Source organism: Salmo trutta, chromosome 14, assembly GCF_901001165.1.
Source record: "Salmo trutta chromosome 14, fSalTru1.1, whole genome shotgun sequence".
Taxonomy (NCBI): Eukaryota; Metazoa; Chordata; class Actinopteri; order Salmoniformes; family Salmonidae; genus Salmo; species Salmo trutta.
In genome coordinates this window covers 3,625,929-3,698,017 of record NC_042970.1, presented here as the reverse complement: position 1 = coordinate 3,698,017, position 72,089 = coordinate 3,625,929, and the positions used below count along the sequence as shown (strand labels likewise).

The following is a 72,089-nucleotide window of genomic DNA, read 5'->3' as shown; positions in this document are numbered from 1 at the left end:
GGGGCTGGAACTCAATATTAGGTGTTTAATGTAACCGCATTACATATAGTGACCGACCGGCTCGATTCAGTTTTATGTAGCAAAATTTGAAATGGTGGTGTTTATACTGGATAAAAGTAGACTCAGAGCTAGAACATGATGTATCATACTCTACAGTTGAGGAACAATGGGAAAGTAATTCTGCTTTGAAAGTTGATAAACTTTTAAACACACTTTTGAGAAAATGGTCTTTGAATGTTTTGGTACACCTACTGGAGAGCTCTTCTTTGTCCCCACCCATTCAGCATCATTCATACCCTCTTAAACTCAGAGCTAGTCAGATTGTCCGTTTGTAAATTCAGAGCGTTTCGCTCTCGGAGCGCAAACTGGATGCTCTGGCCAAGGAGTAGGGTTGATCCGAGCGTTCTGTCCTAACAACTTCAGTCAAGCAACAAGCTAACTGGCTAACTGGCTAACTTGCTAGCTACTTCCAGACACAAATGAGAGCAGCTCACTGACCATTTTACTCCCCCTAGCAGAGCTGATTAGGCTGTTTTCATGTTATCCAGAGCGTTAGTGACTGCTACTGGGCTGCTGGCAACAATTTAAATACGCTTTTTTACCAACGTTTACTGACAACGGCCATCTTAAAAGAGTGTTGATCATTCGTAAATTTGTCAGTTATTCTGCGCTCTGGCACATTCAGACGAGAGTGCTCTGAAATCGGAGTAGATAGCCAGAGCGAATTTACCAGCTACGTGTCTATCAACAGTTGTCGCATTGATATCATGAACATTCTATTGAAATGAATACTTGCATAGTAGAGTCTTTTGTTAAGACATGTAGCTAGCTAGCTAGCTAAACAATGAACCATAACCCTAACTCATAACGTTACAACCTTGCATTAATCTGCAGGTAGCTAACCAACCAGGTTCAATGTTAGCTAGCTAACATTAGGCTATAACTAGCAAAGCTAATGGCTCTGAGATACGAATAATATTACTACACAGATCATACAGGTAACGTTAGCTAGCGAACCAGCCAGATAACATTAGCTATCTAGCTAACAGTACACTTTTGACTTTAAATGAAAACAACTTTCTGATTAAATTTGAAACGTGTGATATCTGAATATGTAGCTAGCTAGACTATCTTAACCGAATTAACGGAAGGACGCTTCTCTCTCTCTGTCACGCATACCACGGTTGTCCTTAGTTTAAAGATGTAATCTGGATACAGGTGTTTTTCTCCAACTCCTTAGCTATCATACTCTAATTCCACTGATTTCAAAACACCATCTCTCGGCATGTCCAGCCCACTCATTATATCAGCCAATCATGGATAGCGGGAAGGCTGCTGACTTTTTCTGTGGTTAAACCAACTAGGCCCGTAATTTAACTATTTGATTCATATTTACAGATGGAATACAAGTCTGTTATTAAAGGCACATGAAAGTTCACATGTTCCAGAGGGCATATAGGCTAAAAACATTTACATTCAAATGGCTCTCCTGTGAAGTAATGAAGCGTGACATACACCTAGTTTCCTGGAACGAGTCACAGGGATTAGGGTGCCATTTGGGATGAACATAACTCTGTTTGTAAGATAAACTTGTTGTATTCCTACAGTGCATAAAACATCGAAGGTAATGTAATATCTTCAGTGTTAATCATTATTCTCAGACACTGTATGTGTTCCAATACTTTGTTACCAGAGCCATATGAGCCTGGTTAAAAGTAGTGCACTAAATATGGAACAGAGTGCTATGGGCCCTGGTTAAACGTAGTGCACTAAATAGGGAATAGGGTGCCATTTGGAACTCATGATTAGTGTGTTTGTTTATTCGCTGGGCTCAGCGTTGTGTCTCTCTGTGTTGTTGTCATGGTTGCATGTCAAGGGTAAGACAGGACCAGTCTTCTTATTTATGCTCCATCATGTTTGTGTTGGGTTCATTAGAATGACATCCTCATATCTCACTGTCTCAGATGGTTTTATATGTCGGAGGAGATATGAAACTTTCACCTTATTCAGATCTCAGGAATCTGATATTAATGTTTTAGTTGTGATTCAGTTCAGTCATGAATTGTTAAAGCTACACGCTGGGATACATTTTTCAGCAAAACAACAAACCCAGCACTCGTTTTCGTAAACATCTGATCTTTGAGCAGATTCCCAAAACCCAGAATGTAGCTTTAAACCCTTCAGATATTCACCAACAACACATGTTGAGTCCAGTGTCCTGTCTCTGTAACAATGCACAGCAGGTGTCTCTCTCTCCTAGTCCTACCTCTCCTAGTCCTATATCTCTTAGTCCCACCTCTCCTATTCCTCTCCCAGATCTACCTCTCCTAGTCTTACCTCTCCTAGTCTTACCTCTCCTAGTCTTACCTCTCCTAGCCTTACCTCTCCTAGCCTTACCCCTCTCTGTCTTACCTCTCATAGTCTCACCTCTCCTAGTCCTCTCATAGTCTCACCTCTCTTAGTCCTACCTCTCCTAGTCCTCTCCCAGTTCTCTCCCAGTCCTCTCCTAGTCCTCTCCCAGTCCAACTCTCCCAGTCCTCTCCTAGTCCTCTCCCAGTTCTCTCCCAGTCCTCTCCTAGTCCTCTCCCAGTCCAACTCTCCCAGTCCTCTCCTAGTCCTCTCCTAGTCCTCTCCCAGTCCTCTCCTAGTCCTCTCCCAGTCCTCTCCCAGTCCTCTCCTAGTCCTCTCCCAGTCCTCTCCTAGTCCTCTCCCAGTCCAACTCTCCCAGTCCAACTCTCCCAGTCCTCTCCTAGTCCTCTCCCAGTCCAACTCTCCCAGTCCTCTCCTAGTCCTCTCCCAGTCCTCTCCTAGTCCTCTCCTAGTCCTCTCCCAGTCCTCTCCTAGTCCAACTCTCCCAGTCCAACTCTCCCAGTCCTCTCCTAGTCCAACTCTCCCAGTCCAACTCTCCCAGTCCTCTCCTAGTCCAACTCTCCCAGTCCAACTCTCCCAGTCCTCTCCTATTCCTCTCCCAGTCCTCTCCTATTCCTCTCCCAGTCCTCTCCTATTCCTCTCCCAGTCCTCTCCTAGTGCTCTCCCAGTCCTCTCCTAGTCCTCTCCTAGTCCTCTCCTAGTCCTCTCCCAGTCCAACTCTCCCAGTCCTCTCCTAGTCCTCTCCCAGTCCTCTCCTATTCCTCTCCCAGTCCTCTCCTATTCCTCTCCCAGTCCTCTCCTAGTCCTCTCCTAGTCCTCTCCCAGTCCTCTCCTATTCCTCTCCCAGTCCTCTCCTAGTCCTCTCCCAGTCCAACTCTCCTAGTCCTCTCCTAGTTCTCTCCCAGTCCTCTCCTAGTCCTCTCCCAGTCCCAGTACATCATGTCCATAGCCTAACAGAGAGAATGACTGCATTCCAAATGGCACCCTTTTCCCTATATAGTGCACTACTTTTGACCAGGGCCCATAGTGCTGTGTAAGGATGAAGGTGCCATTTGGGAGTTACCATTGACTCCTCATGGAAAGATGATATGTGGAAACAGCATTGTGAGTAACTAAAGTGGGAGTGAGTGTCTGGACACGAGAGAGGCAATGTCCTTCTTCCCCTGAACCTGGAATCAAATTAGGAGGTTTAAATAATGACTAGAACGTCAAGGGGAATCATATAGCAGTTTCCCTGTCCTTTAAGTGTTTTTTGAAGCGGCAAAGACTGTTAATTATGAGTTTATAGTTAGTTTGTAAATCAGCAGTAAAACATGTATAACTCAATGGTTGAAATGACCCAGATGTATTAGACAAGACTATAGAGTTTGAGTTTATTTTATTTTTACAGGGACAGTGCACATTAATCAACGTTTCAGTAAAAGTGCCAGTTTTAGCCAGCCGGCTAATTTTTAACCGCAGTCCCTGGGCAGGTTATTAAAAACAATTACAATATAGACAATCATAGAACAGTGAGCACACGCAGAGTAACATAGGACAAGCAAGACATAGCATAAAGACAGAGCAACATAGGACAAGCAAGATGTAGCATACAGACAGAGCAACATAGAACAAAAAGCAACAAGACAAAATCCATAAAAACAAAGTGTTTCCACACAGACAACAGACAACATGGAAAGCGGCAATACACAGCTAGGGATTATGTTCACAAATCTGATTGACCTTTAGCCATGTCTTCATGCATTTTGTGAAAGTGTGATATGTGGTGCAGTTGTGTGTGTCTGATGGCAGTGTATTCCAGACATGGGACGCTCTCACAGAGAAAGCGGATTTACTAAAGGTGCTTTTCCTTAAGGGAACTATACAGTCACCTCTCATGGCAGACCTTGTGGATCTGCTGCCATATGTTTGGATTTTCTGTTTAACAAAAGTACTGAGTGGAGGGGGAGCTAGGCCATTTAGGATCTTGAATACAAGACATGCGTCGGTGTATTGCACCAGATTTTCCCAACTCAGGAGCTCATGCTTTCTGAGGATGTAACAGTGATGATGGCTATTGGGCTTCCTATCGAGCACTTTGAGAGCCTGTTTGTAGACAGACTGAATAGGTTTTAATGTTGTATAGCAAGCTTGGGTCCAACTAGTCAAGCAGTATGTTAAGTGGGGGAGTATCATCGATTTGAAGTACAGTCTTGCTACCTCTGTGGTCAAACATTTTCGTATAAATCGGAAATTAGCTAGGTTGAATTTGGTTATTTGAATTACCTTTTTCACATGCTTTTTAAAAGAGAGGTTGGAATCAAGTATGATTCCAAGGTACTTAAAATCAGATACCACCTGGAGCTTCTCCCCTGACACATAGACATTTGGCTCAGTAGCATCTGTTGCCCTCTTTGTGAAGAACATGCAAACAGTTTTTTTCACATTGAGATGCAAACATGAGTCACTGAGCCACTTTGTAACCTGGACCATTACAGTAGTGAGTTCTTGTGCAGCTTGTTGTTTGCTCTTTGCATGCACATATATCACTGTATCATCTGCATACATTTGAACTTCAGACCCAGTGCAGACGGAAGGCAGATCATTAATGTACAGGCTGAACAAGAGGGGCCCCAGTATTGACCCTTGGGGCACGCCCACATCATAGCTAAGAGTGGGCGACAGCTCATTGCTCACTCTGACACACTGAGTTCTGCCTTCAAGGTATGATTTCATCCATCTCAAGGCATCGGGGGAAAAGTTGAACTTGGACAATTTTGTGATGAGAATCTCATGGTTAACAGTATCGAAAGCCTTCCTTAGGTCCAGAAACACAGCCCCAACAACGCCCCCTTTGTCCATCTTGGACTTCACATTTTCCAGAAGAAAGCAGTTGGCCGTTTCTGTGGAGTGTTTCGCTCTGAAGCCAAACTGCATGGAGTGTAATGTGAAGGGGCTGTTGTTGAGGTGGGAAATCAGTTGTTCTGCTACACACTTTTCAACAACCTTCGACACTACAGGTAGTATACTAATGGGCCTGTAGTTACTCATGTCAGCAGGGTCGCCCGATTTAAAGATGGCCGTTATTATGGCTGACTTCCATACCCTTGGAAACACCCCCAGACCAATAGATGTGTTGGTGACCTTAGTAATGGGGCCAATGAGTGACTCTTTGTAGTTTTTAAGAAAGGTAGAGTCCAGCCCAAACACATCTTTGGATTTAGAGTTCTTTAGTGAGCTAATCACCTTGTTCACCTTTGACTCAGAAACCTCCCTTATGATGAAGACAGGTTGAGCGTCATTCACTAGCACTGAGCCCAATAAACCAGTGGAGGGGTTCTGTGTCAGTACCTTGACAGAGTCAATAAAGTAGGAATTGAAGGCTATTGCTATTTTGACTGCATCCTGTGTTAGATTGTTTTTCACCATGATTTCTAGTCTTTTTGCAGTTTTACTATGGTCTTTCCCTGTTAACTTTTTTAGATTCTCCCAGATCAATTTTGAATTTCCCTTTGCCTCACCAATTATGTTATTAAAAAAGTTTGCCTTGGCCTGTCTGATTTCTTTCATCACCTTATTTCTCAACATGGTAAACCTACGTCTGTCATGCTCTAATTTGGATTTTAGGGCTGTTTTTAGAGCATAATCTTGTTCTTTCATCAATTTCCAAATTTCTCCATTTAGCCAAGGAAGAGTGCTCTTTTGGCCAGGTTTGGATTTGATTTTCTTTAGGAATCCATTTATTGTAGCCTGGATTGTGGATAGAAAAACCTCACTATCAGCTTCCACGTCTGTATAGGACAAGAGATCATTCCAGTTAATTCCATTAATTGCGTTTTCAAAATAGTTTAATTCACTCTTAGGTATTCTTAGTTGATCCGGCTTTCTAACAGTAGAGAGCTTAAACCTGCTCTTAGACAACTTTCTGGCTATAAGTGTCAAATTATGATCAGACAGCCCAGTAACCATATTGAATGATTTAGTCACTCTCTCTGGTTTATTACTGAACACCAAATCAATCTGTGTTTTAGAGCAACAAGTCACCCTGGTTGGCCCTTTAACGAGCTGTGTAAGGTCAAAGGTATTAGTGATCCGTTTGAGGGTTTTCCTACAAGCCTTGTCTTCATAATTAATATTAAAATCTCCCATTAAGATGACCTCCTTCCCAAAATCACATTCCCTAAGCATGTTATTAAACTGATCAAAAAACACACTTTTGGTGGAAGGTGGTCTATACATTCCAATAAGGGTAAAAGACATTTGGGGAGACAGTGTAACGTTCAGGCCAATACATTCTAGTTCATTATCACATGACCACTCAATTTGTTTACATCGGATATGTTCTTTAATGTAAATCATCAGACCCCCTCCTCTTCCTTCAATCTCTCCTGAAAACATTGTAGCCAGGCACAATCAAAGCAGCACATGGAGAGTTTTTATGGAGCCATGTCTCTGAGAGGCAGAGGAAGTCAAGGTTGGAGTCTGTGAGTAGATGTTGAATTTGATCACTTTTTGGAATGACACTACGAATGTTCAAGTGCCCTCCTAGTAGTCCCTTGGGCTTAGCCCGTGGGTCCCAGATGACTCGAGAGTGATTGACACATTGAAAAAAGTTAAATTTTCTGTGTTTTCTGACAGCTGGGTTTAGGCCGTTTTGTTTCGTTTTGATTAGGGGCAGTTCGGTAGCGGAACCAACAATCCCTCCCGCTTGCACTGGATGTGGGGAACTAATTAAAACGACTTGCGTACCAGAAGCAAAGTCAGGGATCGCATATAGCGGCTTGGGTATGTTTGAAGAGTTAAAATCTATCCTGGAGCCGGGTGAATCGAGAGAAACCATGGGACGATAGCACTCACCCACTTCCACAGCGGCGATGATCTGTGGACGAGGCCATCCCCTGCTTTCCACTCCGGTGAGTATCGCTGGCTTGGTGATGTTAGGCCCAGGATTGAGTTGCACATCCCCGGAGAGCAGGAGGGTAGTGAACAGGTAGTTTAACAGTTTCCGATAAATGTTGGACTTGTGTTTGTTACGCCTAAGCTGGTCAGTGGAATAGGGAGCGAGGTAGACTTGGCCATTATTCAGAACATTATGGTATGCTGTGTACTGTCCACTCCCGTGGAATGGTGAACCAATGTGTTTGGTGTAGATATTCTCCGGCAGTAGATTTGTGTCATCCCAGCAAGGACGCACTGAGATTATCAGTAGAGCAGCTACATAACTGACAATCATGGCAAAGTACATGTTTTACCGGAGACACGTTCCCGGTAAAACAAAACTCATTTGTTGTAAACTGTTAAAATGTTTAAAATGTTAGGTAAAATGTTAGGTACAATAGCAAAAAAAGTTGTCTGATACAGTTCAGCAGGTCTCAGCCTTGTGTGGCCTACCACTGTGTGGGCAGAACTGAAAAAGCGCGCGTGTTTGAGGAGGTGACCTCTCTCTGTAGGTCTGTAGGTCTATAGAGTGGAGGTCTATGAAGTAACTAATGACTTTGTATTGTTGCCAAGTTACCTTATTCATCCGTAAGAATTTACATGATTAATCATTTGTTTCTAGTAATCTTATTGAGCCTCAAGAGTTCTTTACGTTTCACATTGCTTCTTGTGATTTATGATTCATAAAGTTAATAAAACACAGAGATTGATTCCAGGTTCACATGTCATGCCAAATCTGAATCCGTTGCTTTAGATAAGATCTCTTCATTCGGATAGCAGTTTACTCTCAATCAGATAAGGCTTCTCTTCATAGCAACCGGTAAAACACTTCATCAAGCAGTGTTTCAAGCGCCCGGACAGGCCGTGATAAAATCACTATATAATTCACTATGACTGCATCCCAAATACTAAAAACAAAAATAGTTCCATATAGTGCCAACTTCTTTGGCTTGTAACCACAGAGGAAACCCTTTTTGGTGATATATGGAAACTTTGTTTCGAGGTTTAGTAAAAAAAAAAAACATGCTCATATGATGCTATAGGATGCTCTGTGTTTTTGTAGGTTGTCGAACTGCTTTGCTTTATCTTGGCCAGGTCGCAATTGTAAATGAGAACTTGTTCTCAACTTGCCTACCTGGTTAAATAAAGGTGAAATAAAAAAATAAAAATAAATGAAATAACCCTTTTCTAAGGTTCTATAACGAACCATTAAAAAAAGAACGGTTCTATAAAATAGTTCTATAAAAGAACCTTTCTCAATCTCAAAAGGTTCTTTGTAGAACTATACAGTGTATTTTTTCTTCATTAATAATTAATATGTTTTATTTGTGTGTTCATTAACAAGTTGAATCAGATGTGCTAACTCTGGAATAGGGTCCCTGAGGACAGAATTATAAGTACTACTGAATAAATCAACCTTTCTCGATTGACACAAGGACATATATGAGTTGTTTACAAAACACTGTCCATATTCATGTACATTGCACTAGGAAAGTATTCAGATCCCTTGACTTTTTTTTACTTTACAACCTTATTCTAACAATGGATTAAATCGTTTTTTTCCCTCATCAATCTACACAGAATACCCCATAATGACTAAGCAAAAACAGTTTTGTAAAAATATTTGAAAATGTATAAAAGAAATAAAATAATGAAATATCACATTTACATAAGTATTCAGACCCTTTACTCAGTACTTTGTTGAAGCGCCTTTGGCAGCGATGACAGCCTCGAGTCTTCTTGGGTATGATGCTATAAGCTTAGCACACCTGTATTTGGGGAGTTTCTCCCATTCTTCTCTGTAGATCCTCTCAAGCTCTGTCAGGTTGGATGGGGAGCGTCGCTGCACAGCTATTTTCAGGTCTCTCCAGAGATGTTCGATCAGGTTCCAGTCCGGGCTCTGGCTAGGCAACTCAGAGACTTGTACTGAAGCCACTCTTGCATTGTCTTGCCTGTGTGCTTATGGTTGTTGTCCTGTTGGAAGGTGAACCTTCACCCTAGCCTGAGGTCTTGAGCAGGTTTTCAAGGATCCCTCTGTACTTTGCTCGGTTCATCTTTCACTCGATCCTGACTAGTCTCCCAGTCCCTACTGCTGAAAAACATCCCCACAGCATGATTCTGCCTCCATCATGCTTCAACGTAGGGATGGTGCCAGGTTTCCTCCAGATGTGACGCTTGGCATTCAAGCCAAAGAGTTCAATCTTGGTTTTATCAGAGCAGCGAATCTTGTTTCTTATGGTCTGAGAGTTCTTTAGGTGCCTTTTGGCAAACTCCAAGCGGGCTGTCATGTGCCTTTTACTGAGGAGTGGCTTCCGTTTGGCCACTCTACCATAAAGACCTGATTGGTGGAGTGCTGCAGAGATGGTTGTCCTTCTGGAAGGTTCTCCCATCTCCACTGAGGAATGACCATCTGGTTCTTGGTTTATTTAATCCATTTTAGAATAAGGCTGTAACGTAACAAAATGTGGAAAAAGTCAAAGGGTCTGAATACTTTCCTAATGCACTGTATATACAGTTGAAGTCGGAAGTTTACGTACACCTTAGCCAAATACATTTCAACTCAGTTTTTCACAATTCCTGACATTTAATCCTAGTAAAAATTCCCTGTCTTAGGTCAGTTAGAATCACCACTTTTAAGAATGTGAAATGTCAGAATAACAGTAGAGAGAATTATTTATTTAAGCTTTGATTTCTTTTATCACATTCCCAGTGGGTCAGAAGTTTACATACACTAAATTAGTATTTGCTAGCATTGCCTTTAAATTGTTTAAATTGGGTGAAACGTTTCGGGTAGCCTTCCACAAGCTTCCCACAATAAGTTGGGTGAATTTTAACCCAGTCAGGTTTGTTGACAGAGTCAGGTTTGTTGGCCTCCTCGCTCGCACATACTTTTCAATTCTGGCCACAAATGTTCTATAGGATTGAGGTCAGAGCTTTGTGATGGCCACTCCAATACCTTGACTTTGTTGTCCTTAAGCCATTTTGCCACAACTTTGGAAGTATGCTTGGGTCATTGTCCATTTGGAAGACCCATTTGCAACCAAGCTTTAACTTCCTGACTGATGTCTTGAGATGATAATTCAATATATCCACATCATTTTCCTCCCTCATGACGCCATCTATTTTGTGAAGTGTACCAGTCCCTCCTGCAGCAAAACACCCCCACAACATGATGCTGCCACCTCCGTGCTTCACGGTTGGGATGGTGTTCTTCTTTGAAATACATCCACAGGTACACCTCCAATTGACTGAAATTATGTCAATTAGCCTCTCAGAAGCTTCTAAAGTCATGACATAATTTTCTGGAATTTTCCAAGCTGTTTAACACAGTCAACTTAATGTATGTAAACTTCTGACACACTGGAATTGTGATAGTGAATTATAAGTGAATTAATCTGTAAACAATTGTTGGAAAAATTACTTGTGTCATGCACAAAGTAGATTTCCTAACCGACTTGCCAAAACTACAGTTTGTTAAGAAGAAATTTGTGGAGTGGTTGAAAAACAAGTTTTAATGACTCCAACCTAAGTGTATGTTAACTTCCCACTTCAACTATATATCCTCCTTATATTGTACAATGTGTGTGTCACTTCATTGGCTATTGTTTGTTCGAATTCAAGACCAGATTGATCTCAATGTGTCAGAATAGCCAATCATTTGTGTCATTTGTGTGGTTTTTCAACAAGATTCAGCTAATGTCTTCTGTCATGGTAATGACATTGAATTGCAATGAAATTAGTTTTTAAAAAGGCAGTTTTTTTTTCTGGCCCTCATCTCAACTGTAGCATAATGCCACATGGCAAACGTTATTATTATTAATAGTCTTTTTCTAAGGCAGTAAATTTACCAGGCATTGAATTGCATATTGGTGCACAGACTTGTTTAAAGAAAATTATAATTGTGGGGGTAAACTGGGTACGTGCCACACCCTAGTTCAACACAAACAATTTAAAATAGGCTACTAAAATCATTCCAATCCCCATTAAAAGACCAACGCAGGTTAGCGGAATTAAAGGGATGTCTTTAGCACCATGTGGATGTCTGAGAGTGGAGGGAAGGCTGTTTGTATGGCTGGCTGGCTGGCTGGCTGGCTGGCTGTTGGTATGGCTGGCTGGCTGGCTGGCTTGCTGGATGTATGGCTGGCTGGCTGTTTGTATGGCTGGCTGGTTCGCTTTATGGAGAGGGCATCAATGAAGCTGCAGGAAACAGCACAACTTTTCCTCTCAAAACAGTGCCAAATTAAAGATGGCTGTAGTAGATGGCTTTGGCTAGGTAACTGCTGTTTGACTTGACATGAAACTAAACTAGAGGTTTTAATCCCGGTGCTGAACTAGTGTTTAGCAGGCAGCTAATTATTGTATGAGGCGTTTGTAGAATGCTATGTCCCCTATTGACTGAGGTGAACGAAGCTTCAGTAACAAGGTTATAAAGGCTGGGTTGACTGAGGTTCGTTAAACCACTACAGCAGCTGAAAGAGCCCTGGCAATCGTCCTTATGCAACGTCAGTGTAGAATAATATTATATAACATGGCATTGGGCACCATTCTCATCTGAGCTGGAAATAGATAATCAACCTGAATAAAGAACATTCCACCTCCATTATGTCATGCAGTTCGCCCCCAAAATAGCAGCCAGTATAGCTCCATTTCAATCCTATGAAATACCATGATCATTTATTTGTCTCTTTTTTTTTCTTCTTCCAGGGAGGAAATAGGTAGGTCTGGTTAATTGTGGATGACGTAAAGACCTGACAATGTAGAATGAGTTCTAGAAGGTTGAATATCTGGGATTCTTACTGTGGCTATGTCAACACACACTGGTTATTGTTAGCCCTGCAGTCTGTCATCAAATAAAAAGGCATGGGTTTAGGGTCTAAGTTATCTTACCGCTTGCCAACTGTGTGTGTGTGTGTGTGTGTGTTTGAGGTTAGGTTCTGAGGTATCTTATCACTTGCCAAGGGACTGGAATCCAAGAACTGTAAAATCAGAAGAAAGTATCCTGCATGTTGATGCTTAGCTGGTTGCTCTGGGCAATGGAGCGTAGTAAAAATTGTTAATGTTTCAAGCCAGCAAACACACTCACATATGCACACGCACACACAGTTTCCTGACAGGTACCAGTTGATCTCATGCAGCAATCAAGTAGCACCTTTTTTTTAATGTCTTGGGCACCGTAGCCACAGAGTGATGTGGATATTTAGACTACGGGGGCTCATGCAGGACATTATTGTGGCTGAGGATCAAAGCAGATATCCTTTCGCTGACCAGTGCCAAGAGTTGAGGTTTGGGGAGAATTAAATCAATACTCCCTTCCAAAGCCCCAAATATGACTTGAGCAAATGTCAAAACCAACATCACAGGCTATGTCCCAAATTGCAACCAAAATCCACATTTTGTGCCCTGATGACTTTAGGGCCCATAAGGGTCTGGTCAAATGTAATGCTCTATATAAGGACAGGGTGCCATTTGGGATGCAGAGTACAGACTCCGGTCTGTGCAGAAAAGCTAAGCCAGAGAGTCTGAAATTCCACTCAGTTTAGGTTTTATGTCCCTCATATGACTTGGATATATGGATGTATGGATACATGCCAACAAGATCTCACGCTCTCACTTCAGTATTCAACGTTTGTCCAGGGGGGGATAAACGTCTATGAGTGAACTGAAATTAGGTAAGGGGAAGCATATGTGATCTCGCTGCACTGTATATGCACAACTGCACATTGTTCAAATGTGTCTTTTGGGTTCTGGGACTGAAGTGAGAGATATTTTAACAACTATTGGTTCAGTAAATGTTTGATGTTTTTATAGCAATTTGTTAAAATTATCAAGCACAGAAAAGTTTAAAGTGAAACAAATTTCACTAAACGAAATTGCAGCTGTTTTTTGTTTTATTTTCATTAGTTTCAAGGAAATATGTTATTTTATTATAGCCACAGGCACACTGACCTATTTCTCTATGTCAGGGCTCAGTGTTGGTGTAGGGAAGCTACCCAGAGTTCAAATGTCAATATTCTGTATCCAGATTTAGTCAGTTAGTCAAAGTGTTATGTTAAAATGTTCCGGAGGCTTTGTGCCTCAGTGGCAGATAACATTGTTAAAAGGAATTCATCAACAAATCTCAGACAAGATATGACGACAAACCAGACCAAGACAGTAGGAAGAGTTATTTTATTGGTTACAGAGGTATTTTTGTCCATTCTGTACCCAAATGTGACTCGTTTCAGGAAACTAGGCGTATGTCACGGGTCACTACTTCACAGGAGAGACGTTTGAACTTAAATGTTTTATTGTTTTTTTATCAAAATGCGTTTTTTTCGGTGGAATCAGAGTATGATAGCTAACAAGATGGAGAAAATTCTGGCGTTTGATTGCAAATATGCAAAGGGATTCGAAAACACACACAGAAGGCTGTTGTATAAAACACCTGTCTCCGGATTACATCTTCAAACTAAGGGTAACCATGGCATCCGTGGCAGAGGTAGAAGCGTCCATCCATGTATGCAGGTAGGATAGTCTAGCTGGCCTCCCGAGTGGCGCAGTGGTCTAAGGCTGTGCCACTAGAGATTCTGGGTTTGCGACAGGGGGAGGCACACAATTTGGCCCAGCGTCGTCCAGGTTAGGGGAGGGTTTGGCCGGCAGGGATGTCTTTGTCCCATTGCACACTAGCGACTCCTGTGGCAGGCCGGGCGCAATGCACGCTGACATAGTTGCCAGGTTGTACGGTGCTTCCTCCGACACATTGGTGGGGCTGTCTTCCGGGTTAAGTGGGCATCGTGTCAAGAAGCAGTGTGGCTAGGTTGGGTTGTGTTTCGGAGGATGCACGGCTCTCAACCTTCACCTCTCCCGAGTTCGTATGGGAGTTGCAGTGATGAGACAAGACTGTAACTACCAATTGGATACCACGAAATTGGGGAGAAAACGTGGTAAACTTTTTTTCCAAATTGTATGCGTTTCTAAATTTGTCAAAGTTGTTTCAAGTTAAAGCGTACTGTTAACTAGCTAGCTAATGTTAGCTGGCTGGTTTGCCAGCTAACATTACGTGTATGAACTGTGTAGTAATATTATTTGTTTCTCAGAGCCATTTGCATTGCTAGGTATAGCCTAATGTTAGCTAGCTAACATTTAACTTGGTTGGTTTGCTACCTGCAGATTTATGCAGGGTTGTAACGTTATGAGTTGGGATTATGGTTCCTTTTTTAGCTAGCTAGCTACATGACTAAACAAAAGACTCCACCATGCAAGTAACCATTTCACTACACCTTCTGTATCCTTGTGCATGTGACAAATCAACTTTGATTTTATTTGATATGGTATGTGTTAACAAGAGACGGTAATGTGAAGAAAAACATGACCTGCACCAAAGTCAAATTAGGATAGAACGTTAGGCCAACGAGACAGTGACCACATTCTAAAATCTCCGGTAGAATGTCCTGCTTTTATTACGTCACACTCACAAACGTAAGTTATTTTCTGTAATTGGCTCGCCATTAACTTGTAAATAATGATCTTGTTGTGAGTTTATTTTACTGTAAAAATTAAGACAAAACAATGAGCTTAAAACCTGTTGGGGCTAGGGGGCAGTATTTGCACGGCCGGATAAAAAACGTACCCGATTTAAACTGGTTACTACTCTTGCCCAGAAACGAGAATATGCATATAATTAGTAGATTTGGATAGAAAACACTCTAAAGTTTCTAAAACTGTTTGAATGGTGTCTGTGAGTATAACATAACTCATATGGCAGGCCAAAACCTGAGAAGATTCCATACAGGAAGTGCCCTGTCTGACAATTTGTTCTCCTTCTGTGGCATCTCTATAAAAAAAACAGCATCTCTGCTGTAACGTGACATTTTCTAAGGCTTCCATTGGCTCTCAGAAGGCACCAGAAAGTGGAATGACGTCTCTGCAGTCTCTGGGCAAAAAACAGCAGGAGTTTTTGTGAGTGGTCAGGCAGGGAACAATGACACTGGAGATGCGCATCCATGAGACGACTCCATGTTTTTCTTTCAGTCTTTGAATGAATACAACGTCGCCCGGTTGGAATATTATCGCTATTTTACGAGAAAAATTGCAAAGAAATTGATTTTAAACAGCGTTTGACATGCTTCAAAGTACGGTAATGGAATATTTTGAATTTTTTTGTCATGAAATGCGCTCGCGCATCACCCTTCAGATACTGACCTGAACGCATGAACAAAACAGAGCCATTTCAATATAACTATGGATTATTTGGAACCCAAACAACACTTGTTGTTGAAGTAGAAGTCCTGGGAGTGCATTCTGACGAAGAACAGCAAAGGTAATCAAATTTTTCTTATAGTAAATCTGAGTTTGGTGAGGGCCAAACTTGGTGGGTGTCAAATTAGCTAGCCATGATGGCCGGGCTATCTACTCAGAATATTGCAAAATGTGCTTTCGCCGAAAAGCTATTTTAAAATCTGACACCGCGATTGCATAAAGGAGTTCTGTATCTATAATTCTTAAAATAATTGTTATGTATTTTGTGAACGTTAATCATGAGTAATTTAGTAAATTCACCGGAAGTTTGCGGTGGGTATGCTAGTTCTGAACATCACATGCTAATATAAAAAGCTGTTTTTTTATATAAATATGAACTTGATTGAACAAAACATGCATGTATTGTATAACATAATGTCCTAGGAGTGTCATCTGATGAAGATCATCAAAGGTTAGTGCTGCATTTAGCTGTGGTTTTGGTTTTTGTGACATATATGCTTGCTTTGAAAATGGCTATGTGATTGTTTTTGGCAGGGTACTCTCCTGACATAATCGAATGTTTTGCTGTTGCTGTAAAGCCTTTTTGAAATCGGACAATGTGGTTAGATTAACGAGAGTCTTATCTTTCAAATGGTGTAAAATAGTCCTATGTTTGAGAACTTTGAATTATGACATTTTGTGGTTTTAAATTTGGTGCTCTGATTTGTCACTGGCTGTTGAATAGTGTGGGACGATTTCGTAGAGAGGTTAAGTGAAGACGTCAGCTAAATGATGTGGTCGTTATTTGTTTATAAAGTTGCCTGGTTTGCTAGATTGACATACTAAATACATTTTTAGACGAGTGGATTTATTGGTGTTAAAATACAATAGTTATGCTATTTTGGACCACCAGGCTGCTGTTGTCAGCCTGTAGTTTCTGTGTTTATACTTTTTCATAACGACAAGTTTGATGTCGAATGACAATAGAATGTTCATGATCTAATATTATTAAGGAAGTCTCGAGGTTTTGCTCTCCTGAGGTAGAGTATGTCATGATAAGCTGTAGACCTATTTACCAAGAGAGTTTATCTTTTTTTTTGTATACTGTCTATTTACCACCACAAACCGATGCTGGCACTAAGACCGCACTCAATGAGCTGTATAAAGCCATAAGCAAACAGGAAAACGCTCATCCAGAGGCAGCGCTCCTAGTGGCCGGGGACTTTAATGCAGGGAAACTTAAATCCGTTTTACCTCATTTCTACCAGCATGTTAAATGTGCAACCAGAGGGAAAAAAACTCTAAACTACCTTTATTCCACACAGAGACGCGTACAAAGCTGTCCCTCGCACTCCATTTGGCAAATCTGACCATAATTCTATCATCCCAATTCCTGCTTATAACAAAAACTAAAGCAGGAAGCACCAGTGATTCGGTCAATGAAAAAGTGGTCAGATCAAATCAAATGATGCAGATACTAAGCCACAGGACTGTTTTGCTAGCAAAGACCGGAATATGTTCCGGGATTCTTACAATGGCATTGAGGAGTACACCACATCAGTCACTGGCTTCATCAATAAGTGCATTGATGACGTCGTCCCTGTCACACCCTGGTCTGTTTCACCTGTCCTTGTGATTGTCTCCACCCCCCTTCAGGTGTCGCCCTTCTTCCCCATTATCCCCTGTGTATTTATACCTGTGTTCTCTGTTAGTCCGTTGCCAGTTTGTCTTGTTTTTCAGGTCAACCAGCATTTTTGTTCTCTGCTCCTGCTTTTCCCAGTCTCTCGTTTTCTCGCCCTCCAGGTTTTGACCCTTGCCTGTCCTGACTCTGAGCCCGCCTGCCTGACCACTCTGCCTACCCTGACCCTGAGCCTGCCTGCCTGCCGTCCGGTAACGTTGCCCCACCTCTGGTTTACTGACTCCTGCGTCCCTTGACCTGTCTATTGCCTGTCCCTGTTGGAATATTAAAACATTGCCAATTACCTTGATTCCTGATTGCCCCCACAGTGACCGTACGTGCATACCCCAACCAGACGCCATTGATTACAGGCAACATCCGCACTGAGCTAAAGTGTAGAGCTGCCGCTTTCAAGGAGTGGGACTCTAACCCGGACGCTTATAAGAAATCCCGCTATGCCCTCAGACGAACCATCAAACAGGCAAAGCGTCAATACAGGATTAAGATTGAATTGTACTCCACTGGCTCCGACCCTCGTCGGATGTGGCAGGGCTGGTAAACTATTACAGACTACAAAGGGAAGCACAGCCGCAAGCTGCCCAGTGACACGAGCCAACCTGACGAGCTAAATCACTTCTATGCTCGCTTTGAGGCAAGCAACACTGAAGCATGCATGAGAGCATCAGCTGTTCTCTGTAGCCAACGTGAGTAAGACCTTTAACTTCTCTAGGGTAGGGGGCAGTATTTTGATGTCCGGATAAAAGGCGTGCCCAAATTAAACTGCCTGCTACTCAGACTCAGAAGGTAGGATATGCATATTATTAGTAGATTTGGATAGAAAACACTAAAGTTTCTAAAACTGTTTGAATGATGTCTGTGTATAAAATAACTCATATGGCAGGCAAAACTCTGAGAAAAATCCAACCAGGAAGTGGGAAATCTGAGAATTGTAGTTCTTTTGAATCCTATCGAAACTACAGTGTCTGTGGGGTCACATTGCACTTCCTAAGGCTTCCATTGGCTGTCAACAGCCTTTAGAAATGCGTTTCATCCTTCTCCTGTTACTGGGCAGAAAATAGGAGCTCAGTCAATGAGTGGACTGCCTGAGGACAAAGGACTTGGTGATGTGCGAGCCCACCAGTGCGCCGTTCCTTCTTTTTCTTCTTGAATGAATAAGCTATTGTCCGGTTGGAATATTATCGACATTTTATCTTAAAAAGACCCTAAGGATTGATTGTAAACAACGTTTGACATGTTTCTACGAACAATAATGGAACTATTTGACTTTTCGTGTCTGGATTTACGCTCGCGCGTTATCCCTTTGCAAAGTGATCTGAACGCACGAACAAAACAGAGATGTTTGGACATAAATATGGAGTATTTCGAACAAAAATAACATTTCTTGTGGAAGTAGCAGTCCTGGGAGTGCATTCTGACGAAGATCAGCAAAGGTAAGAGAATATTTATAATACTAATTCTGAGTTTAGTTGACCCCAGAACTTGGCGGGTATCTGTATAGCTTGCTTTGATGGCGAGCTATGTACTCAGAATATTGAAAAATGTGCTTTCTCCATAAAGCTATTTTAAAATCTGACACAGCGGTTGCGTTAAGGAGAAGTGTAGCTATAATTCTTTCAATAACTGTTGTAAATTTTATCAACGTTTATGATGAGTATTTCTGTAAATTGATGTGCACATTCACCGGATGTTTTGGTGGAAATACATTTTCTGAACATCACGCGCCAATGTAAAATGGGGGTTTTGGATATAAATATGAACTTTATCGAGCAAAACATACATGTATTGTGTAACATGAAGTCCTATGAGTGCCATCTGATGAAGATCAAATGTTAGTGAGTATTTTAGCAGAATTTTTGGTTTTGTGATGCATGTCCATGCTTTGAAAATGGCTGTGTGGTTTTTCTTGTGAAGTTTATGTCCAAACATAATCTCATTTTATGCTTTCGCCGTAAAGCCTTTTTAAAATCGGACAATGTGGTTAGATTAACGAGAAGTTTTTTTAAAATGGTGTAAAATAGTTGATTGTTTGAGAAAATTAAATTATGAGATTTTTGCATTTCGTGCCATGCTATTTCACTGGCTGTTGAATAGTGTGTCCCGCAGAGACCTAGCACAGAGAAGTTAACAGCTTGTACCCCCAAGCCATAAGACTTCTGAATAGCTAATCAAAGGACTACCCAGACTATTTGCATTTGCAAAACTGAGTTTAAATGTTTTTGGCTAAGGTGTATGTAAACTTCCAACTTCACCTGTATTTATAGTCAATATAACTCTACCTACATAGCTCTAGGGATTGATGTTTAATTTCGTGTTTGTGAACAATAAACATTTGTGGAACAATTAATAAAAACTCTGACCAAATAAGACTGTATCCTGACACACTGACGTTTATAACACCAAGAAAATAAAATCAAACAAAGATGGGATCAAAAGAGTTTTATTATATTATCTATAATAAAACTACAAACCAAGAGGAAATATACTTACTATATGTATAGATGTAATAAGAAAATACATGAAAAAGAAATTAACAAAGTAATCTACTTAAACAAGGCAGATAATGAGCATGGTCACATGCAAACAATAATGCCATTATTATTTGGGATAATTAGGTTAATATAAAATCGGTTTTAAAACTTTTACATGCTTTGCAAGAAGAACGACATTTTAAATTAGTCTACTGATTGTCAATTTTCTGCATTTATCAAAAGTCCAATCAAAATAAACGATCCACCACAGTGACAATGTTATTTTTTTGTGACGACTATTTGATTCTGAGTTCGGACATATATAAAGTTTTGTATCTGATAACTATTTATAAAAAAAGATGCATACATGTACATTCTGTTTTTCACCAACTCACTTTACTCGCACATAAAGAGGGAGACTTGCATTGCTGATGCTGGTAGACGTGCAGTTCAAATACACCACTGGAACACCGATTAAAGCTGTTTACTTGTCCTAATAATTTGAAAGATTGTTCAGAAAACCAGGTGTTTTAAATCAGTGTATGCTTATTTTGATTTTGACCCGACGCCGATTAATTAAGATAAGCAGAATAAGGCATTTACATGACTAATGCCATACTCTGCCTTCTATCATAATCAATTCAATATCAAATTATTAGTGTGCATGTAAACGTACTCATTGTCAAATTGCAAAAAGAGCTCACAGTCACCTGCTGTTTTAAAACAAACACCACAACTTTTAACTTTATTTTTTATCTAACAAGATAACTAGCAATAGAACTAAGTTAACATATTAACTATTATCTAACAAGACAACTAGCCATAGAACTAAGTTTCAATAAAAACAGTTTTAGATTACTTTAATTATACTACTATTAGATGCCTTCTCTGAAAGCAGAAACCCATCCAAGACACAGTTAGATGTTAGTTGTAGAGTCCCTATCCATACGAACACTCCTGGAGAAAATAAATCATCAGAACATATTATTATCCTAAAACATGATAGTGCAGTCAAATAACAAAGAAATAAAAACTTACATTTAGAGAATTTATTTAAAATGATTACTTTTTAAAAAAATGTTCTGCTTTGGGGAATTCCAGGTGTCCACCACGTAATTCCAGTTTTATGAACGCAAGTTTGGCTCCCAAATGGCACCCTATTCCCTATATAGTGCACTACTTTAGACCAGGGCCCTATTCCCTATATAGTGCACTACTATAGACCAGAGCCCTATTCCCTATATAGTGCACTACTTTAGACCAGGGCTGGCACCCTATTCCCTACATAGTGCACTACTTTAGAGCCGTATATAGGGAATAGGGTGCCATTTGGGATACATCCCAGGTCTACTAACTACTCTACATCATGCCAGGTCCACGTCATCCCAGGTCCACGTCATCCCAGGTCCACGTCATCCCAGGTCCACGTCATCCCAGGTCTACTAACTACTCTACTCCATCCCAGGTCCACTAACTACTCTACGTCATCCCAGGTCCACGTCATCCCAGGTCTACGCCATCCCAGGTCTAACTACTCTACGCCATCCCAGGTCTAACTACTCTACGCCATCCCAGGTCCAACTACTCTACGTCATCCCAGGTCCAACTACTCTACGTCATCCCAGGTCCAACTACTCTACGTCATCCCAGGTCCAACTACTCTACGTCATCCCAGGTCCAACTACTCTACGTCATCCCAGGTCCAACTACTCTACGTCATCCCAGGTCCAACTACTCTACGTCATCCCAGGTCCAACTACTCTACGTCATCCCAGGTCCAACTACTCTACGTCATCCCAGGTCCAACTACTCTACGTCATCCCAGGTCCAACTACTCTACGTCATCCCAGGTCCAACTACTCTACGTCATCCCAGGTCCAACTACTCTACGTCATCCCAGGTCCAACTACTCTACGTCATCCCAGGTCCAACTACTCTACGTCATCCCAGGTCCAACTACTCTACGTCATCCCAGGTCCAACTACTCTACGTCATCCCAGGTCCAACTACTCTACGTCATCCCAGGTCCAACTACTCTACGTCATCCCAGGTCCAACTACTCTACGTCATCCCAGGTCCAACTACTCTACGTCATCCCAGGTCCAACTACTCTACGTCATCCCAGGTCTAACTACTCTACGTCATCCCAGGTCTAACTACTCTACGTCATCCCAGGTCTAACTACTCTACGTCATCCCAGGTCTAACTACTCTACGTCATCCCAGGTCTAACTACTCTACGTCATCCCAGGTCTAACTACTCTACGTCATCCCAGGTCTAACTACTCTACGTCATCCCAGGTCTAACTACTCTACGTCATCCCAGGTCTAACTACTCTACATCATCCCAGGTCTAACTACTCTACATCATCCCAGGTCTAACTACTCTACATCATCCCAGGTCTAACTACTCTACATCATCCCAGGTCTAACTACTCTACATCATCCCAGGTCTAACTACTCTACATCATCCCAGGTCTAACTACTCTACATCATCCCAGGTCTAACTACTCTACATCATCCCAGGTCTAACTACTCTACATCATCCCAGGTCTAACTACTCTACATCATCCCAGGTCTAACTACTCTACATCATCCCAGGTCTAACTACTCTACATCATCCCAGGTCTAACTACTCTACGCCATCCCAGGTCCACTAACTACTCTACATCATCCCAGGTCTAACTACTCTACATCATCCCAGGTCTAACTACTCTACATCATCCCAGGTCTAACTACTCTACATCATCCCAGGTCTAACTACTCTACATCATCCCAGGTCTACTAACTACTCTACGTCATCCCAGGTCTACTAACTACTCTACGTCATCCCAGGTCTAACTACTCTACGCCATCCCAGGTCTAACTACTCTACGCCATCCCAGGTCCACTAACTACTCTACATCATCCCTGGTCTAACTACTCTACGTCATCCCAGGTCTAACTACTCTATATTCTCTTCCCACAGCCGCTGTGTGTGTGTGTGTGTGTGTGTGTACAGTGGGCAAGCGAGACCAAGCCTGTTACAACATTATAGACCATCTCTGACAAGACCTATTTACTACTGAACCAGAGAGGAAATGTCTTTGATCTTTAAAATAGATCCACATCAGGATAATTACCTTCTTTCATCTCTGGACTGTAATGAACATTCTGACTATTCTAAAGGAAGTAAAACTACACACGAGGAGGGTGGAGGGTGCTCTACAAAAATAACATCTGTATTTCGCCGACTAACATTAATATTAAAATCATCATCTTATTAAAATTGTTTCATCACATCATAAAGTTAAACAATGGACAACCTCATAACTGAGAGGCAGAAATACAGTTTATCTACAACTTTGACAGACAAACCCAATATGAATAGGAGAAAGACAGACAGCAGGCCTGAGTACTTGTGTTCTTAATGTTTTGTATACTCAGTGTATAGTGCACTATTTTTGCCCAAGGCTCTGGGTAAGGGAATCTGGTCCAATAAGGACGCAGGCTCTACTCTGGGTTGGGCTGCAGAACAGGACTTCAGGACAGAACAGAACAGAACTTCAGAGGGATTGCATGGAGGAGCATTAAGTTGCCGGCAGGTAACACAAGTTAGGACGTGCTGCTGCACAGTGGTGTAAAGTACTTAAGTAGTACTTTCAAGTATTTTTACTTTTTTGGTGTATCTATACTTTACTTTTTATATTTTTGACAACTTTATCACACTCAACAGTTCTTACTGCTCCCGAGTGGCGCAGCGGTCTAAAGCACTGCATCTCAGTGCAAGAGGCATCACTACAGTCCCTGGTTTGAATCCAGGCTGTATCTCATCCGGCCGTGATTGGGAGGCGCACAATTGGCCCAGCGTCGTCCAGGTTTGGCCGTCATTGTAAATAAGAATTTGTTCTTAACTGACTTGCCTAGTTAAATATAAAAAAAATTATATAGTTTTCTTTAGGAATGAAGTAAAAGTATGTAATTTTTACTCCTTACGTTTTCCCTGACACCCAAAAGTACTCGTTACATTTTGAATACTTAGCTGGACAGGAAAATGTTCTATTTCACACAATCATCAAGAGAACATCCCTGGTCGTCCCTACTGCCTCTGATCTGGAGGACTCACTAAACAGAGAACATCCCTGGTCATCCCTACTGCCTCTGATCTGGGAGGACTCACTAAACACACATGCTTCCTTTGTAAATGATGTCTGAATGTTGGAGTGTACCCCTGGCTATCTGTAAATGATGTCTGAATGTTGGAGTGTACCCCCTGGCTCTCCGTAAAAATAAACAAACAAGAAAATGGTGCCATCTGATCTGCTTAATATTAGAAATGTTCAATTATTTATACTTTTGATACTTAAGAATATTTAAAACCAAATACTTTTAGACTTTTACTCAAGTAGTATTTTACTGGGTGACTTTCACTTGAGTCATTTTCTATTAAGGTATCTTTACTTTTACTCAAGTATGACAATTGGGTACTTTTTCCACCACTGCTGCTGCAATATGGAGGGAGGAGGAGACTGTTGGTGATAATTATTGAGTCAGTGCATAAAGTACTAGAGTGCAACAGATGGAGGCTCACTGAGAAGAGCACGTCATAACAAGGTACACTACATGACCAAAAGTATGTGGACACCTGCTCGTCGAACATCTCATTCCAAAATCATGGGCATTAATATGGAGTTGGTCCCCACCCCCCTTTGCTGCTATAACAGCCTCCACTCTTCTGGGAAGGCTTTCCACTAGATGTTGGAACATTGCTGCGGGGACTTGCTTCCATTCAGCCACAAGAGCATTAGTGAGGTCGGGCACTGATGTTGGGCGATTAGGCCTGGCTCACAGTCAGCGTTCCAATTCATCCCAAAGGAGTTTGATGGGGTAGAGGTCAGGGCTCTGTGCTGGCCAGTCAAGTTCTTCCTCACGATCTCAACAAACCATTTCTGTATGGACCTGACTTTGTGCACGGGGGCATTGTCATGCTGCAACAGGGAAGGGCCTTCCCCAAACTGTTGCCACAAAGTTGGAAGCACAGAATCATCTAGAATGTCATTGTATGCTGGAGCGTTTAGATTTCCCTTCACTGGAACTTAGGAGCCTGAACCATGAGAAACAGCCCCAGACTATATACAGTTGGCATTATGCATTGGGGCAGGTAGCGTTCTCCTGGCATCCGCCAAACCCAGATTTGTCCGTCTGACTGCCAGTTGGTGCAGTGTTATTCATCACTCCAGAGAACGTGTTTCCACTGCTCCAGGGTCCAATGGCAGTGAGCTTTACACCACTATAGCCGACGCTTGGCATTGCTTATGGTGATGCTTGTGTGCGGCTGCTCGGCCATGGAAACCCATTTCATGAAGCTCCCGAAAAACAGTTATTGTGCTGACGTTGCTACCAGAGGCAGTTTGGAACTCGGTAGTGAGTGTTGCAACTGAGGACAGATGATTTTCAGAGGTCCTGTTCTGTGAGCTTGTGTGGCCTACCACTTCGCGGTTGAGCCATTGTTGCTCCTAGACGTTTCCACTTCACAATAACAGCACTTACAGTTGACCGGGGGCAGCTCTAGCAGGGCAGAAACTTTACGAACTGACTTGTTGGAAAGGTGGCACCTTATGACATTGCCACATTGAAAGTCACTGAACTCTTCAGTAAGGCCATTCTACTGTCAATGTTTGTCTATGGAGATTGCATGGCTGTGTGCTTATAGACCTGTCAGCAACGGGTGTGGCTGAAATAGCCCAATCCACTAATTTGAAATCGGGGTGTCCACATACTTTTGTATATATAGTGTATTTCTGGATAATGTATAGTGGTGGACCTCCTTAGATGGCCCTTCCTAGTGACTACCTGATACTAAGCAAATATAAGCTAGTTACTGCATTCTAAAATGGCACACATGACTATTCATGTATGCGTTTCAGCCTCTAAGGAAAGAGCCCTTAGTTCACAACTAAATCACTGAAGACTTTATTAACGGTTCATAAGGAAATGAATGGAAATCCTGCAGGGGTACTGTAGGTCCCCGAGAGAAGGGTTGGCCCAGTGACATAGAATGATATGTAATAAATCATTATTATATACATATGTGATTTTATCTCTAGAAGATGGTCAGCCCTGGTATAATGGGTTTGCTGGCAGATGGGTAAAGGGAGGGGGTCTAAACCAGTCTTGGTGTAAAGAGCATTGGGCCTGTCTTAAACTGGTCTTGGTGTTTGGGGACAGGAAGTGTCAGAAGCGGTCTTGGTTACGGCTGGGTGGTGGAGGGCCTAAACAGGCCCGGGGCTGGGTGTTTGGGGACAGGAACAGGGGCTGTCAAGACTCTGGCCACACCGCCAGCAGCAGTAATGGTCCTGGTGCCACGCCCGGCCATCTGCCCCCTTCTTGTAGTCCTCACAAAAGATCAGCTGCAAACAGGAGGAGAAAAAATAGGATGTGTTTAAGGTGCATCTTTATTGTATAAAATGTTTCTCTATGGAACCCAAAAACCCGTTGGGACCTTAATGTTCATCCTATCCTATTCTATTCCCATGAGTCTCCCCTCACCTCGTCAGACCCTGAACAGCGTGGTCTGGTCCTCTGGCAGTAGTGTCTTCCACAGAGCAGCTCTCCTTCCCTCCTGCCCCCCCCCCTTTCCTCTCCGCTCCCTCCCTTCACCTCTCACCTCATCACATCCTGAACAGCGTGGTCTGGTCCTCTGGCAGTAGTGTCTTCCACAGAGCAGCTCTCCTTCCCTCCAGTAGTACACTAGATCCACCAGAGCCTCTCCACACTCTGAACACACGAAGCAGGTCGGGTGCCACTGCTTGTCATAACCCGCCCACTCTGCATAGACCACAGGACTGTCCAGGGGGGCGAGCTCCCCGCAACCACTGCAATGCTGTAGGAGGGGGAGAGTCGAGGGAGATGGGGTGGTGGGGGGGGACAAAAGTGAAAGATGTGGAATAAGAGGGAACAGGGGGAGAAAAAACAAACAACTCCGTTGAGCAAAATTACACCGCAGGAATGGAGGGGGGGGGGGGGGGTAACCCACTAGCCAGTATACTGTCCCATCCACACAACATGATGGTAGTGCATCGTCCTCTCTCACAGCCCACATCACTACAGCAACAGCGTCAAAGCCAAGCCCGAAACGTGGTGCATTCTTGTTATGATATAAGCAAAGTCAGATGTTTAGTCAGCTTTTAATTGTTTTCATAATGCTCTCCGTCTGTCTGTTTGTCTCTGTCGTAACGATGGCCTGTATGTACTATATAGAAGACTTTAAGATAAAGATAGCGTTCTCAATGACAATCAGTTGAAAACAAATGTCAATGTACAGTCACACTTTGTAGTGAGACTAACATCTGAAGGCAAAGGATTGTCCACACTTGAGCTGACAGAGACGGCGACAGAGAGAGAAGCAGAGTAAGAGACACAAAGACAGAGAGAAAAGAGACAGACAGAGAGACACACAGACAAAGACAGAGAGTGAAAAGCAGAGACAGATGGAGACAAAGACAGAGAGAGAAGCGGAGACCGATGGAGACAAAGAGAAGCAGAGAGAGAAGCGGAGACCGATGGAGACAACGACAGAGAGAGAAGCGGAGACCGATGGAGACAACGACAGAGAGAGAAGCGGAGACCGATGGAGACAAAGAGAAGCAGAGAGAGAAGCGGAGACCGATGGAGACAACGACAGAGAGAGAAGCGGAGACAGATGGAGACAAAGAGAAGCAGAGAGAGAAGCGGAGACCGATGGAGACAAAGAGAAGCAGAGAGAGAACAGAACTCCTACTCCCACATTTGTAGCCAGCCCGGTTTATTCAGTTGATATTTTAACAGGGCATAAACACATCCTTTCCTAGCAGCTGAACACAGACGGCCTCAATGAGTCATAAATCCTTGGTTTTATCACTATCCACAAAGGCACTTACTAGGTTGAAAAGACAAGGGCCCTACAGGCACTTACAAGGTTGTGTCCCAACTAGTGCCCTATGGCCCTGGTCAGTCAAAGAGCCCTATGGGCCCTGGTCGGTCAAAGAGCCCTATGGACCCTGGTCAAAGAGCCCTATGGACCCTGGTCAAAGAGCCCTATGGACCCTGGTCAAAGAGCCCTATGGACCCTGGTCAAAGAGCCTTATGGACCCTGGTCAAAGAGCCCTATGGACCCTGGTCAAAGAGCCCTATGGACCCTGGTCAAAGAGCCCTATGGACCCTGGTCAAAGAGCCCTATGGACCCTGGTCAAAGAGCCCTATGGACCCTGGTCAAAGAGCCCTATGGACCCTGGTCAAAGAGCCCTATGGACCCTGGTCAAAGAGCCTTATGGACCCTGGTCAAAGAGCCCTATGGACCCTGGTCAAAACTAGTGTACTATAAAGGGAACCATTTGGACCTCAGTGTGTGAAGACAACCCATTCACCGCTTCTGTCTTACGGGTTCAAGGATCCTAATTGGGTTTTGCCCATCTTCAGTGTCGGATGTATTGAAAAAAAAACAGTAACTACATGTAAAAAAAAAAAAATGTTTTGGAGACGACGTTTTCATCTGACAGCAACGCTAGAAGACAACTACTTGCATCCATTTGCTGTATATGCTTGTTACCTAAATGATTGTCCACAATACAAAATGATGCCCCCCACAAAAAAATATATTTTTTTCCTGTCATAATCATAGACTACAGTGTAACTGTCACTCTGAAAAGGCTTGATAGACGTTGTTTTTTAATGTCCATTTGGTATTTGGCTATTTTATTAGGATCCCCATTAGCTGTGGCGATAGCAGCAGCTACTCTTCCTGGGGTCCACACAGAACATGAAACGTGACATAATACGGAACATTGATAGACAAGAACAGCTCACAGGACAGAACTACATACAACGCATCCGGAAAGTATTCAGACCCCTTGACTTTTTCCACATTTTGTTACGTTAAAGCCTTATTCTAAAATTTATTGTAATTATTTTTTCCCTCATCCCCCCACACACACACACACACACACACCAAAAACAGATTGAAATTTTTTAAAGACAGAAATACCTTATTTACGTACATATTCAGACCCTTTGCTATGAGACTCGAAATTGAGCTAAGGTGCATCCTGTTTCCATTGATCATCCTTGAGATGTTTCTACAACTTGGAGTCCACCTGTGGTAAATTCAATTGGACATGATTTGGAAAGGCACACACACGTCTATATAAAAAAAAGTGACTAGTTTCAGGAAACTAGGCATATGTCGTAAGTCACAACTTCACAGGAGAGGCATTTGAATGTTCATTTTTTTTTATCCAAATGTATTTTTGGCAGAAATGCCTTTTGGAACATTTGCTCTTTCATGTGCCTTAATAACAAACTTGTGTCATCTGTAAATATGAATAAAGTTGTTAAATTATGAGCCTAGTTGGTTTAGCCACAAAAAAAAAAGACAGGAACCTTCCCGTTAGCCATGATTGGCTGAGACCGGCACTAACCGGTGCCCCTGTATATAGCCTCCACATTGACTCTGTACCGGTACCCCCTGTATATAACCTCCACATTGACTCTGTACCGGTACCCCCTGTATATAGCCTCACTTGTTATTGTACAGCTACTGTTTAATTATTTGTAACTTTTATTTTCTATTTTTTTACATAACACTTATTTTTTTTAATCTGAAAACTTCTTAACTGCATTGTTGGTTAAGGGCTTGTCAGTCAGCATTTCACTGTAATGTCTACACCTGTTGTATTCGGCGCATGTGACAAATACACATAGCGAGCAGTTCATTTTATAGACAGCTGATGCTACACGGTAGACCAATCCAAAACTCCTCTCTCAGCATGTCCAACCCATTTATGTTATTATTTCATTATCAAATTGTAATCCTTTCTACTGCATTTTTTTTTTTTCAAAATATATAAAACATTAGCGATGGAGAATTGCAAAATGTCTTGATACTGCTCTCAATAACATTGCTGCCCTGAATTTCAGGCGCTATCGAAAAAGGTCAGTGGAATAAAAGTTGTGATGGACTACTTTCATGAGGACGATTCTTATGACATCACTTGTGAACCAAGTGACTTGACACAACTTTCCAAACAAGCTGTACAAACAAAACGGAAGCGATACAGGACGACTTATTTAATGAAAGGGGTTGCAGTCTGCCGTGAGGTGTTTATCCATGTATACGGGTAAGAGGCTAGCTACAGTTTCACATATTATACATTTCTAATTTTGTCAGAAAGTTGTTTTCATTGCAAGTTAAAGCTTAAATGGTTAGCTAGCTAGCTAGCTAGTGTTAGGTGGGTGGCTCTCTAGCTAAAATGACATGTATGATCTGTGTTGTAATAGTATCTCAGAAATCCATTTGCATTGCTAGCTAACATTGAACCTATTTGGTTAACTTTAGCTGGCTATGACAATCGGTTTGTATTGCTAGTACTCTATGGATGGGGATTATGGTTCACTGTTTAGCTAGCTAGCTACATGTCTAAACAAAAGACCAAGTTAACCTGTTGGGGCAGCATTTGCACGGCCGGATAAAAAAAACGTACCCGATTTAAACTGGTTACTACTCTTGCCCAGAAACAAGAATATGCATTTAATTAGTAGATTTGGATAGAAAACGCTCTAAAGTTTCTAAAACTGTTTGAATGGTGTCTGAGTATAACATAACTCATATGGCAGGCCAAAACCTGAGAAGATTCCATACAGGAAGTGCCCTGTCTGACAATTTGTTGTCTTTCTGTTGCATCTCTATCAAAAATACAGCATCTGTGCTGTAACGTGACATTTTCTAAGGCTTCCATTGGCTCTCTAAAGCCGCCAGAAAGTGGAATGGGGTGTCTGATGTCTCTGGGCAAAGAACAGCAGCAGAGTTTGTGAGTGGTCAGCCTGGGGACAGTGAGACTGAGATGCGCGTTCACGAGATGACTCCATTTTCCTCTTTCAGCCTTTGAATGAATACAACGTCGCCCAGTTGGAATATTATCGCTATTTTACGAGAAAAATCGCATAAAAATTGATTTTAAACAGCGTTTGACATGCTTCTAAGTACGGTAATGGAATATTTACAATTTCTTTGTCACGAAATGCGCTCGCGCGTCACCCTTCGGATAGTGACCTGAACGCACGAACAAAACGGAGCTATTTGAATATAACTATGGATTATTTGGAACCAAAACAACATTTGTTGTTGAAGTAGAAGTCCTGGGAGTGCATTCTGACGAAGAACAGCAAAGGTAATACAGTTTTTCTAATAGTAGTTCTGAGTTTACTGAGCCCCAAACTTGGTGGGTGTCAAAATAGCTAGCCGTGATGGCCGAGCTATGTACTCATAATATTGCAAAATGTGCTTTCGCCGAAAAGCTATTTTAAAATCTGACACCGCGATTGCATAAAGGAGTTCTGTATCTATAATTCTTAAAATAATTGTTTTTTGTCACCGTTTATCATGAGTAATTTAGTAAATTCACCGGATGTTTTCGGTGGGTTTGCTAATTCTGAACATCACATGCTAATGTAAAAAGCTGTTTTTTTTATATAAATATGAACTTGATTGAACAAAACATGCATGTATTGTATAACATAATGTCCTAGGAGTGTCATCTGATGAAGATCAAAGGTTAGTGCTGCATTTAGCTGTGGTTTTGGTTTTTGTAACATATATGCTAGCTTGAAAAATGGGTGTCTGATTATTTCTGGCTGGGTACTCTGCTGACATAATCTAATGTTTTGCTTTCGCTGTAAAGCCTTTTTGAAATCGGACAGTGTGGTTAGATTAACGAGAGTCTTGTCTTTAAATGGCTGTAAAATAGTCATATGTTTGAAAAATGGAAGTTTTCGGATTTTAGAGGAGTTTGTATTTCGCGCCACGCCCATCATTGGATATTGGAGCAGACGTTACGCTAGCGGAACATCTAGATGTAAGAGGTTAAGGTGTACCTGTTGATGTATTTCATGGCCTACCTTCAAACTCAGTGCCTCTTTGCTTGACATCATGGGAAAATCAAACGAAATCAGCCAAGACCTCAGAATTTTTTTTTTAGATCTCCACAAGTCTGTCATCCTTAGGAGCAATTTCCAAATGCCTGAAGGTACCACGTTCATCTGTACAAACAATAGTACGCAAGTATAAACACCATGGGACCACGTAGCCGACATACCGCTCAGGAAGGAGAGGCGTTCTGTCTCCTAGAAATTAACATACTTTGGTGCGAAATGTGCAAATCAATCCCAGAACAACAGCAAAGGACCTTGTGAAGATGCTGGAGGAAACAGGTACAAAAGTATCTATATCCACAGTAAAAACGAGTCCTCTATCGACAACCTGAAATGCCGCTTAGCAAGGAAGAAGCCACTGCTCCAAAACTGCCATAAAAAAGCCAGACTACGGTTTGCAACTGCATATGGGGACAAAGATTGTACTTTTTAGAGAAATGTCCTCTGGTCATTTTGATGAAACAAAAATGGAACTGTTTGGCCATAATGACCATTGTTTTGTTTGGAGGGAATAGGGGGAGGCTTGCAAGCCGAAGAAAACCATCCCAACCGTGAAGCACGGGGGTGGCAGCATCATGTTGTGAGGGTGCTTTGCTGCAGGAGGGACTGGTGCACTTCAAAATAGATGACATCATGAGGTTGGAAAATTATGTGGATATATTGAAGCAACATCAAGACATCAGTCAAGAAATTAAATCTTGGTTGCAAATGGGTCTTCCAAATGGACAATGACCCCAAGCATACTTCCAAAGTTGTGGCAAAATGGCTTAAGGACAACAAAGTCAAGGTATTGGAGTGGGTGTCACAAAGCTCTGACCTCAATCCCATAGAAAATATGCGGGCAGAACTGAGAAAGCGTGTGCGAGCAAGGAGGCCTACAAACCTGACTCAGTTACACCAGTTCTGTCAGGAGGAATGGGCCAAAACGTACCCAACTTATTGTGGGAAGCTTGTGGAAGGCTACCCGAAACATTTGACCCAAGTTAAACAATTTAAAGGCAATGCTAGCAAATACTAATTGAGTGTATGTAAACATCTGACCCACTGGGAATGTGATGAAATAAATAAATCATTCTACTATTATTCTGACATTTCGCATTCTTAAAATAAAGTGGTGATCCTAACTGACCTAAAACAGGGAATTTTGAAAAACTGGAGTTTAAATGTATTTGGCTAAGGTGTATGTAAACTTCCGACTTCAACTGTATACATGTTTCTAATGTCCTCTTCAAGTGCTGGCTTTTCACCCACAGCGACCAACCCACCATTCATTCCAATCTTAACTCCTGTATGTGAACTTTATGGTTCAACATAATTAAAAAGTGAAGAGAGCTAAGCATTTGTAATATGAATGTCAAAACCAAAAAAATTATTTTCTGTTTAAAAAAAAAAACTCAAATTATTCTTGTAGGAAAACATATCTCCTTCAAAGTCCAGGGGTGATGAAAGAGAAAAGTAAGGAATTGAGTAATGAAAGAGAAATGTAAAGTAGCCTAAGAATGGAAAGGCGTGGAGTAGAGTGGGAGGCTCTTTGGAAGCAGGAAGAGCCTGAGGATAGGTGAGAGACGAGGTCAACAGATCTGGGTTCAAGTAGTATTAGAAATCATTTCAAATACTTAATCTGTGCTTGTCTGGCTTAATGGAACCAATAGAATAGTTACTCCCAAAAACCATCTGACACGTAAAGCAAACACTCCTGTAAATATTGTAGTTAAAATGAGACTTACATATTCACTTTTACAGCAGTCAGTCCCATTGGTGGTAGGAGTATCAACAGGGTCTGGCTGGACATTGGTGGCCTGCCCATTCCCAGTTCCGTTCTTCTGCTTATCTCCTTTGATGACGGGCGGAGGGTTAGCGCCTCCCTCCCCAGGAAGAGCCACCTCCCCTACTCCTAGAGCCTCCTCCTTGTAGCGCTTCATGAAGACAGACATGGCCTGGAGCTGGTGGAAGGTACAAGACCAATGATGGGGAAATAAGTGTTCAGTCTATATGGTGTATATTCCATCCTCAACTATGGTTTAATGAATGTAATTTTTATTACTGCTCGCGAAGCTTAATATTTTATTAATTAAAATAACAAAATCATGTCAAATGTATGTTAACATAAATAATGGGTAGCTGTCTGCACTCTTTAGAAGGTTCTTCATATCAAATAGTGTGTGGGTTTGAAAATAAGAACCTGAGTGAAGAGACGGAGCACACTATCCAACATGTGGACAAATCCAAAATGGAGGATTTATTTATTTGAAAGGACAAGAAGTGTATCAAATCAAATTCTAACCTGATCCTCTGGTAGTGGCCCGTGGCACTGGGAGGGGTCCTGATCGTAGACAGGTAGCTGTCTCATCAGCTGCCTGCGCCGGTACATCGCTCCCTCAGTCCCTGCTACAGGACGCTTTTCTTCTGGAAGCAACTCCATATACAGCATTGCCTGGACAGGAGAGACAGAGAGACAGGTAGGGACGGAGAGAAGACAGAAAGAGGGAGTAAGAAGAGAGAGAGGCCGTGAATCCCAAACCACCCCCCCGCTCAAATCAACTCGCTCTGAGGCCCCCCCCCGCCCCCTCACCCCCCCCCCCCCTCACCCCGTTGTCACGTGTTGCTGAAAAAAACTCTGAGAGACTTCCAGAGTGGTGAGGGGCTTCCAGAGTGGTGAGGGGCTTCCAGAGTGGTGAGGGGCTTCCAGAGTGGTGAGGGGCTCCGTTAACCCATCACTTTTGGGACACACACACACACACACACACACACCTGACTTGAATGATGCAATTAATTTTCCACTTTTAAACAATATCATGAAATTCAAATGAACAACCCCCCCCCCTTTCGTTTTACAGGATATACACAGAGTACACCAAACATTAGGAACACCTTCCTTAGATTGAGTTGCACCGGCAACAATAGCAGCAAATCTAACGTGTCCAGACAAGTATTTTTGTTACTTTTAGGAGCTGGGTCCTGTAAAATACTTTGAGAGTATTGCTTGAGCTAAACGGTACAGGTAACATCTTTGATTAGTTCTGTTCGTTAAAATAAGGACTGTAGTCAGCAGCAGCTATAGGTGGCTTTGGGACCTGAGATTGGTTCCTTTAACACGAGAAAAGCCCTTTAAAAAACCTGAACTACACCCTACAACGCCACCTAAATAGCACCCTATTCCCTACGTGGTGAACGACTTTAGACCAGGGCCATATGGGAGACAACCGTGGTGTGTTTCCCCATTCCCGGTAGTTGAGAAACAACCTCTAGTTCAGTGGTTCCTAACCTTTAAAAAATAATAATAATAATAATAATAATAAATAAAAATCAGTTACAGTACCACCATCTGATTTTGCTCTGCCCAGATTTACCCCCCCCCCCCCCCCCCCCCCCCCCATGTGCATTTTACCCCCTGTGGTTAGACCAAGTGCCCCCAGGGGTCCCTATTACCCCTGGTTGGTGGTTGGGAACCACTGCTCTAATCTACAGGGTCCCTGTTTGGGAACAGAGCACAGAGGGATCCATTCATACTGTAGTTCCCTGAGGCCCTTCTCCCTGTTCTGCCCCATACACACCCACACCGCAGCAGACCGCATTACCCACGCTGCAACACTGACTCGTTGTTATTAACAGAGCAGCCTTTATGGTGATGTTTAACACCACCACTTTAAGAGCAGTTTAACTAGCGTTATATGACAAATAAAACTTCTTGGCAGACATTTTTATTTTTTGGGGGGGGGAGCACACACACACACAACACAAACACACGCATTCCAGAGCAGTTCCACAGTGCTGGCCAATCAGCTACACCTCACAGTGCTGTGAGAGAGCTAGGGGACCATCACTCTCTCCTACAGCCTTCAGGCTGCTGTCAACACAATGTTGCCTCGCTAGCAGAGCCTTCCAACCCTCCATCCCTCCTTTCCTAATCAAGCCAACCACCACAACCATTGGGCCTACCAAACCACAGCTGTGACCTAGGACAACCCTGCTTCTCTACTACTGTCAGCACTCTGTGACCTGGCACACCACTCTATTTCTCCATCTCTAACAAATACGTATATCTAGCTAGTCTCTCAAAACAGCCAATTATCCTTCATCTCTCCCCTAATAACAGATGTCATCGAACACATTCCTAACAGCCTCAGTAAATAGTAAACCTCGGTCACATTGGGTTTTCTTTGTGAGCACATCCAGGACAGATCGGGTGGGCTACAGCGCTTTTTAAGGGGTAAGCTCTGCTCACCACTCTCTGCCTGCCTCACACTCTACAATCCTTGGGGTAAAGCTCACCACTCACCATTCCACCACTCTACAATCCTTGGGGTAAAGCTCACCACTCCTGCCTGTCATTAGTGTGTCCTGATGAAGGTTTCCTGGAAGGCCGGCCCTGGCTTTAAGAGCATAAGGAAGACAGGCAGGAGAGAGGCCCCACACACACACACACACACACAGGCTTTAGCAGGCAGGCTGGATCATGTTCCTCGCTGCATCATACAACTCTGAGGTATTCTTATAGAGAGACCACTAATATTTACTGTACCACTAAGAGAAATATACATTAGCCGTTCCCGTGTCAGAAAAAAACTACACTGAGATCGTATTACAGATGAATGAAACTCTCAATCCAATATAAAACCTTGATCTGAGTTCTCTGTTGTGTAGGTCAGACTAGGTGAAGCAGAGCCATTCTACAGTTGGGACATTAAGGTTTCTACATTATGATGTATTAACATCACACTGCAACATTCAATAACAGCCATGTTAGAACCCCATTAACATGACACTACAACATTCTATAACAGCCATGTTAGAACCCCATTAACACTACAACATTCAATAACAGCCATGTTAGAACCCCATTAACACTACAACATTCTATAACAGCCATGTTAGAACCCCATTAACACTACAACATTCTATAACAGCCATGTTAGAACCCCATTAACATGACACTGCAACATTCAATAACAGCCATGTTAGAACCCCATTAACATGACACTACAACATTCTATAACAGCCATGTTAGAACCCCATTAACATGACACTACAACATTCTATATCAGCCATGTTAGAACCCCATTAACACTACAACATTCTATAACAGCCATGTTAGAACCCCATTAACATGACACTACAACATTCTATAACAGCCATGTTAGAACCCCCATTAACATGACACTACAACATTCTATATCAGCCATGTTAGAACCCCATTAACACTACAACATTCTATAACAGCCATGTTAGAACCCCATTAACATGACACTACAACATTCTATAACAGCCATGTTAGAACCCCCATTAACATGACACTACAACATTCTATATCAGCCATGTTAGAACCCCATTAACACTACAACATTCTATATCAGCCATGTTAGAACCCCATTAACACTACAACATTCTATAACAGCCATGTTAGAACCCCATTAACATGACACTGCAACATTCAATAACAGCCATGTTAGAACCCCATTAACATGACACTACAACATTCTATAACAGCCATGTTAGAACCCCCATTAACATGACACTACAACATTCTATATCAGCCATGTTAGAACCCCATTAACACTACAACATTCTATAACAGCCATGTTAGAACCCCATTAACATGACACTACAACATTCTATAACAGCCATGTTAGAACCCCATTAACATGACACTACAACATTCTATAACAGCCATGTTAGAACCCCATTAACACTACAACATTCTATAACAGCCATGTTAGAACCCCATTAACACTACAACATTCTATAACAGCCATGTTAGAACCCCATTAACATGACACTACAACATTCTATAACAGCCATGTTAGAACCCCATTAACACTACAACATTCTATAACAGCCATGTTAGAACCCCCATTAACATGACACTACAACATTCTATATCAGCCATGTTAGAACCCCATTAACACTACAACATTCTATATCAGCCATGTTAGAACCCCATTAACACTACAACATTCTATATCAGCCATGTTAGAACCCCATTAACACTACAACATTCTATAACAGCCATGTTAGAACCCCATTAACATGACACTACAACATTCTATAACAGCCATGTTAGAACCCCATTAACACTACAACATTCTATAACAGCCATGTTAGAACCCCATTAACCTCTACGGGCTACGGGGGCAGTATTGAGAATTTTGGAAAAATATGTGCCCATTTTTAACTGCCACCTACACCAACTCAGAAGCTAGGATATGCATATTATTACCAGATTTAGATAGAAAACACTCTGAATTTTCTAAAACAGTTTGAATGGTGTCTGTAAGTATAACAAAACTCATATTGCAGGCAAAAACCTGTGAAAAATAGATTAAAAAAAATGTGAATTTTGTGACAGTACTATTTAGTGTCATTGTTTTATAGATACCATAGTGAGAAAGGATTCAGTTCGCAACTCCTACGGCTTCCACTAGATGTCAGCGATCTTTATAAAGTTGTGTGAAGCTTCTATGATGAACAGAGAGCAAATAAGAATACAGTGAAGTTGACGTCCCTGGGATGTCGTCACTTCCATTATGGTCTGCACCTGCGCAATCATGAGACACGAGACATTTTTAAAAAACATAGGAGAGTTCGGGTTGAAACATTACTGATGTTTCACGTTAAAAATGGCTCTAAAGATTGATGCTAAACAACGTTTGACATGCTTGAACAAACGTAAATAGATTATTTTTGTAACTTTTTTAACTTTTCGCCGTGACTTCACACCCCCACCCCGCGCTACTTTTTAGTAGCCACCGAAGCGCTAACAACATGGAACAACTTGGAGTTATTTGGACATCAATTATGAACTTTGTCAAAAGAAACCACATTTGTTGTGGACCTGTGATTCCTGAAAGTGCCAATGGATGAAGATAATCAAAGGTAATGGATTATTGACAATAGTATTATTGATATTACATGGTTACAAGATGATGCTAACATGTTTAGCATACCCTTTTGTTCTAAGCACAGCACCCGGTTTATTGCAACTTGTGATTTCCCAGTAAAGTTATTTTGAAATCTGGCAAGACAGTAGCATTTACGAAATGTTAAACTATAATTATTTGAATGACAATATTATAATTTACCAATGTTTTCGAATAGTAATTTTGAAAATTGTAACGTTGTTCACCGGAAGCATTTCAGAGAAGAAAAAAATCTGGATTTCACTGCTACTGTAAAATGCGTTTTTTGGATATAAATATGAACTTGATGGAACAAAAAATGCATGTATTGTATAACATAATGTCCTAGGAGTGTCATCTGATGGAGATTGTCAAAGGTTGGTGCATAATTTTAGCTGGTTTCTGCTTTTGGTGACGCCTGACCTTGAATTGAAAATGGATGTTTGTACTTTTGTGGCTATGTACTGTCCTAACATAATCTAACTTTATGCTTTTGCCGTAAAGCCTCTTTGAAAATCGAACAATGTGGTTAGATTAAGGATATGTTTATCTTTTAAATGGTGTAAAATAGTTGATTGTTTGAGAAATTGAAATTATTAGATTTTTTATGTTTTGAATTTCCAGCCTTGTTAGCAATCCCGTCTCAGGGTTCATTGCTAACCCGTGGCCTCAACAGGTTTTAACACTACAACATTCTATATCAGCCATGTTAGAACCCCATTAACACTACAACATTCTATATCAGCCATGTTAGAACCCCATTAACATGACACTACAACATTCTATAACAGCCATGTTAGAACCCCATTAACACTACAACATTCTATAGCAGCCATGTTAGAACCCCATTAACACTACAACATTCTATAACAGCCATGTTAGAACCCCATTAACATGACACTACAACATTCTATAACAGCCATGTTAGAACCCCATTAACATGACACTACAACATTCTATAACAGCCATGTTAGAACCCCCATTAACATGACACTACAACATTCTATATCAGCCATGTTAGAACCCCATTAACACTACAACATTCTATAACAGCCATGTTAGAACCCCATTAACACTACAACATTCTATAACAGCCATGTTAGAACTCCATTAACATGACACTACAACATTCTATAACAGCCATGTTAGAACCCCATTAACATGACACTACAACATTCTATAGCAGCCATGTTAGAACCCCATTAACACTACAACATTCTACAACAGCCATGTTAGAACCCCATTAACACTACAACATTCTATAACAGCCATGTTAGAACCCCATTAACACTACAACATTCTATAACAGCCATGTTAGAACCCCATTAACACTACAACATTCTATAACAGCCATGTTAGAACCCCATTAACACTACAACATTCTATAACAGCCATGTTAGAACCCCATTAACACTACAACATTCTATAACAGCCATGTTAGAACCCCATTAACACTACAACATTCTATAACAGCCATGTTAGAACCCCATTAACACTACAACATTCTATAACAGCCATGTTAGAACCCCATTAACACTACAACATTCTATAACAGCCATGTTAGAACCCCATTAACACTACAACATTCTATAACAGCCATGTTAACTCCCCAGTAGTATAAAATAATTACAGTGAGTGAAAAAAGTATTTGATCCCGTTTTTTTTTTCTATTTCCCTCATTAAAATGCAAATCAATTTATAACATTTTTGACATGCGTTTTTCTGGATTTTGTTGTAACTAGTCACCCTCGGTGACATTCACCATTTTATATCCAAAATAGGTGACCTAGGTCATTCGTGTATATCCCATGAGAAGGGGGGAGAGCTTTGGATTACTACTGGCTGTAAATGAACGAGTGATGCATTTGGAGCAATACTGGCTGTATCCAAGACTCAGTCAATCGTTCACATAACAGAATGCAGCACGCGACTGATGAGAAAAGAGACAACCAATTTGCTAGTTACAGTGTGCGCTCTGGAAAAACAGCTTGTCAGTTACAGCAGCGCGTCCCCTGAACTATAACGAAGAGGTAGGTGAAGCCTGACCATGGAGACAGGGGTGAGAAGGTGATGAATCATACTTCATGAGCTGTAATCGAAAAACAACTGGCATTTGGAAAGTTCGAGGTGAGTATCGTTTAGTATCTTGCTGGCTGGATCGAATTCTCCGTTAGCTAGCCAGAGAAATGTTGAGCAACATTAGCCAACTTAACTGATCAAATACTTGAGTGTATGGTGTATATAACAGGGTACTTTTTCCACCACTGAGCTCTGCATTAACATTAAATGGGGAATATAAAAAACATGCTATGTAACTGAATATCTAGAATAAGAAGAAAACAAACATGCTATGTAACTGAATATCTAGAATAAGAAGAAAACAAACATGCTATGTAGCTGAATATCTAGAATAAGAAGAAAACAAACATGCTATGTAGCTGAATATCTAGAATAAGAAGAAAACAAACATGCTATGTAGCTAAATATCTAGAATAAGAAGAAAATTCATCTAAAAAGAGCCGAACTCTAAACATATGGCTCTGTAGTGATGGTGGCTGTGGACAGACCATCAGTTCTGACTGACTAAAGGTGGGAAATGCCAAGTCTGGAACTATGTTGACCTCTACTACATCACACCTCAATGCTGCCTCTGGCTGAGGATCACTGTGCTGTTACAGTCAGGTCCTATTCTGGAAGAGAGCAAATCTTTAATGGAGCTCTTCAAAAAAAAATTGTAGGAGCTGGACCAGGTCCGACCAGGCCTTTTGTCCACAGGGACCCTTGAGGCCTCGTGTCAGAGCAGAGCGGAATGCGTTAGCAGGACAGAAACACATAAGGTCTAGAAATAAACCTTGTGCCCACTGTGTGTCAGGGTGAAACCTTTCCCCCCCCCCCCCCTTTCTCAGGGGGACGTGGAATTATTGATTAATTTCAGCTGCTGTGACTTTAGTTTCCTCTTTCCGAGCACCAGAATAGGACAGGGCCAGAATAGGACAGGCTTCTGTCCTCCACCATGGAATTTGAACTTCACAGGCAAAGTGGTCATTTTAATTCAATGCAGTATAACTACATACTTTTACTAACTCAATCCAACAGGTAAAGTGGTTCCTTCCTTCCTTCCCTCCCTTCCTTCGTTCCCCCTCACCAGTTTCTGTGTGAGTCCTGGCGGTGCCCAGTCGTAGGTGATGGTGTTGAAGGTGGGGTCCTTCCTGGACACCACAGGGTTGGTGATAACCATGCGGTTACGTTTGTACACCCGGATGCCCTTCACCTGTTACACAATGGAAAATGTACAGTATTTATGGCCTCAGGTGGTCAGACGGTCTAAGCTGAAGCCTCCAGAATACACATCCTGCTGTAGCTGGGTTCAACGCCGTCCCCTCTGCTATTTCACATCTCTCTATTCCAGACCTGGGCAACTCCTCGGGGGGGACTGATTGGTGTCACACTTTTGTCCACCAGCCCCAGTTAACACACCTAACTCCAATAATCAACTAATCATGATATTTAGTTAAAAATGCAAACAGTTTAAACCCCCCCCCGAGGACAGGAATTGCCCAGACCTGCTCTATTCTATCCAATAAAATAACATTATTTATTTAACCTTGATGAAGTCCCATTGACGTCAGAAGACCTCTTTTACCCGGGATTCAGAATAACTTAATCTCCTTGATGATATGAAATGCAGTGTATTCCTCCTGAATTGTGTTTTTAAAAATGTTCAAAATCCATCAAATCAAAAGATCACCTTGGCTGTCAGGTGGACGTATTTGGAGTCGGCGAGGAGACGACCCATCTTGTGATCATCCTCTAGGTCTGAGCTGTGACCATGGTCTTCCACACTGCAGCCACACTGGGTACAGGCTTTTCTGGAGGCAGAGAATTCGTCATATATAAAGGTAAAGTCATCCTCCAGTGTCCGGACACCCTGCATGCAGGGCAGAACAGATCAGGGCAGAGTAGAACACGGCATGGCAGAGTAGAAGAGGGCAGATGATGATTCAAAATAGCTAACATACATTATTGTACAAAACACTTCCACTCTTTGTGATGGGTGGGTGTGTGCTTGGTTCTGATTGGTCCTAAGATCAGAACCAGCAACCTATGGATCTACTTGATCTTTCCAATGTATCTCTTTTTTTGTTCCTCTCTAATCAGGGACTGATTTAGACCTGGGACACCAGGTGGAGGATTCCTCTCTAATCAGGGACTGATTTAGACCTGGGACACCAGGTGGAGGATTCCTCTCTAATCAGAAACTGATTTAGACCTGGGACACCAGGTGGAGGATTCCTCTCTAATCAGGGACTGATTTAGACCTGGGACACCAGGTGGAGGATTCCTCTCTAATCAGGGACTGATTTAGACCTGGGACACCAGGTGGAGGATTCCTCTCTAATCAGGGACTGATTTAGACCTTGGAAACCAGGTGGAGGATTCCTCTCTAATCAGGGACTGATTTAGACCTGGGACACCAGGTGGGTGCAATTTATTATCAAGTAGAACAGAAAACCAGCAGTGCTCTGGGAAACTCATAGGATTTCAATACCCCTGGCTTAGGTTGAAGACATAGGTTAGAACAAGTCACATTCACAAGCTTTGGAAAATAAACTGATTCATGTCTAGAATTTTTCCTCATTTATGCAAAGAATTATGGGATATTATATTTTAGTTTTCCAACTAAAATATCTACAGGAAGTACCTCTTCATATCAACAGCAATAAAACAAAATCAATTTTTGTTTGGTTCAGCTGAACAACTATCAAAAGTTGTTTAGTCCTAAAGCTAAAAATGAAACACATAAAATATTATATATTCTTAGGAATAGTTGAATGGGAGCAGTGGATTCTGGTCAGTTTTAGAACGGTGTGTTTATCATAGATTAGTTGAATGCCAAATAGCCCCCTGTTCCCTATATAATGCACCACTGTTAACACGGCCCCTTGGGGGGGGGGGCTCCACTGTTTACACGGCCCCTTGGGGGGGGGGGGGGGGGGCACCACTGTTTACACGGCCCCTTGGGGGGCTCTGGTCAGAAGTAGTCTAGCGGAAATGGTGCCATTTGGTAAAAGGACAATATTTCAGGACCACACACACACACACACACACACACACACACAAAAACACTCCATTATGGCCATCGGCGGCAGAGAGGCAGTCAAGGCAAATGGAGCAAAAACATTCCAGAACCATTAGGGGAGAACTAAAAGGGAACTAGGAAAACTTAGGAAGCCATCTTGCTTTACACCACTGCGTTGTGTGTAACGTTGGGGATAAATTACCTCCAGGAATGTGGGAGGAATCCAGAGCAGATCCCTTTACATGACAGACACGTTGCACCCTTCCCTACTAGAGCCGCTGACCACATCTGGGGAGAGGAGGAGGAGAGGAGACAGACGATTAGACAAGGAATACAGGGAGGGAAACACTCAGTGGACACAGACCTGAGCCTCAGAGGCATTTGAAAGCCTCGTATCCTCAACTCATAAAGCATACAGACACCCCTTTGATGCGATTTATTAGGATCCTCATTAGCCTTGGACTGTATGTTTGTTTTACTCCATGTGTAACTCTGTCTTGTTGTATGTGTCAAACTGCTTTGCTTTATCTTGGCCAGGTCACAGTTGTAAATGGGAACTTGTTCTCAACTAGCCTACCTGGTTAAATAAAGGTGAAATAAATACATTTTAAAAAGGCAAATCATCTCACCGTGTGTGTGTGTGTGTGTGTGTGTGTGAACATGTTAAAGAGGAACTGAACCAAACAGCCTGTGTGGCATCGATATTATTCAGAAACATCGATTGTAGTCCTAACATTGACAAAAATATTGAAGTACGATAACTTTTGGTCATAACAACTGGCCTACCTGGTTAAATAAAAATGAGAAATAAATAAAAATGCCAACATCAACAGGTAGTCTTACTGGGGTCACATAACGAAATAGACATTACAGACAAAAATACTTTCCATACATTTAAAAACATGAACATGCAGTGTGTGTGTGCGCGCGCGCGCGCATATCTTCAGTTACACACACACACACACACACACACACACACACACACACACACACACACACACACACACACACACACACACGTAGGTAACATGGGGAGAGGCGCTGTGCCGTGAGGTGTTGCTTTATCCGTTTTCTTGAAACCAGGTTTAATGTTTATTTGAGCTATATAAGATGGGAGTTCCATGCATTCATGGCTCTGTATAATACTGTACATTTCCTTGATGTACAGCCCTCTGTTTACAATGAAGATCAAGACGTGCCGCTCTGTTCTGGGACAGCTCCTTGCAGCACTTGACCACATGACTGGACAATTATCAAGATAAAACTAGAGCCTGCAGGACTTGCTTTTGGAAAGCAGAGCATTTCTTTATTATGGACAGACCTCTCCCCATCTTTACAACCACTGAATCTATGTGTTTTGACCATGACAGTTTACAATCTGAGGTAACGCCATGTAATTTAGTCTCCTCAACTTGTTCAACAGCCACACCATTCATTACCAGATTCAGCTGAGGTCTACAACTTAAGGAATGATTTGTACCAAACACAATGCTCTTAGTTTTAGAGATGTTCAGGACCAGTTTATTACTGCCCACCCATTCCAAAACAGACTGCAACTCTTTGTTAAGGGTTTCAGTGACTTCATTAGCTGTGGTTACTGATGCGTATATGGTTGAGTCATCAGCATACATGGACACACATGCTTTGTTTAATACCAGTGGCAGGTCATTGGAACATCATTTAGAAACACACTCACAGGGCCGTATACACACACACACACACACACAATAATAGTGAAGACATCAAAACTATGAAATAACACATATGGAATCATGTAGTAACCAACAAAAAAAAAAAGTGTTAAACAAAATCAAAATATATTTTACATTTGAGATTCTTGAAAATAGCCACCATTTCAGACTCCTAAAACATTAGCAGAGTGATGTCACGGATTACAGATACACTGAAACTCTCCCACGACTAGAATGATGTCATTGAGACTGGATTTTTATTTTATAAAAAAAAAAAAAATGTATTCTTCATGACACTTGAGATACAATTATATCCAATAGTAACCAAAAAGCATTAAGAAGAAGAGAAAAAAAACAGAAAAAATTCCCACAACTGTGTGTGTGTGTTTATCTGTATGTATGCAGTTTGTACATGGACGATCCCTGTGATGAAGCAGCCCTGTCCTGTGTATCCTGCAGCAGCGTGCTGTCTAACTCTCTCTGTGTGTGTGTGTGTGTGTCTGACTGCGTGATCCTCCAATATAATTCTGTAGTGATTGGTCTGACTTATGAGCCAACTCTTCCTTAATGCTTCAACTCAGTCTAAACAACAAGCTCATGAATGAACAGCTTAGAATAGACTTGAAGATGTTTATTTTAAACTTGGGACCTGAGCCAGGTTGTTTTTCTCTCTCTCTCTCTTGGACAAAGCCTGATTTGGGGGGGGGGGGGGGGGGGGGGTCCTTGTTCTGAGAAACTATGGCTCTTATTCACAAAGCATGCTGATCTAGAGTCAGGTCTCCCCCCCCATATACAGTGCCTTGCAAAAGTATTCATCCCCTTTGGTGTTTTTCCTATTTTGTTGCATTACAACCTGTAATTTAAATGAATTTTTATTTGGATTTCATGTAATGGACAAACACAAAATAGTCCAAATTGGTGAAGTGAAATGAAAAAGAAGAGGAAAAGTGGTGCGTGCATATGTATCCACCCCCCTTTACTATGAGTGGATATGTATCCACCCCCCTTTACTATGAGTGGATATGTATCCACCCCCCTTTACTATGAGTGGATATGTATCCACCCCCCTTTACTATGAGTGGATATGTATCCACCCCCCTTTACTATGAGTGGATATGTATCCACCCCCCTTTACTATGAGTGGATATGTATCCACCCCCCTTTGCTATGAGTGGATATGTATCCACCCCCCTTTGCTATGAAGCCCCTAAATAAGATCTGGTGCAACCAATTACCTTCAGAAGTCACATTATTTAACTAATTATGTCCACCTGTGTGCTACCTAAGTGTCACATACATACATACATACATACATACATACATATACATACACACACACACACACACACACACACACACACACACACAAACCTGTTCTGAAAGGCCCCAGAGTCTGCAACACCACTAAGCTAGGGGCACCACTAAGCTAGGGGCACCATGAAGACCAAGGAGCTCTCCAAACAGGTCAAGGACAAAATTGTGAGGTTATAAAAAAATCTCTGAAACTTTGAACATCCCACAGAGCACAATTAAATCCATTATTAAAAAAAATTAAGAATATGGCGCCACAACACACCTGCCAAGAGAGGGCCGCCCACCAAAACTCACGGACCAGGCAAGGAGGGCATTAATCAGAGAGGCAACAAAGAGACCAAAGATAACCCTGAAGGAGCTACAAAGCCCCACAGCAGAGATTGGAGTATCTGTCCGTAGGACCACTAAGCAGTACACTCCACAGAGCTGGGCTTTACGGAAGAGTGGCCAGAAAAAAAGCCATTGCTTAAAGAAAAAAATAAGCAAACACATTTGGTGTACGCCAAAAGGCATGTGGGAGACTCCCCAAACATATGGTAGAAGGTACTCTGGTCAGATGAGACAAATGTAGCTTTTTGGCCATCAAGGAAAATGCCATGTCTGGCGCAAACCCAACACCTCTCCTCACCCCGAGAACACCATCCCCACAGTGAAGCACGGTGGAGGCAGCATCATGCTGTGGGGATGTTTTTCATTGGCAGGGACTGGGAAACTGGTCAGGATTGAAGGATGGCGCTAAATATAGGGAAATTCTTGAGGGAAACCTGTTTCAGTCTTCCAGAGATTTGAGACTGGGACGGAGGTTCACCTTCCAGCAGGACAACGACCGTAAGCAACACTTGAGTTGTTGAAGGGGAAACATTTAAATGTCTTGGAATGGCCTAGTCAAAGCCCAGACCTCAATCCAATTGAGAATATGTGGTATGACTTAAAAGATTGCTGTACACCAGCAGAAGCCATCCTACTTGAAGGAGCTGGAGCAGTTTTGCATTGAAGAATGGGCAACAATCCCAGTGGCTAGATGTGCCAAGCTTATAGAGACATACCCCAAGAGACTTGCAGCTGTAATTGCTGCAAAAGGTGGCTCTACAAAGTATTGACTTTAAGGGGGTGAATAGTTATGCACACTCAAGTTCAGTTGTGTCTTTGTTTGGTTCACAAAAAAAGATGTAGCATTTTCAAAGTGGTAGTCATGTTCGAGTAAATCAAATGATACAAACAAAATCAAAATGCTAAATCTATTTTAATTCCAGGTTGTAAGGCATCAAAATAGGAAAAATGCCAAGGGGGGGGGGGGGCGAAATACTTTCGCAAGCTGCTAATCTTATTCATTGAGATCTAAAAGGCAAAAAAACTCATCCATGATCAGTACTCCTACTCGGAGACACTTTTCTGAAGAGGGACCAATGAGCACAGCATCGTGTGCCTGACCCCTCCCCTCCCTCTGGTCCAGGTCTATTTATAATCCATGATGTTGCAGAGTAGACTGCCAAAGCCAGCTCTGCTTTATGTACAAAGCACCATCATCGATCACGCTGTCCTTCACAGGAATACAGAGAAGAGACATGACAGAGACATGGGACTCGAAGGACACACAGGACAGAGGGCCCGTTCAAAATGGCACCCTAATCCCTATATAGGGCACTACTTTTGACCAGAGCTCATAGGGGTGCCATTCCCCAGGCAGCACTTCTGTTCTGAAAGTGTCTGTTGAAAAGGTTAAGCAGACAGCATTAGAAACAGGAGAGCAACAAAACAAACTAGGAGGGCAACCATGGTATCAAATCCCTTTGTAATCCACAGCTCTGATGGCTGTCGGTCAGGGTAAATAGAAGGTGTCAATGCAGGCAGGGTGAGGCAGCCACTTCGGCTTGGCAGACGTCTGTTATGCACTAATGTGACCGCCAAAGTAAACAACTGGTCTGAATGACAATGTTGTTCACTCAGAGGTGGCGCACACACAAACAACTTACAGACGATCACACACGACAAGCTGCAGGTTCTCTCAAACCAGAAAAAAATTGTGTGATTTATAGAGCCACAATAACCCAGTCAGTCTTTATGCTTGGAGTATAAATACATAACGAGTGAGATATGCAAGTTACATTTTGCTGCCTAAATAGTGAGATATGCTAGCTACATATTTCTGCATCAATAATGAGATGTTGGCTACATATTTCTCCATAAATAGTGAGATATGCTAGCTACATATTTCTCCGTAAATAGTGTTGCTATGAAAATAAAAAAAAGTAAATAGACTTTCATTGCAACCACATTAGGGTGTGAAAATAAGAAAAATTGTGTGCTGCCTAAAAACCAATGTTGCTTTAGTCGGACGGGAAGAGTGAGCAAAGCAAAGTAGGTGTGGAGGATCTATTTTTCGTTGTAAATGGCTGTAATGTTGTAACGGCTCTGTCGTTCTAAACACGTTAAGTATGAAGTTAGGAACTCAGCCAGAGCCGGGTGCGGAACTGAAGGGCCTAATAGCTCTAGGAAAGACTTGGATGGAGGAGGCCACGTCTAAACTGAAGTGGCTAAAGAGCCTCTAGTCTTCAATAAACACACGTTGACACATCCAATCAACTATAAATAGACAATTGTAGATGAATAGAATAAAATGCCACTGTCTTTTTGTAATAACATATATATTGTAGCTTACTGCTCATCAAACTCAGTTTATTGATTGGACTGTGGAATACTTTGTTTCTGAAACACTGAGGTCTTTCATGAACTCTTCCTTCCCTATTGTAGAGTCGAGGAGTTCAGCGTAGGGTTCAGAACCGTTTTCAGAGAATTGTTAAATGTGTCACTCGTAAATATGACAACTTTGTGTGAGTACAAGAACAGGGTTGGGGTTGTTGTTGAAATGTAGGAAAGTATTTTAATGGGTCTGTCCTGTTGAATTGATGTGATCCGTCTTAGTCTCTAGTGTGACAGGAGGAATAGCTGTGACACAGAAACAGACTAGACCAAGACTCCATCCCAAAAGGCGCTCTATTCCCTATCTAGCGCACTACTTCTTTAACCAAGACCCATAGGGCTCTAGACAACAGTAGGGCGCCTCCCACCGGGAGGGAGAGGTCATGTTGGCTGGGATCATCTGCAGCACAACAATGTGTGAATTCAGGATAAATCCGTAGGGACGGTCAAGTAAGCTTAAGAGAGAGACGGACGGTCAAGCTATTTCAGAGAGGATTTTAAAAAGGTTGTGGCTTAGTTTTTGGTATTTCAAACGGTCTAAAGCAGCTCACCATAGACAGGTGGTTGTTAAAGGACACGGCTTTCGATATCAGACTAAGACCTTTCAACACCATGCATACCGTAGCCAGTGAAAAGTCTTTGTTAGAGGACACTGCTTTCAATATTTGTATTTATTATGAGATCCCCATTGCTCTTCCTGTCTGTCCAACTAAATTAAGGCAGTTTCTACAATTTTTAAAACATTACAATACATTCACAGATTTCACAACATACTGTGTGACCTTAAGCCCCTACACTACCACATATCTACAGTACTAAATCCATGTGTATATAGTGCATATGTTATCATGTGTACAGTAGGCATGTGTCCGTTCCCGCTGTTCCAATATCAGACTAAGATTCAACACATGCATACCGTGCTCAGTCAACAAGTATCACACTTTCTTTTATTAGGCCTTCCATTAAAAAGATCAGACAGCTTAAATGACCCATAGAGGTCAAAATAAATGCTCTACAGTGCCGTCGGAAAGTATTCAGACCCCATGACTTACATTTTGTTACGTTACAGTCTTATTCTAATATTTGATTAAATTGTTTCTCCCCCCCTTCATCAATCTACACACAATACCCAATAATGACAAAGAAAAAACAACTTTATGGATTTTTGCAAATGTATAAAAGAACAGAAATATCAGTATTGAGAACCTTTACTCAGTACTTTGGCAGCGATTACAGCCTCGAGTCTTCTTGGGTATGACGCTACAAGCTTGGCACACCTGTATTTGGGGAGTTTCTCCCATTCTTCTCTGTAGATCCTCTCAAGCTCTGTCAGGTTGGATGGGGAGCGTCGCTGCACAGCTATTTTCAAGTCTCTCCAGACATGTTCGATCAGGTTTAAGTCTGGGTTCTGGCTGGGCCACTCATGGACATTCAGAGACTTGTCCTGAAGCCACTCCTGCATTGTCTTGGCTGTGTGCTTAGGGTCATTTGTCCTGTTGGAAGGTGAACCTTCGCCCCCAGTCTGAGGTCCTGAGCGCTCTGGAGCAGGTTTTCATCAAGGATCTCTTTACTTATCTCCATTCATCTTTCCCTCCATCCTGACTACTCTCCCAGTCCCTGACACTGAAAAACATCCCAACAGCATGACACTGCTGCTGCCACCGCCATGCCTCACCGTGGCTTGGTCTTTGCTCTGACATGCTGTGGGACCTTATGTAGACAGCTGTCTGCACCTTTCCAAATCATGTCCAATCAATCTAATTTACCACAGGTGGACTCCAATCAAGTTGTTTAAACATCTCATCCAATCAAATTGTAGAAACATCTCAAGGATGATCAATGGAAACAGGATGCACCTGAGCTCAATTTCAAGTCTCATAGCAAAGGGTCTGAATAAATAAGGCATTTCTGTGTTTTCACTTTGTCATTATGGGGTAGTGTGTAGACTGATGAGGGGGGGAAAAATATAAGGCGTAACAAAATGTGGAAAAAGGAGTCAGAACACTTTCCGAATACACTGTATGTAGGGAGATAAACCCTTTTTAAAAAAAACATCAGTCTTGGTGGATTACTGGTCAGAATATAACGTTTGCATTCCTATAAGAAAACCTAGCACCACCGTTCCTCACAAAACACTGACAGGGTCAGGTTCAAGAAGGGAACAGGTTACACTAACAGACTAGTACAGACATCAGTGGAAAACACTACAGGAAATATGGAAGATTATGCATAGATTGTGGTTGCTGCTACAATTATTATTTTTTAACACTTTTTTTTTTTTTAATTGTGAAAACATTTACAAGTGTGTTTCACTCACCTTCTCTATTCCAGAGGTCAAATCCATAGTCCTCAAGTTGAAGGGCTGAGATAAAGTTCCAAAGAGAAACGTAGCCTATCTGGAGGTGTGTTGGATAGCTCTGCTCTCTTCAGAGAACTGTGGTGAACTCCACTACTATGGTTTTCTGCTGCACACGAGTCTGACAAAGAAGGCTTAAATGACTGGCCGCTGGGATTCCCTGGAACACTCGTGCCAACCCAATCGCAGCAAAGTAAAACACCCCACAACCAATAGAATTCCAGTGGTATTTTCCCCCTCCTCCTCCCACTTTTTTTTTTATTTTTTCTTCCCCTTTCTCTTTCCTACAAATTGGGAACACCCATTGTCTGGATCAGATAGAGACATGACCTCACTGGTGAGTGAGGATGCAATATCAGGCCCCAGGAATGCACTAGTCACATAGTACCCGTCCCAAGAGGCACCCTGCCCCTCTACATAGTGCACTACTTTGACCACGACCCATAGGCTCCTAACGTAGAGACTAGGGTGCTAATTGGGACACATTAATAGTTGTGATCTCTTGCTGTTAGGGAGATGTTTCCTGTGCTTTTTAAATCAAAGAGCTTTATTTTGCCTTTTTATGGAAGTGGGTGAACAGGAAGGAGGACAGGAGTACAGACCCAAACCAATGCTCAGCGGTTTAGATTGTTGGGCCGCACCAGCACACACACACACACACACACACACACACACACTTTGAAGATAATTACAGGTGGGTCGGCTGAGACAGTTGGTCATACACACAAACTCTAGAAATGATACATTATTATTATTATTATTATTATAACAACCTCATTCCAATGTTGTTTTTCTAACATCTGTGACTGAGTCCCACATTGCATAACAATACCCCTTAATGACAAAGTGAAAACACAAGCCATACAATTGTTCTACTACAAGTATATTGTCATACAGGATGACCCATTCATTCAGAACACTATCCAGAGATAAGACACAAGGAAGGTGCAGCAGATATTTGTTTTATTTAAAATGTTTGAGCGATACTTTTGAGACCAATGCTTATATTATTATTGATACACATCATATCACAACAAAGTCATGAAAAAGTTGCATTACATAGAAAAAAAAAAGTTCAATTAATTATATGAATTTAATAATATAATAACTTCACTAAAAAGTGTTCACTTCACTTGGACACTGACACACCGGTGGCATCATCAATACAGTAATTGACCTGACTGCTTTGGGACCATGGTGATTGTGTCAATCTCCAGTTATTACATGGGATACTGTACATTGAACTCTTTACACAAATCCCTCACTTTTAGAATAGAATGTACAATATAAATAGATTTATCTCAACCTTTAACCTACTAACCCTCAATCTTACAGAAGTCTAGCTCTCCTGGAGGGAGGGGGGGGGGTGGGGGGTAGGACAATAAGATCTGCTAAAACATTTCATCTAAAAGAGAGAAGAAAAAAAAATACTGGCTTCTGAAAATATGTTGAGGAGACGGGATGAATCTCAAATGGCATTTCTTCCTCTGCTCAGCTCTTTCTCAAAATGTCAGAAGTTATACGAGACAGGACGAGAGGAATTGAGGAATTACTTTTTAAGATGTATCCTTTTTGGATCAGGAAATGAAATGGAAGCGCTCAGGAGAATGGCTGGCAAGTGATGGTTTCAGACACTGTTGGACTAAAACACCAGCTCAACAGAACCCATACGATCAAAACAGTCTTCTATTGTTTCGACCAATGACGATGGTCCAAATCAGTAGAGAAAAGAAACTGGCAACAGAACATGAGGTTAACATCAGAGCATAAAGATCGCATTCTAAACAGCACCACATTCCCTATATAGTACACTACTTTTGACCAGGGCCCAACAGTAGTGCACTGCATAGGGAATAGGGTGCCTTTTGGGAAGCAGTAAAATAAAGACAACAGAAACATTTAAACAGTAAACTCCAAGGTAACTTGTCTTGTCTACATTGATTGAAGTGGACTTAACAGGTAACATCAATAAGGGACCATAGAATTCACCTGGTCAGTCTATGTCATGGAAAGAGCAGGTGTTCTTAATGTTTTGTACACTCATTGCACATAACTCTGTCCTCTCAGACACTATATAACCACAGTATTGACTGTTATATCTGGAGTATTTCTCCTGTCTTATCCAGTGTCCTGTGTGAATTTAAGTATGCTCTCTCTAATTCTCTCCCTCCCGGAGGACTTGAGCCCTGGGACCATGCCTCAGGACTCCTTGCTGTCCCCAGTCCACCTGGTCGTGCTGCTGCTCCAGTTTCAACTGTTCTGCCTGCGGCTATGGAACCCTGACCTGTTCACTGGACGTGCTACCTTGTCCCGGACCTGCTGTTTTGGACTCGCTCTACCGCACCTGCTGTCTCTAACTCTGAATGATCGACTATGAAAAGCCAACTGACATTTACTCCTGAGGTGCTGACCTGTTGCACCCTCTACAACCACTGTGATTATTATTATTTGACCCTGCAGGTCATCTATGAACAACTTGGCCATGTTCTGTTATAATCTCCACCCAGCACAGCCAGAAGAGGACTAGCCACCCCTCATAGCCTGGTTCCTCTCCAGGTTTCTTCCTAGGTTTTGGCCTTTCTAGGGAGTTTTTCCTAGCCACCGTGTTTCTACACCTGCATTGCTTGCTGTTTGAGGTTTTGGGCTGGGTTTCTGTACAGCACTTTGAGATATCAGCTGATGTAAGAAGGGCTTTATAAATACATTTGATTGATTGATTTTGACCAGAGCCCCAGTTAAAAGTAGTGCACTACGTAGGGAATAGACCCCTAAGGGCCCTGTTCAAAAGTAGTGCACTCTGTAGGGAATAGGGTACCATTTCAGATGCAACATCCATCTATCCCTTTTCTTAGGGTCCCTCCACCACACTGGCAGTTAGCCAACCAGGACCCGTCTCAACCCTTAACCACTACTCCCTAGACAGGAAACCAACCCAGAATCAACCCTTAACCACTACTCCCTAGGCAGGAAACCAACCCAGAATCAACCCTTAACCATTAGTCCCTAGGCAGGAAACCAACCCAGAATCAACCCTTAACCATTACTCCCTAGACAGGAAACCAACCCAGAATCAACCCTTAACCATTACTCCCTAGACAGGAAACCAACCCTGAATCAACCCTTAACCACTACTCCCTAGGCAAGAAACCAACCCTGAATCAACCCTTAACCACTACTCCCTAGGCAAGAAACCAACCCTGAATCAACCCTTAACCACTACTCCCTAGGCAAGAAACCAACCCTGAATCAACCCTTAACCACTACTCCCTAGGCAGGAAACCAACCCAGACCAGAATCAACCCTTAACCATTACTCCCTAGGTACTGGTGAACATCTGAAAGGACTGGATAGGTTTAAGCAATATGGCAAAAATACGACCTAGCCTATCAAAGGCAAGATGGCGTAATGAGAAGGGCTTTGTGCTGAAACATCAACATTAAGCAATCTCAACTATATCCTGTCCTTCATTTGACTAAGGTGGAGCTACCGCCATATTGTCCGGGGGTGGAGCTACCAGCCATAGTGTCCGGGGGTGGAGCTACCAGCCATAGTGTCCGGGGGTGGAGCTACCAGCCATAGTGTCCGGGGGTGGAGCTACCCGCCATAGTGTCCGGGGGTGGAGCTACCCGCCATAGTGTCCGGGAGTGGAGCTACCCGCCATAGTGTCCGGGGGTGGAGCTACCCGCCATAGTGTCCGGGGGTGGAGCTACCCGCCATAGTGTCCGGGGGTGGAGCCACCCGCCATAGTGTCTGGGGGTGGAGCTACCCGCCATAGTGTCCGGGGGTGGAGCTACCCGCCATAGTGTCTGGGGGTGGAGCTACCCGCCATAGTGTCCAGGGGTGGAGCTACCAGCCATAGTGTCCGGGGGTGGAGCTACCCGCCATATTTCTTGTACCTTCCAATTGTTTCAGATCTACTCAAGTGCCGAGGGCCTATGGATTGTTTCCGGAGCGGGCTAGATGGCTAGTTCCCCTTGGTTTAAACTTCAAACCTCCACTACTTACAACTAAACCTCACTTAGCGAGTGGGTATAAACTAGGCTCTCCAGGAACAGGGTCGGAGTTAAAACCTACAGGAGGGTATCTCTCCAGGAACAGGGTTGGAGTTAAAACCTACAGGAGGGTATCTCTCCAGGAACAGGGTTGGAGTTAAAACCTACAGGAGGGTATCTCTCCAGGAACAGGGTTGGAGTTAAAACCTACAGGAGGGTATCTCTCCAGGAACAGGGTTGGAGTTAAAACCTACAGGAGGGTATCTCTCCAGGAACAGGGTTGGAGTTAAAACCTACAGGAGGGTATCTCTCCAGGAACAGGGTTGGAGTTTAAACCTCCAGGAGGGTACCTCTCCAGGAACAGGGTTGGATCACATGGAAAATACATTCAATACATATATTGATAGAATATATTTAAAGTGTTTGAGATGAGGTGCATTTGATGATTTGGCTTGACGTTTGGAGTAATCTTTACTCCCCGACCCGGGGTCCCGTCGCACCCCGACCCGGGGTCCCGTCGCTCCCCGACCCGGGGTCCCGTCGCACCCCGACCCGGGGTCCCGTCGCACCCCGACCCGGGGTCCCGTCGCACCCCGACCCGGGGTCCCGATTCCCCCCGTCCCGGGGTCCCGATTCCCCCCGACCCGGGGTCCCGATGCTCCCCGACCCGGGGTCCCGATGCTCCCCGACCAGGGGTCCCGATGCTCCCCGACCCGGGGTCCCGATGCTCCCCGACCCGGGGTCCCGTTGCTCTCCGACCCGGGGTCCCGTTGCACCCCCCGACCCGGGGGCCCGTTACACCCCGACCTGGGGTCACATACTGGACATTACGGGAAATACTTTCAAAATGATTTCTAGAACAGTGAGGGACAGAAAGCGCTATCGGGGATGACACAGACATATATAATATTTTCAGTTTTATTTGACTAGATATTTAGTTGTAGATCAATCAGACCTGGCTCACATGTTGTATGTACATCGTGGACAAAACATTAAGAACACCTGCTCTTTCCATGACAGACTGACCAGGTGAAGGCTATGATCCCTTATTGATGTCACTTGTTAAATCCACTTCAAATCAGTGTAGATGAAGGGGAGGAGACAGGTTAAAGAAGGATTTTTAAGACTTGAGACAATTGAGACATGGATTGTGTATGTGTGCCATTCAGAGGGTGAATGGGTAAGACCAAAGAGGCGCACCGGTTTGGGTCAAGAACTGCAATGATGCAATGATGCAGGATTTTTCATAGTCAACAGTTTCCCGTGTGTTTCAAGAAGGATGGTCCACCACCCAAAGGACATCCAGCCAACTGGACACAACTGTGGGAAGCATTGGAGTCGACATGGGCCAGCATCCCTGTGGAACACTTTCGACACCTTGTAGAGTCCAATGCCCTGACGAATTGAGGCTGTTCTGAGGGAAAACAGGTGGTGCAACTCAATATTAGGAAGGTGTCCTTAAATGTTTTGTACACTCAGTGTATGTGAAATACTATTAAAAACATATTTGAGGTACGCTTAATTTGGCCATTTGGGACTATTCCATTGTGTCATGTACTGTGCGATGATATATACCTCCAGGGTGCACTATGTATTCCCATCAGAGCAGTGCACCATGATGATAAGGCAGTAGAATGTCCTCTACTCATCCTAATAATCTTTGCTTTATGATAATGACCATATCAAACAAAATGTATTAAAGAGTGTGTGTCTCCTCTCTGTTCACCCACTGTCCTACGGAGGAGCTCCACCCTACGACGCAGGACTCTTAGCCAGGAGTGTGACCTGACCCTTGAAGTATCGTACACCTCTTTTTCCTGACCCCGTTCCTCCAGCACAAGACCCCCACCACCCCCCTCCCACCCCGATGGTCACGTTGGGCCCGATGGCGCAGTTCTCCACTATCGGGGCTGTAAGGTCCTGGAGAGACACAGAGCAATGACAGGTTAGAACAGGGCATGTAATCATAAACCTGATATAGGATCAGGTCCTGTCCATAGAAAATCTGGTTAAAACAGGGCATGTATTCATAAACCTGATCTAGGATCAGGTCCTGTCCATAGAATCGTATTCATTTTGATCTAAAAGGCAAAGCTGATGCTCTGGATTCCTACTGCGTGTGAAGTCCTATTCTTTTGCTGGTCCTGAGGCGCCCTCTTGTGGGACGTATGTGTAAATGTGTGGTTACTGTGCCGTTACAGTGTGTATGGGCTTGAAACCTTCTACCACCGTCTACTAGTGCATATTCAGAAACAACCCCTAGCCTCTAATCCTTGGACACTTGTGTAGATCTGAAAGGAAGGATAAAGTGTCAGCAATATGAAGGAAATACCACCGAGCCAACCAGAGGACAGCAATATGGAGGAAATACCACCAAGCCAACCAGAAGACAGCAATACGGAGGAAATACCACCAAGCCAACCAGAGGACAGCAATATGGAGGAAATACCACCAAGCCAACCAGAGGACAGCAATATGGAGGAAATACCACCAAGCCAACCAGAGGACAGCAATACGGAGGAAATACCACCAAGCCAACCAGAAGACAGCAATATGGAGGGAATACCACCAAGCCAACCAGAGGACAGCAATATGGAGGAAATACCACCAAGCCAACCAGAGGACAGCAATATGGAGGAAATACCAACAAGCCAACCAGAAGACAGCAATACGGAGAAAATACCACCGAGCCAACCAGAGGACAGCAATATGGAGGAAATACCACCAAGCCAACCAGAGGACAGCAATATGGAGGGAATACCACCAAGCCAACCAGAAGACAGCAATACGGAGAAAATACCACCAAGCCAACCAGAGGACAGCAATATGAAGGGAATACCACCAAGCCAACCAGAAGACAGCAATACGGAGAAAATACCACCGAGCCAACCAGATGACAGCAATATGGAGGAAATACCACCGAGCCAACCAGATGACAGCAATATGGAGGAAATACCACCGAGCCAACCAGAGGACAGCAATATGGAAGAAATACCTCCAAGCCAACCAGAGGACAGCAATATGGAAGAAATACCACCGAGCCAACCAGAGGACAGCAATATGGAGGAAATACCACCGAGCCAACCAGAGGACAGCAATATGGAGGAAATACCACCAAGCCAACCAGAAGACAGCAATATGGAGGAAATACCAACAAGCCAACCAGAGGACAGCAATATGGAGGAAATACCACCCCTAGTTGAGAGGTGATGAGACTCAGGCACCCCCATTGGTTCTGGAATAGACAAGGTGCAAATAACGTTTGCAATTTGGCATCAATAACATGACAGTAATTCTACCTCAAACACAAATGTGTGAATACCAATTAAACTAAAACCCACCATAGTAGGTTGACTCAATAAGGTTACATGACTTTAGCTAGTAGACATACCAATGATCTGCTGTCCAGAGGGTAACAGCAAACAGCTCAATGTCCTCTCAAAAAGCCAGCCTAAAATAATACAGCTAGCTAGGGGTAGCTACAAGTCAAGTAGTAGGCTACTCACCCCTCGCCCTAAGACAAAAACAACTTAGGGGCAGCAGGTAGCCTTGCGGTTCATAGCGTTGGGCCAGTAATCAAAATGTTGCTGGTTCGAATCCCTGAGCCAACTAGGTGAAAAATCTGTCTGTGCCTTTGAGTAAGGAAAGCACTTAACCCTAACTGCTCCTGTAAGTCACTCTGGATAAGAGTGTCTGCTAAATGACAAATCAACAACGCTAAGGTTCACCTTCTAAGTTAGATAGCTATTTAACTAGCAAGCTTGACTGTCGGTTTATAAAAGCCAAAGAATGCTTAGAACGTTATGAATTTCTCATGCATTTAAAGGGCTAGACAAATAAACCTGGCAACAACAAAAAAATCCCTTTTTCAGGACCCTGTCCTTCAAAGATATTTAGATTTTTACATAATAACTTCACAGATCAGTTTCCCAATGCTTGTTCAATGAACCATAAACAATTAATGAACATGCACCTGTGGAATGGTTATTAAGACACTAACAGCTTACAGACGGTAGGCAATTAAGGTCGCAGTTATGAAAACTTAGGACACTACTGACTCTGAAAAACAACAAAAGAAAGATGCCCAGGGTCCCTGCTCATCTGGGTGAATGTGCCTTAGGCACGCTGCAAGGAGGCATGAGGACTGCAGATCTGGCCAGGGCAATAAATTGCAATGTCTGTACTGTGAGACGCCTAAGACAGCGCTACAGGGAGACAGCTGATCGTCCTCACAGTGGCAGACCACGTGTAACAACACCTTCACAGGATCGGTACATCCAAACATGTTTTATGTTTTTAATAGTATTTCACATACACTGAGTGTACAGGATGGCAACAACAACTGCCCGAGTTACACCAGGAACGTACAATCCCTCCATCAGTGCTCAGACTGTCCGCAATAGGCTGAGAGAGGCTGGACTGAGGGCTTGTAGGCCTGTTGTAAGGCAGATCCTCACCAGACATCACCGGCAACAACGTTGCCTATGGGCACAAACCCACCGTCGCTGGACCAGACAGGACTGGCAAAAAGTGCTCTTCACTGACGAGTCGCAGTTTTGTCTCACCAGGGGTGATGGTCGGATTCGCATTTATCGTTGAAGGAATGAGCGTTACACCAAGGCCTGTACTCTGGAGCGGGATCGATTTGGAGGTGGAGGGTCCGTCATGGTCTGGGGCGGTGTGTCACAGCATCATTGGACTGAGCTTGTTGTCATTGCAGGTAATCTCAACGCTGTGCGTTACAGAGAAGACCTCCTCCTCCCTCATGTGGTACCCTTCCTGCAGGCTCATCCTGGCATGACAATGCCACCAGCCATACTGCTCGTTCTGTGTGTGATTTCCTGCAAGACAGGAATGTCAGTGTTCTGCCATGGCCAGCGAAAAGCCCAGATCTCAATCCCATTGAGCACATCTGGGACCTGTTGGATCGGAGGGTGAGGGCTAGGGCCATTCCCCCCAGAAATGTCCGGGAACTTGCAGGTGCCTTGGTGGAAGAGTGGGGTAACATCTCACAGCAAGAACTGGCAAATCTAGTGCAGTCCATGAGGAGATGCACTGCAGTTCTTAATGCAGCTGGTGGCCACACCAGATACTGACTGTTACTTTTGACCCCCCCCCCCCTCCTCTTTGTTCAGGGACACATTATTCCATTTCTGTTAGTCACATGTATGTGGAACTTGTTCAGTTTGTCTCAGTTGTTGGATCTTGTTATGTTCATACAAATATTTACACATCTTAAGTTTGCCCTAAATTAACACAGTTGACAGTGAGAGGACATTTCATTTTTTATTGAGTTTATATGGCTTATGTAGCCATTTAGCCAGGCTAGCTAATGTCGCTAACTAGCTACTGTAGCTAACCATGAGCTAGCTAACTAGATAAGAGGTATTGTGTAAATGTAAAACTTGCTCAAGACAGTTCACAGAAAAGTAATTAAACAAATTTTGGCAATTAATTTATTACTAATAACATTAGATAGTTAATCCAGAGATGTTTTAACCTTTGCCTCGATTCAGCAGTCTCGTCCAGATCGTCATGGCCCTGGTGAGTGGCGAAGCTTGAGGCAAGCATTTGTATGTTTGCCACATTAGCGTAGATGGCCAAAGACGGCCAAACTATGTGTGGTAGCAAAACTTGCTATACACATGTGAGCATGCATCAATGGCCACGCAAATGAAACACCTCATACAAAAAAATGGGATACCTTTGTGAGAATGAGGTGGGCGTATTTATAATCCTTTAGAAGAGAGAAAGAGAGTTTAGCGGTTAACTCCCGGCTAGCAGTTGCACTCGTCCCAACATCCCAAATTGTTGGTTAAAGCTTTGCAACAATTTGCCAGAAATCCAGTTAAACAACAACAAGAGCAGTCCCCGCAGCTCCCAAACACGTAGTAGAAACACTTGACTTAAAACTTTACAAACTAAGCACGCCAAAAACAAACAAGACACACTGTCAAAACTGACGAGCCAACCGAGAGCTCTCACACAGAGAGACATTTTTACTTCCTCCTTCCTGACAGCTGATACGCTCTTAAAGTGGCAGCACATGCCAACAGCACATGCCAACAGCACATGCCAACAGCACATGCCAACAGCACATGCCAACAGCACATGCCAATACCAGTGTAAGCCAACAGCACATGCCAATACCAGTGTAAGCCAACAGCACATGCCAATACCAGTGTAAGCCAACAGCAAATGCCAACAGCACATGCCAACAGCACATGCCAATACCAGTGTAAGCCAACAGCACATGCCAACAGTACATGCCAATACCAGTGTAAGCCAACAGCAAATGCCAACAGCACATGCCAACAGCACATGCCAATACCAGTGTAAGCCAACAGCACATGCCAACAGCACATGCCAACAGCACATGCCAATACCAGTGTAGGCACATTCTTTTGTGAGTAAACCATCAGTAGAGTTGAAAATGCAATGGAAACCCATTTCACTTGTATTTTTTTTATTCGGTACATGGGAATTGAACTGCAAAAAAAAGGTACTGAACAGTAGTCAAGGTGTGACAAAACTAGGGCCTGTAGGACCTGCCTTGTTGATAGTGTTGTTAAGAAGGTGAAGCAGCGCTTTATTATGGACATACTTCTCCCCATCTTAGCTACTGTTGTATCAATATGTTTTGACCGTGACAGTTTGTAATCAAGGGTTACTCCAAGCAGTTTAGTCACCTCAACTTGCTCAATTTCCACATTATTTGTTACAAGATGTAGTTGAGGTTTAGGGTTTTGTGAATGATTTGCCCCAAATACAATGCTTTTAGTTTTTGATATATTTACGACTAACTTATTCCTTGCCACCCATTCTGAAACAAACTGCAGCTCTTTGTTAAGTGTTGCTGTCCTTTCAGTTGCTGTGGTAGCTGATGTGTATAGTGTTGAGTCATCAGCATACATAGACACACTGGCTTTACTCAAAGCCAGTGGCATGTCATTAGTAAAGATGGAAAAATGATGGGCCTAGACAGCTGCCCTGGGGAACTCCTGATTCTACCTGGATTTTGTTGGAGAGGCTTCCCTTAAAGATCACCCTATGTGTTCTGTTAGACAGGTAACTCTTTATCCACAATACAGCAGGGGATGTAAAGCCATAACACACACGTTTTTCCAGCAACAGACTATGATCAATAATGTCAAAAGATCCACTGAAGTCTAACAAAACAGCCCCCACAATATTTGTATACATTTTTCTCAGCCAATCATCAGTCGTGTGTAAGTGCTGTGCTTGTTGAATTTCCTTCCTTATAAGCGTGCTGAAAGTCTGTTGTCAATTTGTTTACTGTAAAATTGCATTGTATCTGGTCAAACACCCATTGTTTACTAATGGTTGGTCACAGGCTGATTGGTCAGCTATTTGGACCAGTTAAGGGGGCTTTACTATTCTTATGTAGGGGATTAGCTTTTGCTTCCCTCCAGGCCTGGGGCACACTTTCTATTAGGCTTAAATTGAATACATGGCAAATAGGAGTGGCAATATCGTCGGCTATTATCCTCAGTAATTTTCCATCCAAGTTGTCAGACCCCGGTGGCTTGTCATTGTTGATAGACAACAATAATTTTTTCACCTCTTCCACACTCACTTTACAGAATTCTAAATTACAATGTTTGGATGGAAACCTAGCTACAGAGATATAAAAATTAGCATAGTAAAAATCGCTATCTAAATTCATCAGTTTAAGCTAGGGATATGTTTTTTTTTGCATTGGATGCGTCTCAATCCACCACATCCGCTGATGTCGCACTTCCGCGTCTAGGGTTAAAAGGTGACAGAGCTAGAGCGGTGTTTGTCAGTCCATGAGACATCCCAAAAGTCGGTCTTCTTACAAAATCTGCATTATGACCCTTCTATGGAAAGATGACTCTCACGATGATCTTCGCCATTTTTCTTTATGACCTCCACAAGCATCTTGGGACTCGTCTGAAGCCGGTACAGCCCAAATGCCAACTTCTGTCTAGCGTCCAAACTAGGGCTGACCCCATTTAGTCGACTAGTCGATTGTTTGGTCGATAGGCTGTTGGTCGACCAAGATGTTTTTTTTTTAGTCGAGCAGTCTCAAATATATATGTGACTCGTTTCAAAAAACTAGGCCTATGTTGCACATCACCACTTCACATTTGAACGTCTTTTTTAGGTATTTTTTTAAAATGTGTTAATGTTTTTGGGTAAAAATGCCTTCTGGAACATCATGTGCCTGAATAACAAACTTGTATGCCATCTGTAAATATGAATATAATTGTTAAAATACAAGCCTAGTTGGTTTAGGCACAGAAAAAGTGGGCAACCTTCCTGCTAGCCATGATTGGCTGAGATAATGAGTGGGCTGGACAATGCCAAGAGATAACTTCGGATTGGTCTGCCATGTAACACGTTTCTGTCTATAACATGAGCTGGTCAGTATGTGTAGGTAATCCTTTCTAACGCTGCTTATTAAAGATATCATGAAGAACTGCAAAAGTGTTGCTCTCCACTTTCTGGAGGACCGAGTTTTGAAATCAGTGGAATTAGAGTATGATAGCTAAGGAGATGGAGAAAATTCAGGCGTTTTATTGCAAATATGCAGATGGGGTCAAAAAGAGAATGCACACAAGACTGTTGTATAAAACACCTGTCTCCGGATTACATCTTCAAACTAAGGGCAACCATGGCATCTGTGACAGAGAGGGAGAAGCATCAATCCATGTATATGGGTAAGAGAGTCTAGCTAGCTACATTTTCAGATATTACACGTTTCTAATTTGGTCAGAAAGTCGTTTTCATTCCAAGTTCAAGTGCACTGTTAGCTAGCTAGCTAACGTTAGCTGGCTGGCTCGCTAGCTAACGTTACGTGTATGATCTGTGTAGTAATATTATTCATATCTCAGAGTCATTTGCATTGCTAGTTATAGCCTAATGTTAGCTAGCTAACATTGAACCTGGTTTGTTAGCTACCTGCAGATTCATGCAAGGTAGTAACATTATGAGTTAGGATTATGGTTCATTGTTTAGCTAGCTAGCTACATGTCTAAACAAAAGACCACTAAACAAGTAACTATTTCAATAGAATGTTTATGATGTCACTGTGACAAATGTCGAGTTTGGTGAGGGCCAAACTTGGTGGGTGTCAAATTAGCTAGCCGTGATGGCCAGGCTATGTACTCAGAATATTGCAAAATGTGCTTTCGCCGAAAGGCTATTTTAAAATCTGACACCGCGATTGCATAAAGGAGTTCTGTATCTATAATTCTTAAAATAATTGTTATGTTGTAACGTTCGGCGTCAGGTAACGAGGAAGCGGACCAAAACGCAGCTGGGAGCGAACACATGTTTATTCTTTTACACCGAAATAAACACGTACACAAAATCAAGAAAATACCGATACGTTAGCTGCTCAAAATCAAAGAGACAACAACCCACAAACATCGTGGGGGGAAAAGGAACTTAAATATGATTCCCCAATCAGAGGCAACTAGCGACAGCTGTCTCTGATTGGGAATCGACAGAACCCAACATAGAAATACGCCCCAAAGCAAGGCTATACCAAAACATAGAAAATAAACTATAGAAATGCCACACCCTGACCAAAATAGAAGAGTTCACCTGGTCAGGGCGTGACATATGTATTTTGTGAACGTTAATCGTGAGTAATTTAGTAAATTCACCGGAAGTTTGCGGTGGGTATGCTAGTTCTGAACATCACATGCTAATGTAAAAAGCTGTTTTTTGATATAAATATGAACTTGATTGAACAAAACATGCATGTATTGTATAACAATGTCCTTGGAGTGTCATCTGATGAAGATCATCAAAGGTTAGTGCTGCATTTAGCTGTGGTTTTGGTTTTTGTGACATATATGCTTGCTTTGAAAATGGCTGTGTGATTATTTTTGGCAGGGTACTCTCCTGACATAATCTAATGTTTTGCTTTCGCTGTAAAGCCTTTTTGAAATCGGACAATGTGGTTACATTAACGAGAGTCTTGTCTTTAAAATGGTGTAAAATAGTCATATGTTTGAGAAATTGAAGTTATAGCATTTTTGAGGTATTTGTATTTCGAGCCACGCGATTCCACTGGCTGTTGACTAGGTAGGACGCAAACGTCCCACCTTGCCCAGGGAGGTTATATGTAAGTGCTTTAATAGGTTTGGACCCCAGGAAGAGTAAATGCTGCTTTGGCAGGAATGAATTGGGATCCATAATAAATACAAATACAAAAGTAATACTGCAAAAAATGTGGCAAAGCAATTCACTTTTTGTCCTGAATGCAAAGTGTTAGTAATGTTTTTGGGCAAATCTAATGAGTACCCACTCTCCATATTTTCAAGCATAGTGGTGGCTGCATCATGTTATGGGTATGCTTGTAATCGATAAGGACTGGGGAGTTTTTCCGGATAGAAAATAAACGGAATGGAACTAAGCATAGGCAAAATCCTAGAGGAAAACCTGGTTCAGTCTGCTTTTCACCAGGCACTGGGAGATAAATTCACCTTTCAGCAGGACAGTAACCTAAAACACAAGGTGAAATCTACACTGGAGTTGCTTACCAAGAATACAGTGAATGTTTCTGAGTGGCCGTGTTACAGTTTGACCTAAATCTACTTGAAAATGAATGATAAGACCTGAATAAGGTTGTCTAGCAATGATCAACAACCAATTTATAAGAGCTTGAAGAATTTTGAATAGAATAATGGGTAAATGTGGGTAGGAGCGTTGGGCCAATAACTGAAAGGTTGCTGGATCGAAACCCTGAGCTGACAATGTAAATGTTTTTATTGGTGCTTACTCCCAACCACTACTGGAATCTGCTTGTTCACATAACTAGTCACAATGTCCAACAAGGCTCCAGATATAACACCTTTTATGCCTTCTTCTTCAGCTACATCGAGATGTAGGAAATCAAAACAAAACCCCTCATGGTCACTGAATGACTCTACCTTTCCTAATACCTCCTTGACTATATCTTCTGGTGAAAGAATTACATTTCATGAATGGCCTCATGTATTATTGCTTAATCAGGATACTTCTAGAAGGATCAGATCAGCCTATGGTATATTTAATATGATATACTTCTGATCAGTCTATGGTATATTTAATATGATATACTTCTAGAAGGATCAGATCAGCCTATGGTATATTAAATATGATATACAGTTGAAGTGGGAAGTTTACATACACTTAGGTTGGAGTCATTATAACTAGTTTTTCAACCACTCCACAAATTGTTAACAAACTATAGTTTTGGCAAGTCGGTTAGGACATCTACTTTGTGCATGACAAGTAATTTTTCCAACAATTGTTTCCAGACAGATTATTTCACTTATAATTCACTGTATCACAATTCCAGTGGGTCAGAAGTTTACATACACTAAGTTGACTGTGCCTTTAAACAGCTTGGAAAATTCCAGAAAATTATGTCATGGCTTTAGAAGCTTCTGATAGGCTAATTGACATCATTTCAGTCAATTGGAGGTGTACCTGTGGATGTATTTCAAGGCCTACCTTTAAACGTAGTGCCTCTTTTCTTGACATCATGGGAAAATCAAAAGAAATCAGCCAAGACCTCAGAAAATAATTGTAGACCTCCAAGTCTGGTTCATCCTTGGGAGCAATTTCCAAACGCCTGAAGGTACCACGTTCATCTGTACAAACAATAGTACACAAGTATAAACACCATGGGACCACACAGCCGTCATACCGCTCAGGAAGGAGACGCGTTCTGTCTCCTAGAGATGAACGTACTTTGGTGCGAAAAGTGAAAATCAATCCCAGAACAACAGCAAAGGACCTTGTGAAGATGCTGGAGGAAACAGGTACAAAAGTATCTATATCCACAGTAAAACGAGTCCTATATCGACATAACCTGAAAGGCCGCTCAGCAAGGAAGAAGCCACTGCTCCAAACCTGCCATAAAAAATCCATACGACGGTTTGCAACTGCACATGGGGACAAAGATTTTACTTTTTGGAGAAATGTCCTCTGGTCTGATGAAACAAAAATAAAACTGTTTGGCCATAATGGCCATTGTTATGTTTGGAGGAAAAAGGGGGAGGCTTGCAAAAACCATCCCAACCGTGAAGCACGGGGGTGGCAGCATCATGTTGTGGGGGTGCTTTGCTGCAGGAGGGTCTGGTGCACTTCACAAAATAGATGGCATCATGAGGGAGAAAAATTATGTGGATATATTGAAGCAACATCTCAAGACATCAGTCAGGAAGTTAAAGCTTGGTCGCAAATGGGTCTTCCAAATGGACAATGACCCCAAGCATACTTCCAAAGTTGTGGCAAAATGGCTTAAGGACAACAAAGTCAAGGTATTGGAGTGGCCATCACAAAGCCCTGACATCAATCCTATAGATTTGTGGGCAGAACTGAGAAAGCGTGTGCGAGCAAGGAGGACTACAAACCTGACTCAGTTACAACAGCTCTGTCAGGAGGAATGGGCCAAAATTCACCTAACTTATTGTGAGAAGCTTGTGGAAGGCTACCAGAAACATTTGCCCCAAGTTAAACAATTTAAAGGCAATGCTAACAAATACCAAATGTATGTAAACGTCCGACTTCAACTGTACTTATAGAAGGATCAGATCAGCCTATGGTATGTTTCATATCAGGACACACAACTGCAATGCATATTGACCGCTTGTCTTCTTCAGGCAGAGTGAAGACTAGCAGCACGAATAAGACTCTAGCAGCCCGATGAAGACTCCAGCAGCCCGATGAAGACTCCAGCAGCCCGATGAAGACTCCAGCAGCCCGATGAAGACTCCAGCAGCCCGATGAAGACTCCAGCAGCCCGATGAAGACTCCAGCAGCCCGATGAAGACTCTAGCAGCACGAAGAAGACTCTAGCAGCACGAAGAAGGACTCTAGCAGCACGAAGAAGACTCTAGCAGCACGAAGAAGACTCTAGCAGCACAAAGAAGACTCTAGCAGCACGAAGAAGACTCTAGCAGCACGAAGAAGACTCTAGCAGCACGAAGAAGACTCTAGCAGCACGAATAAGACTCTAGCAGCACGAAGAAGACTCTAGCAGCACGAAGAAGACTCTAGCAGCACGAAGAAGACTCTAGCAGTTGAAACGTGTTGCAGTTGTTTTTAGACAGTAAGAATGAAATACAAAATAAGAGACAAAAGAACAACACAGAAACATTTCTTTCTTAAATAAATGTTTTATAGCTCACATTCAAAGTTGTCATAAAGATGTCATATTATAATTCTTAAAAAAATATCCATCCATGCAACAACAACAAAAGGAAAAAGATACTCTCGGGTAATATATATATATATTTTTTTCTTTTCTTCTACAAGTAATTTCTCAGATCTATGGAAACACTGATAACATCAACCACAGAGGAAGAATTTCCACTTCTTCTTCCAGATCCCTTTATAGACTCATGTGGATTCTTCTTTCATAACATTTTTGATTGGTATATCCCTTTATCTTTGTTCTAAATGGCACCCTATTCCCTATATAGTGTACTACTATAGACCAGGGTCCATTGGGCTCCCGAGTGGCACTGCATCTCAGTGCTAGAGGTGTCACTACAGACCCTGGTTCGATTCCAGGCTGTATCACAACCGGCCGTGATTGGGAGTCCCATAGGGCGGCACACAATTGGCCCAGCGTCATCCGGGTTTGGCCGTCGTTGTAAATAAGAATTTGTTCTTAATTGACTTACCTAGTTAAATAAATAAAATACAAGTAGTGCACTATAGGGAATAGGGCTCTGGTCTAAAGTAGTGCCCTATAGGGAATAGGGCCCTGGTCTAAAGTAGTGCACTATAGGGAATAGGGCCCTGGTCTAAAGTAGTACACTATAGGGAATAGGGCTCTGGTCTAAAGTAGTACACTATAGGGAATAGGGTGCTATTTGGGATGCAGCTGTCGTCTCTGGTGGTTTGTTTGGCTGCAAACTAAAACACATTTTCCTTTAGGAAACTTCATTTTAGGCAAATGCCCCCTTTTTAAAAGGTTAAAACAAATTAAGATAACCATTTTTCAGTTTTTTTTTAGAAGATGGTAATATATGTCTAGTAAGCTGCTTTGAAAATACATGTATTTTTTCCCTTCCTTCTTTTTATTCCTCCAAAGCATTTCTCTGGGTTAATTAACCAGAACAATGTATTTCTGGACAATAACACATTACAAAGCCCTGCCAAGTAGACTGATAGAAAGGTCTTCCTTCACCACAGGTGGAAATGCCATTATCATATCGTTCCATATTAATAAGAGTATGAAGAAAAAAGGTATTCAATAAATAAGAATGAGTTTGGAACTCTGGTTGTCATCAGACGACAACGCAACTTTTTAAACAGTTGTGGAAGAGAGTGACGACTTTTTTCTGGAGACAATTTTCTCCATAAATGTCAATATCCAGAAACAAGGGAGCACAAATAGAACCCAATAGAATTGGTTCTAGAATCAGAATAGAATGTAGTAGATAGAATTGGTTCTAGAATCAGAATAGAATGTAGTAGATAGATCTCTAAACCTTAGTCAGTCATTCAACAGTTTTGTTTTGTTGAGCTAATCTAACTGCAGTAGTAATATTAGTGCTTTTACAATTCTGGCCACATCAAAAAGTCAGTTCATGTGCTTGTGTAGAATTAGAGCATAGATAGACTTAAAGATAAAATATTATAGCACAGTAGTGCTTTTAGTCAAAGTAGGGTTGCAAAGTGCTGGTAACTTCCCCAAAAACTTCCCCAAAAAAGGTTTTCCAGAACTATTGATAGGAGGATTCCGGATTTCCTGCTTACGTCATCCTGATTCTGGGAACCTTCCAACTGGGGTTTCTCGGGAAAGTTTATAGAAAAGTTTGTGGTCGTACGCACATCCTTAAAAACGTTGTTGCTGGGCTAATTTTTTATTTTTTTTTAAAAGGCCTGTACACTGTGTCGGATTGAAACGTTGTCAATAAAGCTGTGGGAGCATCAACAGTGCGAGGGCCTTCCTGTTCTTTACACATTTGGGGAAAGTTACCAGAAATGTACACACCTGTCAGTGATATTCAACAGAAAAAAGACCAGACCTGCATCCTGCTAGAGCAGAGGGTAAAAAAATGATCCACATGAACTGTTATGATTTATGGCTACAGTGCAACATTCTACAACCAATCTACACAGAGAGACATCCTAAACAAATGACTGCCTCTCACTCCACTGTGAGTGAGTAGGCTGGGGGACAAAGGGAGGACACAGAAGAGGAAGAGAGAGAGAGTGGTGGAGGAAGAGTGGACAGTCTCTACTAACTTTCCTGCTACATGTGCTAAAATGGAGGACAAGGGTTCACTGTGTATCGGTGGTGAGAGAGTAGCAGACCTGAGTTCAAATACCTCTTCAAAATCTTTTAAATGCTTTTGAGTGTTTACTTCAGTCTGCCTGGTGTTCCAGATCACGGGCAGGATTTACAGTTTTGTGACTATTCTATTTTGTTTAATTTTGCCAGGCAAGCTCAATCAAGCGCTGCGTAAAGTATCTGAAATGATTTGAACCCAGGTCTGGCGAGTAGTCCGCCCCTTGACGTGACTTAAACGCCCACGGAAGAAAATAAGTACTATAAAAAAAAATAATAATAATTACAAAACAAATTATAATCATGCTTTGATGCTTTCAATACACTTTCTACAGTGCAAAAAAAAAAAAGAAAAAAAAAAGGAAAGAGATATTTGATATTTTCAAGATCATAAAATCAAAGTTGTAAGGATGAGTCCCAATAGCATACCTGGGCTGGGACACTGGTAGAGGGAGGGGCTGACCAAGATCAGGAAGAAAATATATTTAAATAATAATATTCTAGAACTTTAAATGAAACGGTCGGTTACTATTTTGGAACTGAATGAGAGAGATGAGTATAAAAAGCAACAATATATAACTGATCTGTTTCTAAATTAGATGACAGTGTACAGACAGACAGACAGACAGACAGACAGACAGACAGACAGACAGACAGACAGACAGACAGACAGACAGACAGACAGACAGACAGACAGACAGACAGAGCTGTGTGGTATTTCAGCCTGAAGGTTACGTCCCTTAATTGCACCCTATTCCCCATGTAGGTCACTACTTATGACCAGGTCCCATAGGGCATAGGGAAACCCATAGGGCTCTGGTCAAAAGTAGTGCACTAGATAGGGAATAGGGTGCTATTTCAGCCACACATGGGTTGTATTTATTTTTAAACTTATTTTATCCAGAGGCAGAGCCAAGTATTAACCCTTTAGCTCCCTTCTTTGTTTTACAGTAAAGCTCTCATCACTCACAGCAGCCTGTAAGAAAGCTGCTCCTTTCTTTGTTTTACAGTAAAGCTCTCCTCTCTAACAGCAGCCTGTAAGAAAGCTGCTCTTCTTTGTTTTACAGTAAAGCTCTCATCACTCACAGCAGCCTGTAAGAAAGCTGCTCCTTTCTTTGTTTTACAGTAAAGCTCTCCTCTCTAACAGCAGCCTGTAAG

At 42.4% G+C, this 72,089-nt stretch overlaps 3 protein-coding genes across 7 annotated transcripts in view; 1 reads left to right on the top strand and 2 right to left on the bottom strand.

Annotated features, from left to right (window-relative positions):
• Positions 1-20,950: 20,950 nt before the first annotated feature.
• LOC115207270 (uncharacterized) lies at positions 20,951-22,607 on the top strand. Of its 3 annotated transcripts, XR_003880973.1 has the most exons (3): positions 20,951-21,092; positions 21,197-22,296; positions 22,350-22,599. XR_003880973.1 is itself a non-coding variant. In XM_029774249.1 (2 exons), exons 1-2 carry the CDS (start codon positions 21,038-21,040, stop codon positions 21,850-21,852), a joined length of 711 nt encoding a protein of 236 aa, XP_029630109.1. In that variant the 5' UTR covers positions 20,951-21,037; the 3' UTR covers positions 21,853-22,599. The 3 variants fall into 3 exon arrangements, 1 of the variants encoding a protein (XP_029630109.1); XM_029774249.1 differs by having other exon boundaries at positions 21,197-22,599; XR_003880974.1 differs by lacking the exon at positions 20,951-21,092 and adding an exon at positions 21,131-21,164 and having other exon boundaries at positions 21,197-22,607.
• A 2,991-nt stretch (positions 22,608-25,598) lies between these two features.
• On the bottom strand, positions 25,599-51,795 carry LOC115207269 (LIM and cysteine-rich domains protein 1). 2 transcript variants are annotated; one of them, XM_029774247.1, is made up of 8 exons: positions 51,612-51,791; positions 43,792-43,877; positions 42,258-42,378; positions 41,655-41,780; positions 33,898-34,047; positions 33,341-33,556; positions 26,317-26,532; positions 25,599-26,059 (listed from the first exon to the last, which is right to left on the bottom strand). In XM_029774247.1, the coding sequence occupies exons 1-8, from the start codon at positions 51,636-51,638 to the stop codon at positions 25,922-25,924; spliced, it is 1,080 nt and encodes a 359-aa protein (XP_029630107.1). In that variant the 5' UTR covers positions 51,639-51,791; the 3' UTR covers positions 25,599-25,921. The 2 variants fall into 2 exon arrangements, with proteins under 2 accessions (XP_029630107.1, XP_029630108.1); XM_029774248.1 differs by lacking the exon at positions 25,599-26,059 and adding an exon at positions 26,160-26,271 and having other exon boundaries at positions 26,390-26,532; positions 51,612-51,795.
• A 17,916-nt stretch (positions 51,796-69,711) lies between these two features.
• LOC115207268 (inositol hexakisphosphate kinase 1) overlaps positions 69,712-72,089 on the bottom strand; it is a 22,355-nt gene continuing 19,977 nt past the window's right edge. For both annotated transcript variants that reach the window (XR_003880972.1, XM_029774246.1), the window contains one exon: positions 69,712-72,089. This exon is cut by the window's right edge. The gene's annotated coding sequence lies outside the window, so the exon portion shown is untranslated.

Bases quoted from the DNA above. Each gene is read 5' to 3' on its own strand.
- LOC115207270 (XM_029774249.1), top strand. From the start codon at position 21,038: ATGCCAGGTCCACGTCATCCCAGGTCCACGTCATCCCAGGTCCACGTC. The intron at 21,093-21,196 runs GTCCACGTCATC...ACGCCATCCCAG, and splicing joins CCAGGTCCACGTCATCCCAG to GTCTAACTACTCTACGCCAT.
- LOC115207269 (XM_029774247.1), bottom strand. From the start codon at position 51,638: ATGGATTTGACCTCTGGAATAGAGAAG. The intron at 41,781-42,257 runs GTGATCTTTTGA...ATTGTGTAACAG, and splicing joins ACGTCCACCTGACAGCCAAG to GTGAAGGGCATCCGGGTGTA. The intron at 26,060-26,316 runs GTGAGAGGTGAA...TCCTGTTTGCAG, and splicing joins GCTGTTCAGGATGTGATGAG to CTGATCTTTTGTGAGGACTA.